At 37.5% G+C, this 72,089-nt stretch overlaps 1 protein-coding gene across 1 annotated transcript; it reads left to right on the top strand.

Annotated features, from left to right (window-relative positions):
* Positions 1 to 14,109: 14,109 nt before the first annotated feature.
* LOC149127127 (phospholipid scramblase 1-like) lies at positions 14,110 to 34,830 on the top strand. The gene is made up of 6 exons (XM_051818687.3): positions 14,110 to 14,202; positions 15,180 to 15,219; positions 17,720 to 17,940; positions 26,134 to 26,295; positions 29,418 to 29,579; positions 34,801 to 34,830. The coding sequence occupies exons 1-6, from the start codon at positions 14,110 to 14,112 to the stop codon at positions 34,828 to 34,830; spliced, it is 708 nt and encodes a 235-aa protein (XP_051674647.3).
* The last annotated feature ends 37,259 nt before the right edge of the window (positions 34,831 to 72,089 follow it).

The following is a 72,089-nucleotide window of genomic DNA, read 5'->3' on the forward strand; positions in this document are numbered from 1 at the left end:
TTTACTTCCAGAAAATTTTTGATTTCTCTTTTAATTTCTTCTATGACCCATTGTTCATTCAGGAGCATGTTGTTCAATCTCCATGTGTTTGCGTATGCTCTAGGGTTTCCTGAGTTGCTAATTTCCAACTTCATTCCTTTATGGTCTGAGAAGCTGCATGGTACGATTCTAATTCTTTTGAATTTGCTGAGACTTGCTTTATGGCCTAGTATGTGGTCAATCCTAGAGAAGGTTCCATGTACTGCTGAATATAAATCTTTATATATATATATATATATATTTATATATATATATATATAAAGAATATAAAATCTTTAGCTGTAGGATTAAAAGTTCTGTATATATCTGTTAGATCCATTTGGGCTATAGTGCCGTTTAAATCTACTGTCTCCTTGTTGATCTTCTGTCCTGTTGATCTGTCTATTTCTGAGAGTGGAGTATTGAAGTCCCCCAGTACTATTGTATTGGGGTCTAAGTCTCCCTTTAAGTCACTTAATAAATCTTTTAGATAAACCGGTGCCCTGTAGTTAGGTGCATATACATTGATAATTGTTATATCTTCCTGTTGAATTGATCCCTTAATCATTATATAGTGTCCCTCTTTGTCTGTCTTAACAGTTTTTGTGGTAAAGTTTATGTTGTCCGATATTAAGATGGCTACGCCCGCTCTTTTTTCATTTCTGTTGGCATGGTATATCTTTTTCCAGCCTTTCACTTTCAGTCTGTATGGATCTTTGTTGGAAAGATATGTTTCTTGATTTTTCATCTTTTAGGGACCAGCTCGGTTGCTTCCTTTGTGTGTTCCTTCTACTTTCAAAACTGGCACATGCTTCTATTGTAGTATTACCATCTCTGACTCCAATTCTCCTGCTTCCCTTTCCACATCTTCATGGGATTACATGGGATCCACCTGGATAATCTAGGGCAATCTCTATTTTAAAATTATTTGATTAATTTTGTCTGAAAAGTTTCATGTATATAATTATATTAAGGCTCTTTAATAGAAAAAGTGATGAGAAGCGGAAGTTTTGTTTTGAGAGTGATATTGGAGTATGTTTTGTGGATCAAGTGGATGACTATATTATGACTCATTGAGTAATCTTCGTTTAACAGTTAATTTTGTTGTCATATCTAATATGATGGGAGTGTAAATAAGCATTGTATTATGAATAGTATTGATAAAAATGGGAGACTCAATATTGTATAAAAGTAGGAAGGTTATCAATTTTACTTACAATTTAAAAGAGTTAACTTAGCTAAGTTAATAGTAAATCCATTATCCATAAGTATATAGCTATGGGTGGGGGAGTAGAACCAAGAAAGAAAGGAGGCAATGTTGAGAATCTTTATATTCCTGAGCCCATAACAAGGCAAGGGAGAGCCTGATCACACTAAGGTTAGGTCTTGGTTACAAATGAGACTGTGCAAGCCCCCTTATGTGGATCAAGAGAATAGAGATTCTACCACACAATGCTGATAACTAGAGTGAAAAATATTAGACTATTACAAATCCTATAAAGAATATATGGGTTTCTAATGCCTGCTTTATCTAAAGGGTAGTTCATTTGGTTTCTTTCTTCATTTGTGGTACTGTCCTGTTTTATTGTACAGGTTACAACCTGCTATTATGCCAAGTTTACCTCCATGATTCTATTTTATGGAATCTGACATATGAAGAATTAGGTGGACTGAAGTCAAGAGTCTTTAGAGGTGTAGATACACATGGAATTACTGGTGGTCCATTGAAGAATTTTGTTCCATGGTAAAGAGGGAGAAAATATTTGTGATATATAAAGTACCTCGACCTCAGGCTCACTACAATTATAAGTATCTCAGAACTCTTGTTTTCCCTGTTGACTCAAGTCAGAATTAGCATAGCTAGAGGAGAGCACTGAACTTAGTAGCTAGAATGCTGATTCTTTAGACACCTATGTCTTATGTAGGGATGCTCAGCTCCACTTCCAATTCCAGATTCCTGCTAATGAGAACCCAGACAATGGCTCACATAACTAGATCTCTGCCACTTACGCTGAGGATCTGGATTGAGAGCCCTGCTCTTGTCCTCAGCCCAAGTTCATCCTCAGATATTACAGGCATTTGGAGAGTGAAACAGCAGATAAGAAATGTGTGTGTCTTTTCATCTGTTTCTCTCTCAAATAAATAAATAATTTTAAAAACTCTTTAGAAAGACAATTAGCATATGGTAAATCATGCAGTGTATCTTTGTTTTAGTTTTCTGTACTGTATGTTGTTAACCTATTTCATCAAATGGGAAACCTCAGAACATATGGGGATGGTGGATGTTTATTTCCTGGTAACTGTGGAAAGAGCTGTCATAAAGTCAGTCTGACTTTTTGCAGTTATCGATTGTGTTGAAGGAGTGGAGAACAGGGAGTTTCAATTCACATAAAAGTTAAAAGAATACTCGGCATGAGATCTGCTTCAGCTATATTCATTAGCCCTCTTTCTGATCTATGATTCAAAGTAGAAAATAAATAACTTGGTGACATGAATTCTCAAGCAACTCCTGATGAATCCTGTTTGTATTTTTGTTCATTTTTTACTCCTGCCAGATCACACTCTGGCTTCTAAGAAGAACAGGACATTCTCATACAGAAATTCCTAAATGTGCTCAACTGTTAAACATGTTGCCAACAGAAGCATAAAGAAATCTCCCATCTTTGAGAGATCTGTTTTAAAACTAAGCCTTTCAAACAGGGCTCATGATACAACTTCCTGCTGGTGCTAAGTAAGTAATAAAAATGAGAGTTTCTGCAGGTATTAAGATCTCTGGGAATGAGAGTAAGCAGACTGAGAATACAGTCCAACTTTGGTCTCTCGAGTAAAGACAAACAAGCAAACTATTTTGCTCACCAAAACCTGATTTATAGGCTGGTCTGATTAGGCATTAAGGTCTCAACTTACACTAAATTACCAGTGACTTTTTCATACCCATGAAGTATTCTTTGTGAGCAAACTGTCTATGAAAAAAAATGTAAGTAATCAATATATTTTTATGAGCAATAGTAATTCCTCATAATTAAAAGTTAGGACTATGGAAGTGTTCGGTTAAACTTAGTATCCCAGCTTTGCCTTGTTTTGGTTCAGAGCCCATTTCCTTTAAGTCACTCTGTCTTTTGGAAAGTTATTTAACACCAATTAGTCTACATGTAGTTACACATCTTAATGCCCTCAATGAATCCTGATGGGGTTTTGTGAGAATTAAATTAGATATTATATGAAAAATTCTTAGTCCCGTGTCTGGCATATTGATAGTAAACATCACAATGATTTACCTAGTATTATGTTACTGGATTTTCCTCTTTCAAGTAAGAGTTCTGCTTTTTAACTTGTTGTCTAGTATTGACTAACATACTTGATTTTTAATTTTTCTGAAATTATTTAATGCCTTTGCCTTTTAAAAATATTTAAAAATGTAATTTTTCTTACAGTTACAGAAGAGTTATCAATTATATCCATTATCCCTAACCCATTTGCTAAGACTCTTTTGAAGCAGTAGTTGCTGTCAAACTATGCACAAGGGTATTTCGAAAAGTTTGTGATGGGTGTGGACATTTGCCATGCTGGTTTACATCAGGTGGGACATCCAGGTCACCTATCAGAGTGCTATATTTAGGTTCAAGTCCTGGCTTCACTCAAAAATCCAGATTCCTACCAATTCACACCCTGGGGGTCAGCAAGTGATTACTCAATGACCAGGCTCCTGCCTCCTACATTGGAGACATGGATTGAATTCCCAGTTCCCATCATCCACTTGGGCATCTGAGGTTGAAACAGCCGGTAGGAGCTCTCTCTTTGTTTATCTTTATCCCCTCCTCTCTCTCTGTCTCTCTAATAAATAAATTAAAACAAAATACTTTTTAAAGTTTATGGAAAATTAAATTAAAACATTTATTTTTGCAAAAAAATTTGAAACCCATGGAGTTTTTTACATTAATAGGTATTTTCCATGAACTTTTTGAAGACCTCTCATATGTGCATTAACTGTACAACATGATTAAAAAATAGATTGTTGGGCCTATCTACAGAGTTTCTGATACGTTAGATTCAGGCACTGCCTGGGCATTTGTACCCCACAATTTCTAATGTCATATTGATGCTGCTGATTTGGGACCTCAACTTCAGAACCATTGTATTATCAATTGAAATCTAATGTTTGTTGAAGAAAATTCATTATAACTGTGTATATACATACATACATATGTACAGATCCACATTTACAATTAATTTTTTAAATATTTATTTATTTTAAATGGAGAGAGAGAGAGAATGAAATCTTCTTTCCAATGGTTCACTTCCAAAATGGCCACAATGTCCAAGGCTGGGCCAGGCTGAAGCCAGGAGCCTGAAGCTTGATCCAGCTCTCCCCCATGAGTTCAGGGGCCCAAACAGTTGAGTCACCTGCTGCTTTCCCAGGTGCAGTAGCAGGGAGTCAGGGAAGTGGAGCAGATGTAACTTGAATCAGCATTCATATGGGATGCCAGTGTTGCAGGCAGCAGCTTAACCTGCTGGGCCACAATGCCAGCCCAGCAACCACAATTTAATAGATACAAAACCATTAACATCATTTACTACACAGCGAAAATATAAGTCTTATTAAATAAAAATCATGTAACACAGATATGTAGGACATTTAATGTTCATGTAACTTTCCTGCCTAGGTTATAATTGTTGGAATATTATTTAAATACTGTTTTCAGTAAAAATCAATTTTTTCTTTTCTAGAAAGTACTAATTAACCCATACATTCCCAGCCTCCAACCCCCTTGGTAAAGTTCTGGTAAAATAAAAATAAAATAATTAGTGAAGAATAATCATTTTCTTGCTTCCAGACATGTTATCCGTGTATGTGTGGATGAGATTCTCTGGGATTTTCTTTTAATGAATGTTCCTTTTAACAAAAAATAATTATAAAGTATGGTAAGCTATGTCTTTCTGAAGCTGAATAATTTAAAGAACAAAAGAGCCAATCAAACAACAATGAGCTTGGATTTTGAGTTTTCTTACCTAAAGTTGTACATAAAATAAAATAAGGAGTCACATGTGAAAAATTCCTATAACTTTCCCTCTGTTTTAAAGCTTGGTTAAGTACTCACTTCCTGGTAACTGGGACTCTAGTTCCCCCACATATGGTACTTTTATTATCAATATTTATCATTTATGGGACTGGCACTGTGGTGTAGCAGGTGTGGCCACCACCTGCAATGCCAGCATCCCATATGGGCTCTGGTTCAAGTTCCAGCTGCTCCACTTCTGATCCAGCTCTCTCCAATGGCTTGGAAGGGCAGTGGAAGATGGCCCAAATCCTTGGGCCCCTACACCTGCGTGGGAGACCGGGAGGAAGCTCCAGGCTCCTGGCTTTGGAATGGCCCAGCTCTAGCCATTGTGGCCATTTGAAAAGTGAACCAAGTGGTAGAAGACCTCTCTCTCTCTCTCTCCCTCTCTCTCTCTCTTTCTCTCTCTGCCTCTGCCTCTCCGTAGCTCTTTCAGATAGATAAAAAAATTTCTTTTTTTTTTTTTTTTTTTTTTTTTTTTTTACAGGCAGAGTGGACAGTGAGAGAGAGAGACAGAGAGAAAGGTCTTTCTTTTGCCGTTGGTTCACTCTCCAATGGCCGCCGCGGCCAGCACACTGCGGCCGGCGCACCAGGCTGATCCGAAGCCAGCAGCCAGGTGCTTCTCCTGGTCTCCCATGCGGGTGCAGGGCCCGAGAACTTGGGCCATCCTCCACTGCACTCCCTGGCCACAGCAGAGAGCTGGCCTGGAAGAGAAGCAACTGGGACAGAATCTGACGCCCGGACCGGGACTAGAACCCGGTGCATCGGCGCCACAGGCGGAGGATTAGCCTATTGAGCCGCTGTGCCAGCCTCAGATAGATAAATAAATTTCTAAAAAAATCATAATTTATTTTATGAATGTTGGAGGTAACCAAGATTTGAAGTTTGAAAAACTGGATTCTCCAAGCAATAGAAACATACTTAAGACCATACAAATTGATTACATTTTCTCATCTTAAATTGAAAATGTAGGTGCGTGTTATTGAAGCAATCCCCTCCTTAAGAAAAAAACAATTGAATCTTACCATTCTTTGTTAGTATGAAAAAATCTCCCAGGATATAATATACTATACGAGTATGTATGGATTTTATTTTTTTTGTATTAGGCACAAATCTGTTGTTTTGCAGGTTCACCTCCACCCTTATATTATATGGACTCGATTGTTGGGTTATTGTTAGTCAAACCCTTTGCTTACACAGTCTCTTATAAAGTTATTTTTTCCATTCTTCAAAATTTAAAAGTAATTAGTAGAAAATTCAATCATATATCATATGTGAGAAATAGGTAAAAGTATATCTATCTAAGATTGTGTGTATATATATATATATATATATATATGCTTCTTAAACCCACGTACAGTCAGGATTTTACTTCAGGCTCCTGAACTTTATAGCTGTGTGAAAACACAAAAACCTGGGTGAAGTCTCTCTATCCTTCAGATTTCTCTTTTTAATAATTAGGTGAATAGGTAAGTCCTACTTTCTAGAGCTGTTGTTAAGATGAAATAAATATGTATGGTTACTGTTATTTTTATTACTAATGAACCACTGATTCTTTTCTCTACTTAGATAACATTATCATGTAGATGTTTAAGAATATACTCTAATTGGGAGATTAATATTTATAAAACAATAACAATTTCTTCATTCTCAATATTAAATGTTTTTAAAGATTGATTTATTTGCAATTCCAAGTTCCAGAGAGAGAGGGAGAGACAAAGAAAGATCTTCCATCAGCTTGTTCATTCCCGAGATGGCCACAAAGGCCATGGCTGAACAAGACTGAAGCCAGGAAGCAGGAGTTTCCTCTGGGTCTCCCACGTGGGTGGTGGGAGTCCAAACACTTGGCACATCTTCCACTGTTTTGTAAGCACATTATCAGGGAGCTGGATCAGAAGTGGAACAGCCAGGACAGGAGCTGATGCCCATATGGGATGCTAGTGTTACAGGAGGTAGCTCTACCCATTGCACCACAATGCTGGCCCTAGGGATTACATTTTTATTTGTTGTTTTGAGAACCATGATAAATATTTGCTAAATGAAAGTCAACCTTAACTTTTCCCCATAATAAATATGCCAATTTTCTCTTTATATTTATCTCCATGAATGTTAATAAAAGCTTATATGTAGATTTGTCTGCATGACTTAATAGTGAATACATTTTATAAGCTTCATCTGAATACACACACACACACACACACACATACACACATATATCTCCTCAGATTCACTAAAGGCGTTTTTATTTATTTGGAAGGCAGTGTTACAGAGAGACAGAGGTGAGAGATATCTTCCATCTCTTGGTTCACTCTCCATATAGCGGGAATCACAGGAGTCAGCTTTACCCACTACACCATAATACCAGTCCCTGTATATTTTTAATATAGAATACACTACCTAAAATGAGGAAAAGGTGCTCTTTGTGTATATTTGTGACATGACTTCAAGTTTTTTTTTTTTTTTAATTTATTTAATGAGCATAAATTTCCAAAGTACAGCTTATGGACCACAATAGCTTCCTCCCCCCCCCCCCCCGTGATTACTTCAAGTTTTGATATAGGATTATTTACTGAAAAAATTAATACATTTTTGTGTGATTATTACTCACATATTGTCCAGATTTTTTCCAATTTTAATTTTCCAAATCTTAGTTGTCTTGAAATTTTATCTTAACTGTGAACCTCTACTTTCGATTCAATGTAATTCTGCATAGCAAAGCTTGAACGCTTAACCTTCCTTCAGAATTTAAAAAAGTATTTAAGAATAAATACATAATAACAGAATTGTATTAACTAGAAAAACCTTTAAATCATAATACTTATATGAGAAACTGAGGCTCAAATACCACTAAATTAATGATAAGGGTCATGGTATGAATATTAACCTTTAACAATTCTGTTTTTTGAGATTTTATAGAACCTCATGTTTCTGGTAGAAAGTATGGCCATTAACATACTATCTTCAGTGACTGAAAAAACAAAATGCATGAAGAGTTCTCGATGAGAGATCTGAGAGGCTATAGTTTTGTTTTTCAAAAGTTTGCAGATACTAGATTTCGGGATGAGACTCAATGTATCTATGTCTTTTAATTACTTATTTGTGTCAGTTTTCCATAACCTATAACCTGTAATTAGGAGCCAAGAGAGCACAGGTCTGGGAGGCTCATTTGGTCTTTTCTGGCCCAAAGGAGGGTTTGAGCAGGCTAGTGTGGCTGAGGGGCTGATGAGATTGCTGTTTGTCTTCCCCAGGGGAAAGTTATCTACTTCAGGGACATGGGCCTTCTTGGAGAGGCTGAGCTCATCTTTCACTGAGTGCCAGCCTGTGTCTACCTACTATGCCCCTGGGCTCCTTTCTGTCCTGAGCAGCTAGTGCTGTGAGGTGCTAAGCCTCTGTCCCTTCCCAGGAAAAGCCCTGACCTGTGCCTTAATGACAAGTCGGGTAGGAAGAGATTGCTCTCCATGCCCGCATCCCTTCACAGGAGTCCAAGTTCTTCTGTCAACTCACGGGGACTGCAGTTGTCTAAGACTGTGTCGTCCAAAGCTGAGGTTGACGACAGGAATCAGGTGGGGGCAGCTCTCCGTGGTGTCTCTACCACTCTGCTTCCTGGTCCTCATGTGTTGAAGCTGCTCCAAAGCTCTTCCACTTGAATATTTTTGCTCCCATTTTTAGATGCGCAAAGTCTTGACCTTTTCTTTGCTCAAATCCTGTTACCAAAGATGATGTTCTAATTCACATTCAAGTGCAAAAAACAGGAGCAAATAACAGAAGACAGCACATGGCACTCTTTAGTCATCATATGGGAACGATAGAATTTTTTAAAAGATTTTACTTATTTACTTGAGAAGTAGAGTCACAGGCAGGGGAAGAGGGAGAGAGAGAGATGTACACACACACACACACAGACAGAGACAGAGAGACAGAGAGACAGAGAGAAAGGTCTTCCATCCATTGGTTCACACCCCAAATAGCTGCAACAGTTGAAGCTGGGCCTGTCTGAAGCCAGGAGCCAGGAGCTTCTTGGTCTCCCAGGCCAAGCACTTGGGCCACCTTCCATTGCATCTCAGTCCATAAGCAGAGAGCTGGACCAGAAGAGGAGCAACAAGGACATGGATGGAATACTGGCGCCACAGGCAGAGGCTTAGCCTACTAAGTCACAGTACTGGCCCCTGGAATAATATAATTTTTAAATGGTTTTCTTGTTCATTGCTCTAGAAAGAGTGGTAAGGCCTTCTGCTACCAGTATATCCATGAGAAAGAAGCCTCAACTTGCCAATTATTCAAATTTAGAGTGTGCACTTCTGCATTCCTCCTTATTCCTCTGGTATCATTTTAGGTCAACAGGTAATATCAGCTTTATGTCCCAGGGCACATGTTGTTTTCACAGAACTAACTACCTTCAAGGTTCTGAATGGAATCTTTATTGTTGTGGCTGCTTGGTTCTGCCCATTTTAGAGTCCAGCTAACAGCAACCTTGAGAGACTGGATTCTGGGCCAGACAGAGAACCAATCTCTTCCAACTGACATCTAAGTTAGCCATTCCACATGCGGTTTCCAGAGACCAACGTGCTCCGAATATTTCACCTCTACAACTGACTTCTCCGGCCTCCTCGTGACCCATCCAATCAAGTTTTTTTTTTTTTTTTTTTTTTTTTTTTAACTCATTTAAGGAAATTGGAGTCTTCAGGCAAAAATACCCACAATTTTAATGGTACCTCTTTGCTCCTGGTCTGATGTAAGAGATACTTTTGCTGCCTTTTCTTAGAAGACTTGGTTTCTAGGTTTAGTACGGACTGCTGACTGTCCCCTACAGGCTTCAATATCCACAGTAAAAGTGGGCTTTCATGTTTTTATCCAGAAATCGAGAAACAGATAACATAGTTGCACAGTAAAAGAGCCTCCAACGTCATCTTCAACTTACAGTTAACCATTCGTGTAAGATGTGTGCCACTCCACGGGCCACCTCTTTCCTGCCCTGACACATTGTTCTCCCTCCATGTTCCCCTCTCATTACATGGCCCACATCAACTGCAGCTCCTCCTCTTCTTTGGGCTATGTGGGTTGTTCCATTAAAAAAGCTAAGTGACAACATTCCTGAGGCTCATAAATTTGATCTGTGAAACAAAGATGACAGTTGAATTAAGAATGATCTTTAAGCTCCCACACTAAGCCAATTTCAAATCTCTTCTACAGATAAGCATTTTTTTTTATATATAGGATCACAGGAGTAAGTCAGAATGTCCTAAAGCATCAATAAACCTGCATATTTGGCTGAAGCATAATATAAGATACATATTCTCTCTAAGGATTCAGGTGAGCTGTCCATTTTCTTTAATTGTATGCTTATCATTGTCCTTTGAAGACCCATGACTTAGAAAGCATTTAGATTGTGACAGTATTGAAAAATAATTTTGTATTTTAAGATCAGTGGCAAAATATATTGCTTTAGAAAATTAAAAATAATCTAGAATAGGGCAACAACTTCAGGTTGAATTTCTCTGAGAAAATACTCAAAATATCACCAATTTATCTAGCATGATTGTATCTTTTTGTTTGATGATGTGTGTTCAAAAAATCAATATATGTATATTTATTAACAAATGTTAAACATTATTTATATACACACAAAAATATATATAACATTATTCTAAAATGTAGTTATTGAAAACAAAGTTCTTATTTTAATAATTGGAAATTTTTAAATAGTATATTTGCCATTTATATATAAAACATAAAATTTACATATAAAAACTTATTACTGGTACTCATAAAGAGTATATTTTTATTTTTAATTCCAAATGAAAGTCTTTCTTTCTACACTGATTTTTTTCTCAAACTCCCTCCCGCCCTGCCTCTCCCCACACACACAGCCACTCACCAGTTAAAGAGTAAGGGCCCTTGGAAATCTGATCCTCAACAAAAGCAATCACAACACTAGGAAAAATGATTGTCAAATCAATTTTTTCAGAATTCTTAAAATTAACAAAGATTTGTATCAAGCTAAAGAGAACTTATTCAAGTAAAACAGGAAAATCTCAGTAACTAGAGCTAGCTTTGCAGCATTGCTAATTCTCTTACTCTCATTCCTTGATACCCAGCCTTACAGAAATTTTGAAAATTGATAGTTCCTCATCACAATAGGCATGATGTGATTGACAAGATAATATATGACAAAAGAGAGTATATCATAATCTCCAAATGCTGTGATCCTGTTACCTTACCTGGCAAAAGGAGCTTTGCTGATTTGATTAAATTAATGATCTTGAGATGGAGAGCTCATACTATAATATAGATGTGGTTCAATATAATCATGAGTGTCCTTATAAGAAGTAGGTAGATGCAAAAGAGGAAAAGTCCTATGTTGACTTCGAAAATGGGGGACAGAGGCTAGAAGCCAAGGAAAACAGGCAGCCTCTGGAAGCTGGCAAGACATGCATTTTTTTCCCTAGAGCCTCCAGAAAGATCAAGGTCCTGCTGATACAATTAAGACTTCTGGACTTTACAACTGTGATACAGTCAATGCTAAGTCACTAAGTTTGTAATGATATTGCTCCTTGTGAGGCTCAGAACAAAGTAATGAAGATATCAAAAACATGAAGAGTGAAGTTTCTTAATAAATGAAGACAATGTTTAGCTTATTTGTATCCTAAATTTATTTGGAAAGAGGAATTTATAAGTAATGAACTTGGATTTTAGTTGGGATTTCCAAGCAAAGTGTTGAAGTCGTAGCCTGTTTTCTTCTTATTGCTTACAGTACAATTTAAAAAGAAAGAGAAACTTGAAAAAAGAACTTTTAAGTGAAAAGGAATGAGGACTTGATGATTTAAGAAAAATTCTCAGGCCGGCGCCACGGCTCACTAGGCTAATCCTCCGCCTGTGGCGCCGGTACACCAGGTTCTAGTCCCAGTAGGGGCGCTGGATTTTGTCCAGGTTGCCCCTCTTCCAGGGCAGCTCTCTGCTATGGCCCAGGAGTGCAGTGGAGCATGGCCCAAGTGCTTGGACCCTGCACCCACATGGGAGACCACGAGAAGCACCTGGCTCCCGGCTTCGGATCAGCGTGATGCACCAGCCACAGCGCGCTGTCCACGGCGGCCATTGGAGGGTGAACCTTTCTCTCTCTCTCTCTCTCACTGTCCACTCTGCCTATCAAAAAAAAAAAAAGAAAAGAAAAAGAAAAATTCTCAACCTTTCCATAATATACAAGACACTAATGTTAAACACTTACTACTGAGGATACTGTGGGATAGCGGGTAAAGCCACCACCTGCAGCGCCGGCATCCCATATGTGAGTCCGTTTGAGTCCCAGCTGCTCCACTTCTGATCCAGCTCTCTGCTATGGCCTGGAAAGCCAGTGGAAGATGGCCCAAGTCCTTGGGCCCCTGCACCCACATGGGAGATCTGGAAGAAGCTCCTGACTCCTGACTTCAGATTGGTGCAGCTCCAGCTGTTGCGGCCAACTGGGGAGTGAACCATTGTATGGAAGACCTCTCTCTCTGTCTCTCCTCCTCTCTCTGTATAACTTTCAAATGAATGAATAAATCATAAAAAAAGAAAAACTTACTACCAGAAAAGTGTGCCCTGGAGAGGAGGGAATGGTTGAACAACCTTTTTCTAGTATCTCTGAAGTAGCAACTATTTCAGAAAATTTAATCATACAATGTGGTCATTGAAGAGATTAGGTGTGTGACTTCTGGATCTAAAACAGGAATGCAAATTGCATTATCAAGGAACTACAAGAGTAGTAGTCTTTTATCTACTATATCAAACCATACAGCATATATTGGAGAACCATAGGTTCTTAAGCATGTTGGGTTAGCAAAAACAGTGCCAGCTTGGATTGGAAAGGATAGAGAAAGAAAAAATGAAATAAATTTACTGGAAGCACAAAATTCTACTGGAAGGAAACTGCCTAATAAAATTATTCAGCTGAAGTGCCTTGATAACCTTTAATAAAAACGAAGGATAATGCTAAGGGCAGAGCTTCAGGACCAGAACGCAGAGTCCTGGATGCAAATGCTGAAACTGAAAGCCACAGAGAATCATTCCAAGGCTATGCTACCTGGCAGAATTTGATGTGCTGGATTTCAAAATTACTGGGGTTGATGAGTGCTCCTTTCTATTTTCTCTCTATTTGAACAGAAATGTCTCTAACAGGTGTCCTATTGCCTTACTACCACTATACTATGAGAAGAGTAACGTGTTTTCTTATTTGGGGAGAAATTTTGACTGGATAGATCATACCTACAGTCACAATCAAAATGTGATTTACATGATAAGATTTTGCACTTTTGAGCTTATGAGACTTATATGAGATTTTATGAGATAACTATAATACATTGAATTTTTGGAGACTTGTTCAGGGATGAAAATACTTTTCATAGGATGTATATGAATCTTCAGGGAACATAAAGAGGTTTCTTTTTTTTTTTTTTTTTTTTTTTTGACAGGCAGAGTGGACAGTGAGAGAGAGAGACAGAGAGAAAGGTCTTCCTTTGCCGTTGGTTCACCCTCCAATGGCCGCCGCGGCCGGCGTGCTGCAGCCGGTGCACCGCGCTGATCCAATGGCAGGAGCCAGGTGCTTTTCCTGGTCTTCCATGGGGTGCAGGGCCCAAGCACTTGGGCCATCCTCCACTGCACTCCCTGGTCACAGCAGAGAGCTGGCCTGGAAGAGGGGCAACCGGGACAGAATCCGGCGCCCCGACCGGGACTAGAACCGGTATGCCAGCGCCGCAAGGCAGAGGATTAGCCTAGTGAGCCGCGGCGCCGGCCAACTTCATGTATTCTTAAGATTTCTTTTTGGTTTTAGTTGGGAGACAGACTTCATATATAAAACCACAAATATTTCCACATAAAACAATAAAAATTAGAGAATGGATGATATTTATACCATAAAAAGAAGAAAAGCCAAGCCAGAAGTTGAAATTGAGTCCCATCTCTAACTAGGATAACTAGTCCCATCTCTATTGCTAGATTTTAAAAAAATATAATACTAAATCTGTGCAATTTGTCACTCTAGGGCATTTATGTAATCTACATTATGAGTTCTTATGATATGAAACCTACAATACAATGGATGTGTACACCAAGGACAACATCCAATTGTCCACCAGGATTGGAACATTTGGCTCAGGTAGGATAATGTATGTATTAAATTATTTGATCCATAATAATATGAACTTAGATTTTTCAGAATATACTTTCTGCCATAAAACATTTTGACTGTCAACTAAAATGTTATAACTTAAACATTAAGATCTTTATATTTTAATTTAAATGTTCATTTTTGAGGTAGTAAGCATGTTAAATGTTACAACAATGTTACTTACAAATTTATTTCCTGGGGAACCCATTTAAAGATAAACACCTACTGTTTAGAGTAGAAAATTCAATTTCAAGAATGTAATTTAAAATTTACTTCAGTAATCCTCATTTCATCTAGTGCTTGTTACAAGAAGCTTCAAATGTGAATGTGAAATATGGAAGCTGATTTAAAAATGTCTCCTGAATCAAATGTTATGAGAATAAATTACTATTTGTTCATGCTACCCATTATGATTAAATTTTCTGTTGTACTGTCCCAGAATAATTAACTTTGACAATTCAGATGTCTGTAATTTTTGGCCACATCTTATTTTGTAACATTTTAAAAATGAAGCATGAGTGTTTCTTCTTGAAAAGATGGTTGACATTTTCAAAACTGAACTACAAGTTGGTCCCAAACTTGAATTGGACTAATAGCATTTTTTAAAATTTGATAAAAACTAAGATTTTTATTTCAAATTACACTATAGATATTTCTCTCTGAATCTCAAAAATCTAATAAAATTGGTTAAAAGTTTTGTTAATCAAAATATTGAGTACACTACTAACAAGATAAAACCAATTATAATCCAATAATTGTGCATTTTTCTATTTCTAATGTAAAATATTATGATGTAATATTAGGCTGCTATAATATGCAAGACATGTAACAGAACAAAAAGCAGAAATGTAGCTCACATATCATTTACTTTAAATACTTTAAATGTAAAGTATTCATTTGTGTTGATGCATTTAAATTTATTTTGAGTACTTCATATCCAATATCTTTATTTTCTATTCTAATAGATAAATCAGTTAGTAGTGTGTCAACGTTTTGATATGGAAGGTACGTACCAAATACACTGACATATCCATTGTTGACAATATACTTTGATTGCTTTAGTTAGTGCTTTTGTTAGTTAAAGTGCTTCTTATATCTGAGGGAAACTAAACCATGGAAGCATAAAGAGGATATAGAGGTCTTCAGATGGTAAGAAGGTAAATGCAGCAGTTTTCTTCTGATAGGAAAGGCTCCATGACCATTCTTGAAAATTCTGGTCGACACTTTCAGTTTTGCTAAATGTAGGTCTAACTGATGAAATGATTTTTCCATCCTAAATTCCTCAGAGGTTTTTCTGAGCCCAGAGTCTTCAGTACTTTTGCCGGTAGAAGCAGAACGCAGCTAAGTTTCTGAGTAGTCTAATTCTTCTCTCCAGTCTGGGAAATTAAACTATCCTTTAGAGTCCCACTCTTTGTGTTTATGCCAACTTAGTACAAGTATTTCCCTCATGCCAATGAAACTAAAGTATGTAAACAAAAAGGAACGTTTAGTTTGTAAAATTGTATTATCACAATTGATGAGCTTCCTTATATACATTAATGGTTGTAGGATTAAAATAGGCATTTGTGATTTAACTCACAAAAGCTTTTCGATTTAAACAAATTATAAAATAGTATTTTCTCGGGTTTTCATGCTGCATGTCACTAAAACGTTATATTTTAAGCATAATAAGATCACTTATTCATGCATGTGTTCATTGTACGTACACGATCAAAGAAGATTCTAATCTGAGCTGACCCTGAAGGGGTGAGGCACTAATATACCTAGATAAAACACTTACTGGAGGGGGGGTCACAAAAGTCATGAGATAAGTTAAAAACTAGTCTGAGAATTCAAAGGAGAGAAATAGCAGCAGTTACTCATAATTTAAGAAGTCACAGATATAGTGGGAACTATATCTACACACAGTGCAGAAGGAACTCGTTCTCCAAACCAGTGATTCTCAAAGTGTGTTCCCTGAAATAGAAGCAGAAACATCAACTGAGAATATGTTAGAAATTAAAACTCCCAGCCTCCATCACAGATCCACCCAGTCAGAAAACTGAGAGTTATAGTTCAATAATCCGCACTTTATCAAGCCCACCAAGTGATTCTGATGTAGGCTAAAATTTTAGAACTGCTCTACATGATTATAATGTCATTTAAATCAAAACTACTCAATTATTTCAAAGAATAACATAGTTCTGTTTTACTAAGGAGAATATCTCCAAAGTATATTGCTAAGTGTTAAAAACTAATTGCAATGCATTGCAGATAATAGTGGGTGTTTGTGGGTGTTTGTTTGTATGTGTGAGTGTTTAAACCACAGAGAGATTTGGGATATGCTTGGAATACTTCTGGGAGGTATACATGAACTTATAGATGGAAGGGAAAAAAGATATGGATAGAAAGAAAAAATTATTTTTTCTTGTATGCTCTTTTGGAATTTTAAAAATTTCTGCCAGATATATGCAATTCTTAAGCATAAAAAGAAATTAATTTTAAAAGGCATTCAGAAAGTATCTTCATAAGTTTTCAATCATGATTTATCTTTCATTATCAAGTAAAAATAAATGCTTTTCAAATGTATTGGCCACAAAATAAAAATATAGTTATATTCATATGCTGGTGAAATCATTAAAATGTGAGGAAAATACATAATTACCTATTTCAAAGTTTAGCAGTAAAATGAGATACTAAATGTGCACTGGAATAACATATATTACTCATTTAAGAACATGTGAAAAATTTCAAGAAGGAGAAGAAAAAATTATCCATGCACAGCTACTGACACATTTTTTCTAAAGGCTTCTTAAGGTTACCATTTTTGTGAGATTTAAAAAATATCACTTTTAATCATTTTCCATGAAATTTGTATCCTTTCAATTTTTATGTTTCCTTATCATAAAAATCTAGAATTTAATTAGCTACATAATAATGCTCAAGATGGGGATACAACAAGTTGTCTTTTTTGGATGCATACTTTGTTTCCACATTCTACTGCAGTAGTGAATATTTGCTGCCTAAAAGATTTTCTTAAATTTTATGATTAGTTTGTTTTTATAATCACCAAAATAAAATTATTAGAACAAATGATAACACTTCCTTTTGCTTGCAGAAGAGTTCATTTTAATTATTATCTTATATGAATAACAGAGAGTGCATCCCACCTCTCTCAATTTAGCATAAGTAAACTATTTTTACTTTTACTATCCTGTTGGAAGGATAAGACAAAGAGTAGTAAAATTTAACTTGGTTCAAAACATAATGTGTTTACATCACTGAAATTCAAAATAATACAAAAGAACTATGCATAAAATTTTAGCAATGAAAGGAATCATAGTGATAGCAAACCCATCTCTTCCATTTTCCTAGATGGGCACCCTAAGATAAGTGAAAGCAAGATAATTAAAGCCAGGTAGTTTACTATCCAATATAAGTTGCATATTTCACAGTCCTTTGATATGCAATTTATACATCTTATATAAATATGACTAATAAATTACCATATTGTTTCATTCTTTAGAACTCGGTCATTGGGAAATTAGTAAAACATATGATGTCATGAATAATCAAGGACATAGAATTTATTTTGCAGAAGAGAAAAATAATTGGTTCCTTCAAAAGATTTGTGGGACTGTAAGACCTTTTACTATGACAATTTACGACAACGTAGGTCAAGATGTAATTACTATACATAAAGCTCTGAGATGTAGCTCTTGTCTGAGTAGCTGCTGTCTACAAAAGGTCAGTAAATATTATTTATACAATATGATTTAAAATACATTTGAGTTGTTTCAAAATAGCCCTGACACTAGGCAGTATGACAAATTCAGATACTAGGTTTGGCTACAAAGGGTTATCTGGAACGAAAATTGCTTGAGAGAGTTAAATTTTCATACCATGTAGGGTGAAACTCATGTACCACACATGTCATCTTTTTCATGAACAATGTTTGTAAGATCTTTTCTGTTTTAATACAACTATGAATCTACCCAAAGCTTGATTTTGACCTGTGTCATTTGTGATCAAATAAGTGACAGTTTGAGGCTTCTCAATTGTATAGTTCCTGAAATGCTTCTTTACCATTGTTTTGGATTCTTTTGTAAGACAGTCAGTCAAGTATAAGCAGAAGGATACAGGAGAGAAACAGGGAAACAAAGTATAATTACTCACAGGTCCTAGAGAATAGAGTTCAGGAGCCACAATGGGACCACATGAGAGGCCATCAAGAGAAGACACTCAATCAAAGTGGGTGAAGAGAAGAGAAAGAGAACTAGGGCCAATGGCAGGTGTTATTATATTTTTTCATCTATCTATCAGCCTACCTATTCATTCATCCAACCAAACATTCATCCACCCAATCATCCAATTCATTCATTCATTCTATCTATCTATCTATCTATCTATCTATCATCTATCAGCTATCTATCTCTATATTTACACAGCAGTGGAACAATGGAGGAGAGAGACTCCAGAAATAATTGAGACAATAGATGGAAAATGTCTTTCGTGTCTCTCCCTCCTTCTCTCTCTGTCAGTCTGCCTTGCAAATAACTAATATTTATTTAAAAAAAAAAAAGCTGCCAAGACATTTAATGGGAAAAAGGAATGTTCTGCACTGTGAGTATAGTATACCTATCTTTGCACTTAGGTCTTCTTTAATAATTTCCAGTAATGACTAGTCATGTTCAGTGCTTAGGTCTTTCACATATTTTCATAGGGATTTTTTTTTAGTTATTTCATGTTTTTTAAAAAAAATGTAAATAGCATTTCTAATTTACTTTTCCCATTTTTATTATTCAAATTGCACACCAAATTTGTCATTGTATATTGAACCTTTACTCTTTGGCCTTGTCAAAATCACATGAATTCTAGTGGATTTTTTGGTAGACTCATTAAGGTTTTCTATAATTATGTAATATGAATATACAAAGTTTTCTTCTTTTGCCATCTTGTATGCACGAATGCATGTATTGCATGTATTTATTTACAGCCTTTTGTGCTAGTTGGAAACTGAATTGCAGGTATAATGTTCAATATAAGTAGAAAAGAATAGGAAAGAAGAAGGGAGTTGGTGTTGTGGCACAACCCATATCTGAGTGCCAGTTCCAGTCCCAGATACTCTACTTCTGATCCAGGTCCCTGCTAACGAGCCTGGAAGGGGAGCAGAGGATAGTCTAAGAGCTTCACCCCTGCTACTCATATTGGAGATTGGGTTGGAATTCCCAGCTCCTGGCTTCAGCCTGACTTAGACCCTGCTGGTTGGGCCATGTACGGGGTGAACCAAGGATGGACGTTGTCTCTCTCCATTGCTCTTACTCTCAATCTCTTTCTCTCTACCTTTCAGAAAAATGAAGAAATATTTCTAGGTCTGATCTGATTTCATCATCATTTAAAAAATCATCTATTACTTTTCACTTTATGTTTCTGTGTGGGAGCAAACTGTTGAAATCTTTACTTAATGTATACTAAACTGATCTTCTGTATATTAAGAGAATCGGAAATGAATCGTGATGTGAATGGAAGGGGAGAGGGAGTGGGAAAGGGGAGGGTTGCGGGTGGGAGGGACTGTATGGGGGGAAGCCATTGTAATCCATAAGCTGTACTTTGGAAATTTATATTCATTAAATAAAAGTTAAAAAAAAGAAAAAAGAAATAAATAAGAAAGAAGATAGGCCTTTCTTTCAGTTTAAAAATAAGGGTTGTATAATTTTACATGTTAAAAACTAAAGAAGGTTTCTTCAAAGTTGGCTAATTCAGATATTTTAAGAAAGAGTCATGCCAATGGCTTGAAATAGAATACAAAATACAAGAAATTTTCTTAGTTTTTTTGTCTTGTGGTATAAAGATGGTGATTGCTTTTGTGGGTGTTCCTTGGATAGCACGGTATAGGCAAAAAGTGAAGTGAGATCCTACTTTATTCCCCATTTTTTAATTTTTTTGCTTTATTTATATTAAGGAAACATTCAATATGTTTCACATATATAGTTTTAAGGACATATTGATACTTCACACTCTGCCTTCTCACCCTCCCTTTATTGTGCTCTTCCTCCTCCTTCCTTTATTATTTTTCTTTTAATTTTTCAATGACATACATTCAATTACTTTGTAATAAGAAGCTTCATCCTCTACTAAGTAAAGAATTCAACAAGTAGTATGTAGAAAACCACTGTTCATCAGGAGCAAAGACAAGGGCTATAAGCAATAATCAAATCTCAAATTGTCCATTTCACTCATACGCTTTTTTTGCGTACTATATATTTGTTACCGCAAATCAGAGAAAACATGTGATATTTGTCCTTTTGAGACTCACTTATCTCACTGAGCATAATGGTCTCCATTTTCATTTATTTTGTTGCAAAAGACAGGATTTCATTTTTTATGGTTGAATAATATTGTGTACATATACCAATCATCAGTTGATGGACAAATGAGTTAATTTCATATCTTAGTTGTTGTTAATTGAGCTACTGTAAACATAGGAGAACAGATAACACGTTCATTTTCTGGTTTTATTTCCTTTGGGTAAATTCCAAGAAGTGGAATGGCTGGGTCACATGGTAGATCTATTTTCAGATTTTTGAGGAATCTCCATACTTTCTTCCATAATGGTTGTGCTGGTTTGCATTCCCAACAATTAATAGGGTACCTATTTTCTCCACATTTACATCATCATTTGTTGGTTTTTGATTTTTGGGTAATAGCCATTTTAACCTGGGTGAAGTGAAACCTCATTGTGGTTTTTATTCATGTTTTCCTGATGGTGAGTGATCCTGAGCATATCTTTTCATATGTTTCTTGGCCAATTGCATTTCATCTTTTGAAAAAAGTGTTCATTCGTAGCCTTAGCCCACTTCTTTTTTATTTTTATTTTTTTGCTTTTCTCTTAAGTATCTTTCATTCTACAGAACATTTTAATATTTTGAGTTATATTTTTCAATCCTTTTCTGTTATGATTCCTAGGCTTATAACATGTTAAGAAGACATTTCTTAGCCCACTTCTTAACTGGATTGTTTTTGTTTTTTGATTTTGCTGTTCTGGATTTTCTTGAGTTCATTATATACTCTGTTGGAGAAGATTCAAGCTTTATCATTGTGTATTGTTATCTTTAAATTTTTAAAGCTATCTTTCATTAGATTGAGGAGTACCCCATCTATTTCTAATTTTCTGTTTCTTATTATAAAAAATTTTTGTAGTTGATCAAATCTCCCCCCATACACACGTACACGCACGTACACACTCATTTGTTATTCTATTTTTTAAAGATTTATCTATTTTTTTGAAAGTCAGTGTTACACAGAGAGAAGGAAAGAAGGAGAGACAGAGAGAAGAGAGGCGTTCCATCCACTTGTTCACTTCCCAATTGGCTGCAACAGCTGGAGCTGTGCTGATCCAAAGCCAGGAGCCTGGAGCTTCTTTAGGGTCTCCCATGTGGGTGCAGTGTTCCAAGGATTTGGCCATCTTCTACTGCTTTCCCAGGCCATAGCAGAGAGCTGGATTAGAAGTAGAGCAGCCGGGACTCACCTGGCACCCATGTGGAATGCCTGCACTGCAGGCAGAGGCTTTACATGCTATGCCACAGCGCAGGCCCCTCATTTGTTATTCTGATCATGTTATTTCCCCCATTATTCAAGTATGGTACCTGTATCTGCCATTTTCTTCAATGTTAAAGTAATCTTGCATTTCAGGGATAATCCTACTTGAACATGTTTGCCAATTTAAAAATATTTTGCTGGAATTAATTTGCTAAGGCTTAGGGTCTATGATTATAATTTTAGGTTGGTCATTTTCCTTTAAATCTTTGTATGGCTTTGACAATGGATAATGGTGGTTTCATAAAATGTTGGCAATTTTTCCTTATATGTTTTTCTGAAAGAGTTTGTGCAGGATTTTTATTTTATTTTTCTTGGTTTATTGTATTCAACACTGAAGGGATCTGTGTGTGTGTGTGTGTGTGTGTGTAGGATTTTAGTTTTAAATTCCAAACTTCTTTAATGGATTTAGGAACATTCAGGTTTTCTATTTTGAGACCATTTTTGTAATTGATGTTTTTCAAGTAATTTTTCCACTGAAGTTGTTGAATTTATTGGCATAAAGTTGTCAATACAGTTCCTCATTGCTGTTTTAAGTATGAAAATTTTGTAGTGCTAATCCTCCTTTCATTTCTGACAGTTTACTTTTTTTTAGATTTATTTATTTATTTGAAAGGAAGAGTTACAGAGAGGGAGAAGCAAAGAGAGAAAGAAGTCTTCCATCCGCTGGTTCACTCCCCAAATGGCCACAATGATTAGAGCTGTGCTAATCAAAAGCCAGGAGCCAGGAGCTTCTTCCCATGTGGGTGCAGGTCTCCCATGTGGGTGCAGGGGCCCAACAGCTTTCCCAGGCCTTAGCAGAGAGCTGAATCAGAAGTGGAGCAGCTGGGACTTGAATCAGCGCCCATATAGGATGCCAGCACTGCAGGCATCGGCCTCATCCACTATGCCACAACGCCAGTCCACATTTCTGAAATTTTAACTATGTTTTCTTTCTTTTTTAAATTCTTAATTTAGGGCCGGCACCACGGCTCACTAGGCTAACACTCCGCCTTGCGGGGCAGGCACACCGGGTTCTAGTCCCAGTTGGGGGTTCAGATTCTGTCCCGGTTGCTCCTCTTCCAGGCCAGCTCTCTTCTGTGGCCCAGGAGTGCAGTGGAGGATGGCCCAAGTGCTTGGGCCCTGCACCCACATGGGAGACCAGGAGGAAGCACCTGGCTCCTGGCTTTGGATCAGCGCAGCGTGCTAGCTGTTGCAGCCATTTTGGGGGGTGAACCAACGGAAGGAAGACCTTTCTCTGTCTCTCTCTCCCTCACTGTCTAATTCTGCCTGTCCAAAAAAAATTTTTTTTTAATTTAAATGATTTTATTTAGTTTTAAATAAAACTTAAAGAGCCCAGTCAATTATTGCAGAGCAGATAGTACAGGGTGAATTTGGAGCTGAGAAGTAGTAGTTGATAATTGACAGTTATTTAGAGATCTATTGACTTCTATTTTTTAATCTTTTATCTTCCTGTCACTTATCATTTAATTCTATTATAATTATAGGATATACTATGTATTACTTAATTTTTTTTTCAAATTTGCCAAAAATTAGTCATTGGGCCAGTTATATGGTCTACATTGTTAAGTGTAACTTGTGGACTTGTGGACTTGTTGCTATTGTTGGATGCAATGTTTTATAATTTCAATTAGATAGAGAATTTTATTAGATAATTCGTATCTCCTGTGTCCTCCCTGGTTTTCTGCCAATACTCTATGGTCACACACACACACACACACAAACACACATGCACAATTGTGTAACAATTTACCAAAAACTTAATCAGCTTGAAATTAAAAATAAGCTATGTTATATTTTCTGCAATCATAAATTAGTGAATGCTTGGCTAATTCATACTTTCTCATTGAGTTTCAATTCAAATATCTGCTGTGGCTACAGTCATCAGAAATGTCCCAAGATAGGTCACTCAAATGACATTGGAAGAGGGTCTCACGCCCTTGTTAACTACTGGCAGTGAACCAGTGTGTGGTTTTTCTTTATATTCATCCTGCTTGGAAACTGATGAGCTTCTGGGACCTGGAAATGTGGGGATTTTTCACCAACTTCAAAAATGGCTTCTCATTGTTTACTCAAATATATTTGATTTCTCTATTATCTTCAGTTATAGATAGACTAAACTGATATTTTCCAGAGACTCTGAATCAGTGTGCATTTTTAAAAATTTTATTTAATTACACAATAACTATTGATCTGTCCTTCAAGTTCACCGATTTGTATTCCAGTATTTTATTACTTATTACTGTCTTTTTCAGTTCCAGGCATTTTACTTGGTTCTTTAAAAAACTTCATGCAGATCTTCCATGTGGGTGGTAGGACCCCCAAAACTTCAACCATCATATGCTACCACCTAGGGTACACAATAGTAGGAAACTAGAATCAGGAGCCAAAGTCAGGAATTGAGCTCAGGTACTAGAATTTGGGATGTGGGTGTGCTAAGTGGCATCTTAACCACTGCACCAAATGTTCACTCCTTATGTTTTGATTTCTTTGCTATGACATCTCCCTCTTCTTTATGATGAGTGGTCAAAGAATTGCCCAGAAATGAAACAAAAATAATTGAAACTGGAGAGATCCATCTAAGACCAATTCACAGTGGAAAGAGGGCTCTCCCTCACCTTCCACCTCTTTTCATAAGGAAAGGTGTGGTATGCCAGTTGAGTATATAAATTGGGTGTAGTCTGAGCATGCACCCTTGTCTTGGATGCAGCAGGTGCATCCTGTGAAGATGGGCATATCAGATCAACAATTAAAGGGATAAGGCGACCGGTGCTGCAGTTCACTAGGCTAATCCTCCTCCTTGCGGCGCTGGCACACAGGGTTCTAGTCCCGGTCAGGGTGCCAGATCCTGTCCCGGTTGCCCCTCTTCCAGGCCAGCTCTCTGCTATGGCCAGGGAGTGCAGTGGATGATGGCCCAGGTCCTTGGGCCCTGCACCCGCATGGGAGACCAGGAGAAGCACCTGGCTCCTGGCTTTGGATCAGTGCGGTGCACCAGCCGCGGCGGCCATTGGAGGGTGAACCAACGGCAAAAGGAAGACCTTTCTCTCTGTCTCTCTCTCTCTCTCACTGTCCATTCTGCCTGTCAAAAAAAAAAAATTAAAAAATTTTTAAAAAAGGGATAGAGCTACATTGCAGAGTTACAAGAATTCAAGCTTATCTAAACTTTAACTAGTTATGCCATATCAAAGTGTTCTTTCAGTCCCTCTCCTCAATATTTTATATTAGAATTTTTTCCCAAAAGGTGGTGTTCCCTGACCAGAGCACTGGAGTGAGAGTGGCATCAGCTTTCTCTCTCTTCTCTCTCTCTCTCTCTCTCTCTGCTGGTTTTCAGAATCTCCATGCTGTTTGTAGTTACTGTAACTTCTTCACTGAAGCTTTTCCTAAGACAATCTTCTAGAAACACAGTTGTTCCCTGTTGTTCTAAAACATTTTCCTGGCTGACATACATGTACAACCTCCCTACTCAGCCATCTTGATCTCTCCTATCTCAACCAGTCTCTATTGATTCTAATGAACTGAGTATTAAACAAATGGAGACAATTAAATGAATTATTTGTCTTGTCAAAGAGGTATGGAAGTGCTTGGTATATTTGATAATAAAACATTTTTGGTATTATTGGAGTTTAAGAGATATCTCACGTTCATGACAGTTAAAAAAGTGATTCTCATAAGTGGCTAAAGAAGGTGATTAACACCTCACATTTGCAAATAGAATGTGAATTTCAGAGACTTTAGTTGCTTATCCATATTTCAAGCAGTAATAAACAGCATGGATATGTCTTCAGGCAGGGGTTTTAAACATGAAAACCTCAGCAGGTGCCGTGCCTTACTTGTCTAATCCTCCACCTGTGGCGCTGGCATCCTGGGTCCTAGTACCCGTCAGGGCGCTGCATTCTGTCCCGGTTGCTCCTCTTCCAGTCCAGCTCTCTGCTGTGGCCCGGGAGGGCAGTGGAGGATGGCCCAGGTGCTTGTCCCTGCACCCTCATGGGAGACCAGGTGGAAGCACCTGGCTCCTGGCTTCGAATTGGCGCAGTGCGCCGGCCGCAGCACACCGGCCATAGCAGCCACTTGGAGGGTGAACCAAGGGAAAGGGAAGACCTTTCTCTCTGTCTCTCTCTCTCTCACTGTCTAACTCTGCCTGTCAAAATAATAATAATAATAATAATAATACCTCAAGAGTTATTCACTTATATGTCTTTTCCCAAGTATAAGAGATGCCTTAAAAACAGAAAATTCAGTTTAAATATACAAAATTTCACTAAAAAGGTAGCACATCACTAAATACAGCATTATAGATCTAAAATATCTCATTGGATCAATGTTATATTTTTTAATCTTTTATAGCTAAAAGTTGAGGCTCCACCTGGTAAAAAAATTGGATATGTTTATCAATATTTTCATCCATTTTTACCAAAGTTCAAAATAAAAAATGAGAATAAGGAAGATGTCATGAAGATCAGAGGGCCATGTTTGATTTCCAGCTGTGTGAGGAGCCTAAATTTTAATGTGAGTAATTCATAACATTTGAAGATCACTATGTTCAAATTAGCTAATTACTTTATTTTTATAACACATATAATTAGTAAATGTGTTTAAAGGGAAAACTTTATAGTGTTTGCCCTTTTAAAAATTTTAAATCACTAATTCATAATATATGTTTGACTAAGCCCTACAAACTCATGTAGCTTATACAATATCTTAAATTATCTTCTAAGTCTATAGTTAACAAATAAGAAATTTGGTATTTATGATTTCAAAGAATATTAAAAAAGAAAATTAAAGTATAAATTGAGATGTGGATAATTATAGATGCTATTTTATGATAATAGTAATATTAAAGTTTATACATTTAATAAAATTTTGAAGCCTGTATGATATAATGTTTAAAAAATTGGTTGTATTTACCAATTAACCTTTCAAATTATGCCTGATATAGAGATCAAAATTTGTGACAATAACTACTAACTATATAACTAAATAACTCACCACATACATTTAAATCTAAAGATTCCTAAGAATATTGTGCTGGTTTAGTAACATATTACATGTGTTCCTCAAACTTTCATCAATGACATCTGTGTGTGTGTGTGTGTGTGTGTGTTTGAAGATGTATTTATTTAGTTGAAAAGCAAAGTTAGAGAGAAGCAGAGGCAGAGATAGGGAAAGAGAAAGGTCCTCCATCTGCTGGTTCACCCCTCAGATGGCCACAAGGACCAGAGCTGGGCTGATCTGAAGCCAGGAGCCAATAGCTTCCTCCAGGTCTCCCACGTGGGTGCAGGGGCCCAAGAACTTGGGCCATCTTCTACTGCTTTCCCAGGCCACAGCAGAGAGCTGGATCAGAAGAGGAGCAGCCGGGACTCAAACCGGTACCTATATGGGATGTCAACACTGCAGGTGGTGGCTTCACCGGCTCTGACACAGCACAGGCCTCCTTTGTGTGTTTTTAATATCTAAGATGCCTGAGAAATTTACATAGAACCTAATATGCTACCTCATTTTCAATCTTTCCCTAGAATTATGTCAAATCAGCTTAGTAATAAGGATTCTGATTGTCACCTGTATATACTGATAAAGTAAAACATCCGAAAGCAAATTAGTTGTACCAATCTGTTTAGTTTGGAAAATAATAAAATGAGCACATAGAACTCAATTTCAGGTAGAAATCAAAGTAACAGAGTGTATATGTGTAAAACTCTGGAGGCCAAGACTACTTTGGTTCATTTTCACTGACGTCAAATAACAAAGCCTTTTGTGTACATTGTTTTGTATCTCACAATTTATGCAACAAGTTCCACTTTATTCTAATTTCTAAAAAACCTACTATTTATTCTAAAGTTGAAGCAAAAATAATTTTAAAGCTGGCCTTATTGTGTAAGCTTTAAGAATGAGGAACAAGAAAGGGAGCACATGATTTTATGAGAAAATCATCTTGTGCTTGAATGCAAGCAATCCTTCAAGGCTTCTGGCTATGAAAAAAAAAGGAGAGAGACAAAGTAGCAGCTAGTTATAGGACAAAGAGTAGCAACTGAGTTTCTCATTCATCTCATGTCCAAAGTTTAAGGGGGCACCAAAATCACTACTGATTAAGGCAAATGATCCCTAAATGAATAGTTTTTTTTTTTTTAAAAAAGATTTATTTATTTATTTAAAAGTCAGAGTTACCCAGAGAGAGGAGAGGCAGAGAGAGAGAGAGAGAGAGAGAGGTCTTCCATCCACTGGATCACTCCCCAAATGGCTGTGATGACTGGAGCTGGGTCAGATTGAAGCAAGGAGCCATGAACTCCATCTAGGTCATCCACATGTGTGGAAGAGGCCCAAGTACTTGTTCTATATTTCACTGCTTTTCTCAGGTGCAGTAGCTGGGTGCTGGATTGGAAGTGGAGCAGCTAGGACTCGAACTGACACTTAATATGGGAAGGCTTAACTTCTGTACCACAACCCAGGCCCAGTAAGCTGATTTTCCTTTTACACAGAAGAGGCCAGATGAGAGGGAAAGTGTGAAGATACAGCAGAGGTTAAAAATTTAATAAATCCAGTTTCTTATGAACTTTGTACCGGCCCTTAGACTCAAACAGGGAATTAGCCTCAACGGGGCAGAGAGGTGGCCCATTCTTCACAACAGGAAATGTTGATATGGAAGCAATAAGCATGTAAGGCTGATCTGGGAGTTCAGAATGTTCTTGGCTGGTAGCTTCTGTTTTCTCAGTAATGCAAGAGATGAGACGCTTTGATGAGGATGAGGAGGCATAGTCACAGAGCTTAAAAAAAAAAGGTGGAGAAGTCTAGACATAGCTTCTGAAAACTCTTACAAAGTTCTATGTCCCCAAACCCCTTAGCACTGCTTACCCAGCTGTATGCTACCTTGCCTTGCATAACCCTAGCCCATCACTCACTGCACTGTAGCTACTCTCTCAGGGCCTTTTTCTGTGTTGTTGATACCCTCTGCGGTGCTCCCCAGGTCCCCTATTCCTTGTATCGCTAATGCCTTGTGATTCTCCAGCCCCTGTGCTTCATGATATTGTCTCCAAGCTGCTTTCACTAAAAGGAATACCCCAGTTTGTTTAGTCTGATAATTGCTTCTCTATTGCAGTTCCATCACATCACTCCTCCTTTTCCCTCACAGCACTCCTTACAAAGAAGTGGGGTGTATCACAGGTTTCTTATATTTATGTGAGCATCTCTTATGTTGAAAGAATGATTGTTACTTGGTATGAAAAATGTGTTAGAGAATCTAGATGGGTAAGGAAGAAAAGAGGATGTGGAACAGAAGAAAGATCCAGACATCACTTATGAAAGAGTTAACAGAGTGAGAAGCTGAAAATCCAGTGGTTTTCATTTTGGAATTAGATTGATTCTCCTATGAAATTTCAGCAAAGTATATACATTAAGTGATGGGTGTGTAGCATAGACACACACACACAATTAATTGTATATAAATTGAAAATCTACTATGAGGAAGAAGTTGTCTATTTTCCTAGACCACTATATGTCTGTGTTGCATATTCATTTAATTGCAGATTATACTCGTTATCATGACAACTCATCATTTTTATCTATTAAATTGATGTAGGACTATATTCTAATCTTACACATTTTTCTCCCAAAATTATACGTTTTTTCTCTTTTAGCTGTTGTCTTTGGATGAGGAAATGGTTATTGGAAATATCTCAAGACAGAGCTCTGGGTTTGTGAAGGGACTACTAACTGATACTGGTAAATTTGGGATCCAGTTTCCATATGATCTTGATGTTAAAATTAAGGCATTGATGCTTGGAGCAAGTTTTCTCATTGTGAGTCTTTTTCTTTTATGTCTTTTATTTATTCAACAGTCAGGGGCAGAGACAGACAGAACTCCCATCTGCTGTTTCACTCTGCAAAAGTCCACAGCTGATGGAAAACACCTCTTTTATGGTATACACAATAATATCTGCTAACTTGAATAATTTGGTTTTACTTTATTTATTTAAGAGACAGACACACAAGAAGTGCTTCTATTTACTAGTGCACTCCCCAGACGGCTGCAATGGCCAACACTAGGCTGGGCTGAGCAACAGTTGGTCTCTGACCAGCGTGACACGGACACAACTATTTGTGCCACTAACTCCTGCCTTCCAGAGTGTATATTAAGCAGGAAGCTAAAATCAGGAGTCATAGCTGGGAATCAAACTCTGGAACTCTGATATGGGATGCAGGCATCTTAACCATCAGGCCAAACGCCCACCGAAAACCCATTTTATTTTAAGAGTATTTTGCTAAAAATTACATAATACAAAATATCTGGATCAATTACACTTCTTGAACTAATCTTCAGTCCCAAATTCATGTTATGGATTCAGTATCCACATTGCAAAAGAAACAAAATCAAAAGTGTCCTATAAAGGTGATCACTGAAGTTTCAGTCCTTTGCCTTGATAATATATTATACTGTCTTTGAAAACAGGAGCAAAATGATGTATTCCATGTGATGATTATTTCTCACAATTTAAAGTTTTATTATGAAATTTTTGTTACATTTTATTTTTAAAAAAGCATATTGGTAATTTGAAAACTGCAAATATTGGCTTAGTCTGGAAAAATCCAAGACCAATGTTGCAGAATGTTTGATGTCTGGAAAAAGCTGGCTCACTGCTTCCAAGATGGTGCTTTCAACATGGCATGATTCAGAAGGGGTTAATATTACACCTTCAGCTGGTCAAGACCCTGCAACAATGCCTACAGACTTCACCTCTTAATTTGATTGCACTCGAATCTAGTTTAAATTTGGTTTAGAGGATATAAACATTTAAATCACTGCAGATATGTAAACATTATTAAGAAAAAATGTCACTCTTCATTAAAATTGCATCCTAGGAACAAAACGGATATAAGAAACTATACTCCAAACATTATGAAATGATAATAAATGGCAAGAGAAGTATGCATGGCTGGGTCACACATGGCTAATAAGTAGTGTTAAGGAATTTAGGAGAAGAGAAAAATAAACAGGGTAAATACAAAAATCAGACAGCTGAAAAAAATTAGTGAACTAGAGATATATTTAAGAAAGCTGTTTATAATATAGTATTCTTTCAAATAAAGAAAATGGACAAAATAGTTAATAAATAACTGAGAAGTGTAAATTTAGTTGTTCAGAAAGGACTACATATCCCAAGTGTGTAGCTAGAGATAAGCATCTATATAAGTCAGAACAAAAGAGCAGAACTGTTAAGAAAAACAAGCAATCAAAAAGTAAAGATACATCATCCACAAGCAGACAATTAGATTGACAGCTCCCAATATGACAGAAACAGTGGAAACCAGGAGATAGTATAATAATATCTTTAAAGTATAATAATATCTTCAAAGTATTGTTTTAAAAAATTAATTCTGAAATTCTGTTTTCTTTAAGAACTCTCTTTTAAGAATTAGAGTAAAATAAAGACATTTACATTGTTAAAAGTTTTACACTATACAGATAATTTCTAAAGGAAATGCTTCAGGAAAAAGGAACATGATTTCAAAATTATCTAAAATTCAATAAAATTTCAGCACAAATGTACAATATTTACAATATTTGTGGATGTAAATATTTTTTAAAATAAAGTAAAAAGAAATGACTAATTTGTGAGGTTAAAAACAAGCAAAACTAAAATGCTATATAGAAAGTGTGTCTAAAGTATGATAAGAAGATTAGAACATTGATCCGGTGGTGGATTAAATGTACATATTAAAATTTCATAGATAACAACCAAAAACAACTGCACAGATTTCACGCTAGAAAATAGGAAAATGGCAATAAAATATAAGCAAAAAAAACACAAGCTAACCAATGAGGCAAATAAACAAGAAGGATAAAACAGTACAAAAAATAAAACTTTAAATGTTTAAAATAATACCCAGCTAGTTATATCAAGATGAACTATGTATTCTATGAAAACTTTCAAAATAACCACAATAAATGTAAACAGGAAAAAATCACCAATTAAAAGATGAAACATTAAATTTGATTTTTGAAGTGCCAATAGGCTCTTTAAAATGTAAAATAATGACACAAAAATGACATAAGGCAAATTTGTGTAAAATGTAACAGGAAAATATTAACATAAAAATATAGATGGGCTAAGTTATTACCAGAAAAATATAAAAGTAAACTTTAAAATAACTCTATAAACAGAGACAGAGAAGATAACTACTTGGTGTTAGTGGTTCTGTTTAAACAGGAGATAGTAATTCTAGCCGTGTACACACCTAATATCAACCTCAAAATATAGAGAAATGTAAAAAATTAGGCTGAAAAATCCCATAATAGGAGTTATATTCATACCTCTCAATTTTCACTAACTATATGAGAGAGAACCCTAGTACACTTACTTTAAGGTTTTTATTTATTTCATTTTTTAATTATTCAAAAGGCAGAGATATGAAAAAAGAGACAGAGGCAATGATCCTCCATTCAATGGTTCATTGATCAAATGCCCATAATAGCCAGGGCTTGAACAGACTGAAGTTGGGTGCTCAGGACTCCACCAGTGTCTCCCACATGGATGGCAGGGATCCAAGTACCTGAACCATCACTGTGGCCTCCCAAGGTACACATTAGTTGAAAGCTGGAATCAGTGGAGTTGGAATATGGAATGTGTGTGTCCCGATTGGTATCTTAACCACAACACCAAATGTCTGCCCCCAGTCAATTAAATTTGAACAAAAGTAACATGGTCAATATAATGGGTATATGTGGAACTTTGTACCAAAATCTTAGGTAGCACAAGTGTTTTTCAGATAAACATCGTTCACAAAAACTGATCTCACAGTGGGCCAAGAAGCAGGTCTCTCAAATTTCACAGACTCAATATCATTCAGACTTTAGCATCTGATCAAGTTAAACTAAACTAGACATTAATAGCAATAAACATCTTAAAATTTACATTTGGAAATATGTAAATAACTTAAGTACATAAAAGACCAGTGAACATTTTGATGTATATCAAAATATAAAATAGTACATGTCAAAACACTTGATATACAGCTCAAGATGTTAAAGAAAAATGTGTTGTTGTAAAGGCTTATCAGAGTAAAGAAGGAAAGTGATCAATTAATAAGAATATTAATTAGCTAAAACTAAAAGGTTGGTAATGAAGGAAACAGGCAGAAGCTGCTCCTGGTCTTTTGAGGGAAAAGATCTTTAACAGCAAGGCAACAAAAATCCCAGGGTGAGTCTAACTGATAAATTCAAGCATCTTAAAACTTCTGCAATCAAAACTAATTAAAATATTAAAATTACAAAGCATATAAAATACATGCTACAAACATGTTCAAAGAATAACATGCTTATGCTAAAGAAATTTTATTTACATGAGAAGAAAAATATCAAATTTGCAATAGAAATAGAGAATCTAAAAAAAATTCAAAAATCCATCAGAGAATCCATATAACAAATAAATATAAGAAAATATTTTCAAAACACACAAAAATAAGTGAGAGAGAAAAACACAAAATGTGGAATACCTTCTTTCATTTATCATATAATAAAATTTTTGTCTCTAATGATGAATGCTCAGCACTGATGAAGGTTTAGAGAATCAGGTGCACATGAGATATAAGTATGGGTTGGGGGGAAATAAATTTAAAATATCCATCAAAAACTTAATATACAGGGCAGGCCTTTGGCCTAGCAGTTATGACGCCCATATCCCACATCAGAATACCTGGATTCAGTCCCTAGATCCAGCTCCTGACTGTAGCTTCCTGCAAATGCGGATCCTGGGAGACAGCAGTGATGGCTCAAGTAGTTGGGTCCCTGCAGTCCACGTGGGAGACCTAGACTGAGTTCCTTGCTCCTTTCTTCAGTCAGGCACAGGTCCAGCTCAGGAAGTGAACCGGAAGATGGAAGCACTCTCTATCTGTCTGCTTCTGTCTCTGTCTCTGGTTTACCTTTCTCTCCTTGTCTCTCTCTTTCTCCCTCCCAAATAAATAATGTTTTAAATTTTAATGTACATATTCTTTAATGTACAGGAAAATAGTTATGTATAGTCTTTATAAGGAGCAATGTAATCTCTGTGCTACAAACTTCACTGAAAACAGCAAAGAATTGAAGCAATCTAAAATCTTAAAATATGAAATTTATTAAAAATATTTTGAGACATTTCTGGAATACAATGTTAGACATTAAAACAAATATACTAAAGGCTCAAACAAAAGGTTTTCATTTCATGACATGAATACTTGGATATTTTATACAATGAAAAAAAAACAGGATATAGGATATTATAATACTAATTTGTCTGTGTCTGAAGGAATTTGAGCCAACATATTAACAGAAGATTTAGGAAGATTGAGAATATTACATATTCACTTTTCCTTTCATCTAGTTTTCTTTAATGAGAACACATGAATGAAATATATGTATAAATATATGTATACACACACATGTACAAATGAGATCAAATTAATTGCCAATCTCAAAGGGCCTGTACACTTGAATTTATTATTTTTATATAGTTTAGATCAGACTATTATTATTATTCCATTAGAAGTTGATTTTTTGTAAAGATTTTATTTAGTTAAATGGCAGAGTTACAGAAAGAGGTAAAGACAGAGAGAGAGGTATTCCATCTGCTCGTTCATTCCTCAAATGATCGCAATGACTGGAGCTGAGCTGATCTGAAGCCAGGAGCCAGGAGCTTCCTCCTGTTCTCCCACATGGGTGCAAGGACCCAAGGACTTGGGCCATCTTCTACTGCCTTCTCAAGTCCATTAGCAGAGAGCCGGATAAGAAGTGGAGCAGCTGGGACTTGAACTGGTGCCTAAATGGGATGCTGGCGCTGCAGGCTGGGGCTTTAACCCACTGCACCACAGAGCTGGCCCCAAAAGTTGATTTCTAATGGGGCTGATCCTCACAATTCTGTGTGTTAATAAGTTTGCAACCATATTATCACAATACTGGGACCTTAAAAGCACAGTTACGTGTAATACCTGCAGGTTTTTCTAGTATGAAGCCACCCTAATTGTATTTACTTTTCAATTTCATTCTAGGACTACATGTATTATGAAATCTGTCCCTAAGAAGCAGCCTGAAACACTGTGCCAAAAATGACTTGCATTAAGTGTTGCCAGTCCTCAGCAAAATAAAAACAACTTTCAGTGAAAACATCAAAATAAAATTTTGCCACTAAAATTACTTGTATGAATTTTTCTGCATAATAAATTAAAACAAAATTTAATACATTACAATTTCGATACACGAGAGGCCTTCATAAAGTTGACATTTTTACAACGGTACATTGCCAAAAAAAAAAAAAAAGGTATGAGTGGATTTCAAAATTTTTTCTGCACCAAAATAAACCTACTCGTGATTCATTTTTCCACTAACATTTGGAAGTACCCTTGTCTTTAACTCAGGAGTCTGCTGTTTAGCATGTGCAACTAATTAACAGATTTACTGAGGACTGTTTCATTCCAGATGTCTTCATTCATCATGACATCATAATGAATATTTACAAACTAAGCAAGAAAGCAAGTTGAAATGTTCAAGCTCATTACAAGCTTTGTCTCTAACACACTGACAAACGTCCCACTGGCCAAAACAAGTCACATAGCCAAGTCCAGATTCAAGGGGTTCAAACAAAAAGTAGATATCACTTCTCAGCCTCCAGTCACAATTATTTACATTATGCCCATTTGCAAAACGTTTTCAGTGCTATAAGGACTCCTAAATTCTTTTTTAATTATGGCATCAGACTCAAGTCCAGTAACTTGTGATGTGCATCTTTTTTTGTTTTTTGTTTTGTTTTGTTTTGTTTTGTTTTGTTTTTTTGTGAACGCAAGGGAGGATACTTGAATGCAACTCCTTTCAAAATTCAGAAACCTGAAGACTAAAAATTCTCAGCCTATATTCATTAGTGAGCCAACATCAAAGTAACCACAACAAATGGAATCTACATAGTAACCACAGGTCAGTAGTAATTACAGAATTGAGATGGGCACATGTTTTCAGTTTCCCTAACTCTAAGGACAGAGAATATTCATGAAAATCACTCTCTCATCCATTGCTCTAATTCTTCCTTTGCTATTTTTGTCTCTTCCATTAGAGACCTTTTTCCTTTCCTCAACTAAATGGCCACATTTTTATCCAAATAGCTTTTAGAGCCTTCCTCCTGCTTACAAAAAAAAAAAAAAAATGGAAACATGGTCCATTTTTCATTTTAAATTTTCTCAATCTTTCTTACTCTGTACTTATACAATTTCTTTAAAAACCATGTGCCTTGCCATGTATCAAATTTTGTACACTGTACTGGCAAAAAAAAAAAAAAAAAGTTACAGCCTCTGTTTTTTTCAAGATAGGCTTTTCCCTCTCTGGCCTTGTTTAGAACTAGCCTACCTTGTTTTGATGATGGCTGAATTCCAAAAGCAGTAGAAGAACTCAACTTTGTACACTAGCAATTCTTTGTTTTGATTTTTATTTATTTGAGAGAGAGAGAGAGAAAAGGAGGAAGAGGGAAGAGAGAGAGAGAGAGAGAGAGAGAGAGATTCTCTCTACAGCTTCACTCCCTAAATGTCTCCAACAGCCAGAACTGAACCATTGCCAAAGCTGGGTGTCTCACCTGGATAGCAAGAAGTGAATTATTTGAACCATTATTATTGCCTTCCACAGTTGGCACTGGCAGGAACTTATAGTCAGCAGATCGAGCCAGGAATTAGACTCAAGTACTCCGATGTGGGATTCATGTGTTTTAACTACTAGGCTAAATACCTGCTCCACAGTCACTTTTCAAGCTTCCATTTGCAATGTATTTGCTAATACCACATTGACAAATCAAGTCATGTGACCAAATCCACATTCAAGGGTGTTGAAAGAGACCTCACCTCTTGATGGAGTAGAGCTGTAATGTATTTTGTGCATTTTTCCACAACCTAGCAAAGTACATGGTGCCTTCAAAAAATACACAGAAATTGCATCGTATGAAAAACCATGCATGGATCTCAGGGTTTCTTGGCAACAAAATAAACTCATGCTTACTTGCTGTAACATCTGACCGGGATCTAGTCTGAGGCACTTAGAAGAGAAGATATTAGTTTGAAAAGAGGTCCTATTAGAACAATGTGAATTCTGCTAAAGTTAAATCAAGAAAAAACATATTTAGGATGAAGCATCAGTGGAAGAATGGTGAAACTATCGATGTTTTAGAAAAAGTCTATTGGGATAAGACCTCTGAAGAAATCAGCAGTTTACAAATGAATAATCCATTTTCAAAAGGGATGAGACAAGGTTTAAAATGAAGCTCACAGCAATAGACAAACCCAATCAATTTGCAAAGAAAAAATTAGTTTTGTTGATGTTCTAATTGAAATGGACCGAAGATTGTCAATAAAGGTATTATATGACACCATAGATATTTTAATTGGTGCAACTTAAACAAAATGGGCCAAACATTGAGATCCATGGATGTCAAAACTGTTCTGCCATATCAGTTCCAGACAAGAACAGAGATTTCAATGGAAACTTTAAATAAGTAGGTCTAAGATCCCAAAACATGTCTGTGAAGAATTGTAACAGGAGATGAAACATGACTTTACATTGTGATTCTGAAGACAACACACAATCAAAGAAATGGCTACTGGGAGTTGGGTTCAGTCTGAGCAAAAGTGGCCCAGTCAAGAAGAACAAGGCTTGTGGCAACAGTTTTTTGGGGGTGTTCAAGGTATTTTTCTTGTTGATTTTCTGGAGGTTCAAAGAAAGGTAGTATCTTCTTATTAGGAGAGTGTTTTAAGAAAGTTAACCAAAGCGTTAGCAGAAAAACATCCAGGAAAGCTTCACCAGAGAGTCGTTCTCCACCATGACAATGCTCCTGCCCAATCCTCCTATTAAACAAAAGCAATTTTTCTGCTGTGTTCTCGTGGGAAACAATTAGGTATCTACCTTACAGTCCTGATTTGGTTCCTTGTGAATTTCCAGACTTCTACATCCACAAGTTACATTCACGCATGTATGTAGCACACATTAGCCCAAGAAGTAGGTGAGTTTAGCCACATTGATTCTAGCATTTGTTTCCCATCTACAAACCAAGAAATCTAAATGCCCTCATATCTGCACAAAAGCAAAGATGACCTGCTTGAATAGTTGAGAAACATATGGGTTATAAATGTATGGAACATCAACCAAACTGAGACAGTCCAAATGAAAAATATCTCTTAGTTATGTAGTGTTTTGAATTTGATATTTTTACCAGAATCATTCTGCACACTTTTCATGCAGAACAGATGCCAATGGGCCCACTTGTGTTTCTCCTTTCACTGGAAATGAAGATCCTTACAAATGATTGTGGAACAGTTCTGAAAATACAGACCTTAAAGGCAGAAAAAGCCAGAAAAATTAACATTCCACATGCACATTAAAAATAACAAATATTAAAATTCTTGGCAGAGGTAGGGAAATCCCCAGTGGCAGTGATGACAGGGTGAGTTGATGTAATTGCTATGATCTCATTAAATCAAAGATACTTTGTGTAGTATCTACATGAGGATGTCCAGCCCTGCTGCTTGTAGATAGGGTTATTTGGATGATTCTAGTAGTTCTCTAAAACGTTTAGTAAGCTTTCATAATGTGCTAAGCTTGGTATTGTCAGCCACATACAGAATTATGGCTGAAATAAGGTAACTTGGTCCAAGGCCAAGATTCTCAACCTGTGGTCCTGATCAATAGCAGAAGTACAAATTGTCAGCCTACCCAAGATCTAGTAAATCAGATTCTTGAAGAAAGGGGTGCAATGATCTTGGTTTTAAAATTCTTCCAGAATTTTAAAGTTTGAAGTCCAGTTTTTTTCAGTAAATGGCCAGAAATTAAAAGCCAGGAGTCTCAGAGTTTCCAAAAAATATCAGCATCTGTCTTCAAGTGGATTGTTTCCATGGATGACTCAGAAAATATTCTCTAGCATGATTTAATTTTCTCAGAGAGAGATGGGATGTCATGTCCACATATATGGTTGTTGAGACGACAGGGTTAATGCATTTTTATGTAGAATAGCATCTTACCTTGAAGTGTATTTTAATATTCCATTTATTCTGTTCTAAAAGTCAACTGGAATAGTTTTATAAGGTGATTAAAAATATCATTTGCCTTTCTTATCAAAAGTTTCATTGGATGATCATCTTGGAAGCATAAAATAAATACTTCAAGAAGTTTGTGGGAAAGTGGGAGTAAAGTATGTTTATTTTGGTGCCAATAACATTGAAATTCGTGCATATGAGGGGTCTTTCTATTTCTCCAAACTATTTGAGGTACCCTCATATGAATCCTCATTCATATTTAATAACTGAACAAAAACAAATGAGACTAACAAGGTTAACACTGCTTCTTCACAGTTTCACATTTAGAAACCAAAATACAGCAAAACCTCTTCTCTTTGAGTGGCTGTGATGGTTCCTCAATAACTGAGAAAAATGCAATACTCTTTCAAGTATCAGCAACAGCAGTAATAGTTCGTGTTCCAGCTGCTCCTCTTCCAATCCAGCTCTCTGCTATGGCCTTGGAAAGCAATAGAAGATGGCCCAAGTCTTTGGGCCCCTGAACCCTTGTGGGAGACCTGGAAGAAGCTCCTGGCTCCTGGCTGCTCTGCTGTGGCCATTGCAGTCATGTGGGGAGTGAACCAGCAGAATGGAAGATTCTCTCTCTCTCTCTCTTTCTCTCTCTCTCTGGCTCGACCTCTCTCTGTAACTCTGACTTTCAAATAAATAATTCTTTAAAAAAAAAGTACATGTTCCCCATGAACTACTGAGTTTTTTATCATTCTAACTTTAAATTATCTTTATATATCTATTGATAATGTCATTTGTCTTTTCTACTTGTTCTATAAGCAGGTGAATTGCACTAACTGATTGTGGTTTATTTAACAACACGTTTTTAAAAATATCATTTATGTTTCCATACCTCTCATGACAATGATATTTTGTTTTTGTTGCATTGTACTACTTGGATAAAGATACATATATCTATGTTCAAGAGTGATATGGGTCTGTGATTTTCTCTTCTTTTGATGTCCTGATTGAGTGAAAAAAATCAAGATTTAATCTGACCCAGTGGGATGCTGGTAAATGTTAAATTACTAGGTCTCTAGGGTAATAAAAAGCCTTATTTTATAGTGCCTGGTGATTATCCTGGCATATAAAACTCTGCCATGGCTGATTTCAATGTGCCATACTATGTCACTGAATGCAGAGTCGGGAAGAGTTGCTCACGATTGGCTCTTAGGAACCTGGGAAAGTGGGGCCAGCATACCTGGTCCTGACCTAAAAAATACAGTTTGGAAATTGTTCTATCACAATTTATACTCTGAACTAATTGTGCAATATTAGTGTTACTAATTCCTCTTCAAATTGCTGTTAGCATCTACAGGGCTTTAATTAATGATTTTGCTCTTGTCATTCCTAAAACTAAATATAATTATAAAAATATATAAGACACATATAAATTTAAATATTGTATTACATATTTTACATATTGATAGACTAATATGTATATGTTATAAAAATTATATATTGATATATGGGTATTTTTATATATTAGACATATAATTACTTAATGTAGAAACATGTTCCTCTTTTACAAGGAGGATGGGCTCCATCACATTGCGTCTTTCAGGAGACACACTTATTTTAATATGTAAGTGCTATATCCCATGAAAAATAATATTAAATGACTAAAAGGCAAAAGCAATCTCATGATCCTGCTACCTTACACACTAATTGTACTTGGTTGGGTAAATAGCAATGGTTTTGTCAAATGCTATTGAGAAATATATTTTTGCTAATTGTGATTTACTTTATCATGCTAAGACATGAATTTATTAAGTGAATCACTTTCTCTTTAGCTAAATCACTAGCTAAATTACACTGAAGAAATAAAATCCAGATGCAGAAACTAATTGGAAACATTGCTTTAAGGTGATGAAACACTTATATATCTAATTTGGGGAATCATTAAATTTTAGTTTAGCAAAGTTTTCACGTAACTCCCTGATATTTTTAATTTTGATCAAAATATATTGTTGCCAAAGTCGTTGAATAAATGTGAAACCTTGGCATTTCTTTTCATTTATTTTAATAAACACTCCAGTTTCAAGTGCTCAAAGATAAAAAGAAAGATGATCAAAGTGGTAATCTACTTCTTAAGGAGTCCAGTGCAGAAGGGAGAAGACAAAACAACAATCACTCTACAAACTGATGCGTTATGGAAGAGATTTAAATAAGGTACTAGAGCAACACAATGAGGGAGTGACACATTCATTCTCGACAAAGCCGATTTAATGTTTCACTCTCCTCTCCTCTCCTCTCCTCTCCTCTCCTCTCCTCTCCTCTCCTCTCCCCACTTCTCTTTGTTAAGGTGTACTGAGACCACATGAGGATTCAGGAACCTTTCCTGGACATGGGAGAGCTCCCCAACCATAGCTGTTCCTGGGCCGTGTAACTGGTTTATCCTGAAGCAAGGGAAGCAGGATCTCCCATCAAGCATCAAGTTGGTGTGTAGGCTAAGATCCCTGTACTAACTGGGAGTTTCAGTATTCTCTAAGTCCCTTTTTGATGGGGTTAATATGTTACCTGGGCAATACCTGCATAGCTTATGCGCTTCCATACCTCCCCCATTATTTATTTTTGGGAACATGATGCCTTGCAGTCAGAAGTTCTTTCATGGTCTAACTGGCCAGATCCAAGATGATCACTTCAGTGAGCTCCAGTAGATCTCAACCTTCATTATAGTGTGATTTCCAAATTAAAGCAATGACATAGTGACTAGCCTCTGACCAGAAACATCAGACCATAAATGGAGAGAAAAAGTGGCACCTAAGCTTTGAGAAATCCCTGCCTATTCTGAGAAAAGACATGAATATCCCACCCACTCAGCAAGCTGAGAAGCTGATCTGAGAAGTAGGCTCCCACTTCTCCATTCTTTGTCCCTGAATGAAACTAGTGCTGTTGATGATCAGCTTCTACGTCATTTTTGGCTTTGTGACATCAAATTGGCTAAGGGCCTCATGTTACAGGCCTCCCTGAGGAAGGTGTGGGAGGGTAAAATTGTGCTGAATGAATAAAAGCATAAATATTTACATTTTTAAATTGTGTAACTAAAACTCCCAAAATCCTTAAATATTAACAAAACATCTTAGAGGGTATATAGACCAGACAGTAAAATAGCACCATCGCCAGTGCTGTGGAGCAGTGGGTTAATGCCCTGGCCTGAAGCACCGGCATCCCATATGGCCACCGGTTTGAGACGCAGCTGCTCCTTTTCCAATCCAGCTCTCTGCTATGGCCTGGGAAAGCAGTGGAAGATTGCCCAAGTCCGTGGGCCACTGCACCCATGTGGGAGACCTGGAAGAAGCTCTTGGCTTTGGATCGGCGCAGCTCCAGCCGTTGTGGCCAAGGGGGAGTGAACCATCTGATGGAAGAGCGCTCTCTCTCTCTCTCTCTCTCTGCCCTCTCTCTCTCTCTCTGCCTTTCCTCTCTCTGTTTAACTCTGACTTGCAAATAAATCTTTTAAAAAAATAGCAGCATCAATCCATGGATATTAACACAGCCAAAAGAATGAGATATATACATAATTGATCTAAGAAACAGAAATATTATACTAGTTTTGTTGATATGGAAAACACAATGGTAGCACCAATGGTTTGGGGAATAAAGAGATCATTTTCTTCTATTCTAATGTATTTAAAGTCATCATGAATACTAAAGATATTCAAAGCATTCTTATTTTTTAAAATTTAATGATTCTTACAAAATATCTCCTTTAAGTCATTACCTATTGAAAATCCATGATTTATTATCATTTAAAACATTTATTTTGTTACTTGAAAATTATATTGTTTTCTTGATAGCATGAAGCTCATTCAGTGAACTCCTCCTGCTTTACCAAAACAACTCATTTAAGATTCAGCCAAGCCTTTCAGAAAACAAGTAAATATTTAAAGGGACATAATATATAATGGAAATCATCAGCTCATAGATGAAGCTCAATCTAATTTTGTGGGAGAATGCAATAATATTTCTCAATTTGTCCCTTTGTAACTAAAAGCATTCTAATTTGGTAAAGTCCCCCACTACAAGGTAAATGAAAAGGAACCTTGTCCTTAAATTTTTACCCCAGTAACAAAGAAAAGATTGCCACATCAATTAACATAGAATATTTAACACAGATGTGCTTGCTGTGTTATTAGTTTTCAGAGTACATTTAAAAAATGTTCTTCATCTTACTATAAGTAAAACAAGATCAAAATAAGAAAAATAGAGCAAATAAATTGTGTCTTGAACTGTCCTACTTTCGTCTACTTGATACTCAGTAGGTGTTCTTGTAAAATATAAGATGCAAGAGATGTATGTGCCCAGTCAAGAAATAGTTATTGAACTTAACCATTGTCAGTCACTGTACTAATAACGCTAATATGGACACAATCTTTGTTCCCAATAAGCTAAGAATCAGGTAATATAGATGCATAATTGAATCTTTCTGTGTGAGGATAATGATAGTGGAAACACTGATGAAGTCATAGAGTATATAACTCAACACAGTGAAGGGAGGATGGCAGGTAGTTTGAAACACTTTCAGAGCAAAGCCTTAAGCAAGCCTTAAGTAGGAGTTACCCAAGTAAAGGGCAGAAATAGAAGCTGGAAGGTAGAAGGGGATTCTAGGAGGAAAGGATGTGAGCAGAGGAAGAGATATGACAAATAGTGTGCTATATGGGGAGTTTGCTAGAAGCTGTGCTCTGATGAACACACTTTTAGGAAGAGTTGGGAGAGAGACAACAGAAGCAGAAGTACCATAAATGTCTTCAGGTTTCACTTTATCCTGGATATGTCATGGACACACTAAAAGATTGAAACAGGGGACTTGTGTGGTTAGAATCATATTTGGTTACATAATAATGGCTGTGTATAAGATGGAGACAGTTATCATTCCTTGGGATTTAAAGGAAAAACAAGAGAGAAATCATTTGAGAAGAATTTGAGGAGCATTCTCTATGTAGCACAGCCTGTAGCAACTGATCAGCTATGAATTAGTTAAGGAGAGAAGCAGTGAGGAAGACTCCCAATACTAGCCAAGTAGATTGCGAGCCACTAGTTAAGAACATTCCAGAACATGCCAGTTTTGTTTTGTTGAATTTAAGGCAGTATATGATACTGAGATGGAAATGTTCAGTAAGCAGTAGAGTTTGTGAGTGTGTGCTGAGGACAGAGCTCGGTGGGAGTAAGAGGCTAGGTTTTGTTTGTGTATTTTTAACAAATGAATAATCACTGAAAACATCTAAGAATATGAAGTTATCCAGCAAGGAATCACCAAGTAGTACATCCTATGAGACACTAATATTTAAGAGGTATGTGGGAAAAAATATGTTCTTGAAAGATATAGGGAAAAAATTCAAAAGTACCAGAACTAGGAGAGTTTGATGTTAGGGAGTAGAGGACCATGGAAGCCAGTAAATAAAAACTAAATTATTTCCACTAAATTTGGAAATAAGAGGTCATTGATGAGTTAAGTCAGAGCTACCTTGAAGAAGTGCTTGTATTTGGGAAGAAATCCAGATTGCATATAGCTGAGAAACAAATGGGAAATAAGATGGTGGAAATACATAATAACAAGCTAGTCTTTCAGTCATCCAAACTGAATAGCAGAGAGATTATATGGGGCTAAAGTGAGAAGTAGAGAAGATAGCAGATGACTCTGTTTTAAATACAACCTTGAAGTTTTAGCTTAAGGCCGAGAAATCCAATTAAAGAAAGAAAAAGTTGAAGATATAGGACAGAAATATTTCGTATGACCAATGAAACAACAACATGGAAAAACAAAGGTGGAAGGGGAAGCAAGACACATGAAGTGAGCACATCTCATCTCTTGCAGCTAGGAAAAAGGTGAGAACAGATATGAATGTTGGTAAATGTGTGTAGGTAGGACAGGCAGTTAAAGAAGCTCACTCTTTTTTTAAAAAAAGATTTTATTTATTTATTTGACAGGTAAAGTTACAGACAGTGAGAGAGAGAGAGAGAGAGAGAGAGAGACAGAGAGAAAGGTCTTCCTTCCATTGGTTCACCCCCCAAATGCCACAACAGCCGGAGCTTCACCGATCCAAAGCCAGGAGCCAGGTGCTTCTTCCTGGTCTCCCATGCGGGTGCAGGGCCCAAGCACTTGGGCCATCCTCCACCGCCTTCCCAGGCCACAGCAGGGAGCTGGGCTGGAAGAGGAGCAACAGGGACTAGAACCCGTCACCCATATGGGATGCTGGCACTGCAGGCGGAGGATTAACCTAGTGTGCCATGGCGCCGGCCCAAGAAGCTCGCTCTTGATGGACCTGAGTTTCTTCATAACGGAAAGTCAGTATTCCATACTGACTATCCATTTGTTTACCAACCGAATTGATCTGAAAGCCACAAATTATTGGTTAAGGAAGGAAACAGAGTTTCTACTTGTACCAAGTTTCACAGTCCAGTGGAATTTAAAATTGTATAAACAAGCAGTAACAGTACAACATAATAAGTGTCATAACATGGAAAGTAGAAATTATAGAAACTCATGGGAGGTATACCAATCAAGATGGTATGTTTCATTTGACTTTATTATGAAAAACTATGATTTTAGTTATATTCCACTGCTTTGCTTACATATTCCCTTTGAATTTTTGAGAAAAAGTTGACTATTGCATTGATGAATTAAACTGTGGTGAGGGGCTGGCACTGTTAAAGCCCTAGCCTACAGTGTCAGCATCCCATTTGGGCACCAGTTCGAGTCCTGGCTACTCCACTTCTGATCCAGCTCCCTGGATTTAATGTGCCTGGGAAAGCAGTAAAAGATGACCCAAGTCTTTGGGCCCCTGAACCCTTGTGGGAGACCTGGAAGAAGCTCCAGGCTCCTTGCTTCAGATCAGCCAAGCCTCAGTTGTTGAGGCCATTTTGGGAGTCAACCAGTGGATGGAAGATCCTTCTCTCTCTCTCTCTCCGTCTCTCTCTGTCTCTACCTCTCTTTGTATCTCTACTTTTCAAATTAATAAAAAAAATCTTTAAAAAATTGTGGTGAAATCACAGTGCTATTTATACAGAAGTAAAGATAATGATATAGTTCTACATTCAGTTAAAAACATGTTCAGTACATAGTATTGAGTGAAAAATAAACACACATTGCTAAGTTGCGTATGTTGCATAATACTTAAAAGTAAATCATAAACCAAGAAATGATTGTACATAATGTATCAATGATAATTTATTATTCTAATTTAATACATATATTGGGATAATATTTATGTTTCAAGATAATGCACACTGAGGGGATTCCAAGATGGCTTAACAGGGACAAGATATGCTGATTCTGACCAGGGGAAGATACCAGAAAAAAAGCAGAGGAAGTATACTCGCAGGGGAGAGTTGGGGAGAAATTCACAGTGGAAATTCTACAGAGCGAAGAGGAATGCCGTGGAGCAATGTGGAAAGTGCAGACACGCAGCAGCCAGCAGGGACACCGCAGCGGGAGGTTGGAGAAGCATCTGAGAGTGATGCGAGAACAGACTGCAGCAGCTGGCACCACTGGCGGTACCACCTGAGGGAGAGCCTTGCAGTCAACACTGTCTTTGAGTCTGGCTTGTAGCCCCAGTAGTGTACCCTACAATTCAGCCAAGGAAAAGCACATTTCATTCTTCCCATCCCCCAGGAAGGAGGCCTGGCAAGTAGAGGGGAGAAGATGTCATCCTGACACAAGTAGAGGCGAGGCTGTGGTGGCTCTTGGTGTGTGCGACCAAGGAATTTTAGCACAAGGAAAAATCTGTGTTTCCCACTGCCTCTGAGGCTGGCTGGTAGGCTTGACAGGGGACAGGGTGCTCATTTAGAAATGTGAGGCGCCCACATCCTCTGAACCTATCACCAGCTCCGGGGCTCAAACTGCCAAGGTGGAACACCCACAGGCACCTACCTGGTTCGGGAAAGGACTCTGCTCTCGCCATGGATAGCACAGGCTCATACCTCTGCACCGACATGACTGTGATCACCAGCATTCCATATGGTCAGCGGTTTGTGTCCCAGCTGCTCCTCTTCTGATCCAGCTCTCTGCTATGGCCTGGAAAAGCAATGGTAGATGGCCAAAGTGCTTGGGCCCCTGCACCCATGTGGGAGACCCGGAAGAAGCTCCTGGCTTCGGATAGGCTCCTGCTCCTGAGGCCATTTGGGGAGTGAACCAGCAGATAGAAGGCCTTTCTTTCTGTCTCTTGCTCTCTGTCTGTAAATCTGTCTCAAATAAATAAACAAAATCTTTTCAAGAGAGAGAGAGAGAGAGAGATTGAGACTATTGAAACTGAAAAAATAGTTTGGTAAAGTTGCAGGATATAAAATTCACACAAAAAAATCAATAGCATTTGTATACACAGACAGTTCCATGGCTGAGAAACTACTTCTAAGATCAATCATATTCACAATAGCTACAAAAAGTTTAAATACCTTGCAGTTAATTTTCAAGAAGGTGAATCATCTCTACAATAAAAATTATAAAACACTAAAGAAAGAAAAAAATGAAGACACAAAAATGGAAAAATACTCTGTGGATTGGAAGATTGATCATCATCAAAATATCCATATTACTCAAAACAATTTACAGATTCAAGGTGATCCCAACCAAAATACAAATGACATTCTTCTCAGATCTACAAAAAAAAAAAAGGTGCTAAAATTCAATCTAAACACAAGAAACCCTGAATAGCTAAACTAATCTTTCAAAAACAAAGCTGGAAGAATCACAATACCAGACTTCAAGACATAACAAGGCAGTTATAATCAAAACAGAAATAGACAATGTGGATCAATGGAATAGAATAGAATCCCAGAAATCAATCAATGCACATACGACCAATTAATCTTAGGTTAAAATCAACCCTTGGAGAAAGGACAATCTCTTCAACAACTGGTGCTGGGAAAATTCCATTTCACATGCAGAAGTATGAAACAAGACCTGCACCTTTTACCTTATACTGAAATCAACTAAAATGGATTGAGGATCTAGATCTACAATCTGATATCATCAAAGTACTAGTGGAGAACATTGCAGAAAATCTGCGAGACATTGCCATAGGAAAAGACTTTTTGAGAATGACCCTAGAAACACAGGCAATCAAGGCCAAAGTATACAAATGGAATTACATCAAGCAAAGAAGCTTCTGCACTGCAAAAGAAATACAAAGTCAAGAGGCAACAGATAAAATGTGAGTAAAATTTGTAATCTGTGAATCTGAACAGATAAAGGATTTATATCTAGAATCTATAAAGAGCTCAAGAAACTCAACAAAAATGAAACAAATAATCCAGTTAAGAAATGGGCAAAAAATTTGAAAGGACATTTTTGCAAAGACAAAATTCAAATGGTCAACAGACACATGAACAAATGCTCAGGATTACCAGCCATCAGGAAAATGCAAATAAAAACCACAATGAGGTTTCACCTTGCCCAGTTAAAATGACTTTCATACAGAAATCAGCAAACAACAAATGCTGGTGAGAATGTGGGAAAAGTTTCCCTAATCCATGGTTGGTTGTGATGCAAGCTGGTATGGCCATTGTGGAAAAGAGTTTGGAGATTCTTCAGAGAATTGAAAATATATCTCCCATACAACCCATCAATCCCACTCCTGGGAATTTATTCAAAGGAAATGAAATCAGCATATGATAATTACCTGTACCCTTATGTTTATTGGGGTACAGCTCAATTCACAATAGCTAAGATATGGAATTAACCCAGATGCTCATCAATTGATAACTGGATTCAAAAAATGTGGCACATATACACTATGGAATACTACACAGCAGTAAAAAAGAATGAAATCCTCTATTTCACAACCAAATGGGTGCAACTGGAATCCATCATACTGATTGAAATAAGCCATTCCAAAAAAGACAAATATCATGTTTTTCTTGATCCATGGTAACTAATAGAATACAAATAATGTAATGTATAATTATTTTCATTGCAATCCCATAAAATTATTGTTGTGAGGAAATGGCTTAAAGTCTAAATGAAGTTAATTATTACCTTATAATCACCCAGGAACTATTTAGATGTTACATTGTCATTGGTTGTATCTCATTGAAAGAAATTATGAATGACTGACCAAAAAATTGTATATGCATTAAATAGTCATTTACACATTCAATTCTTATATATAGGCATTGTCTATATTCCCAATAAACTAAGGTCTTTTTTCTTATTACTTGCTAAACTTATTTGGTGAAGTTTTAAGCCTTTTTACTGTAATGTAAATTTGTTATCTCAAAAACTAAAAAAAAATACAGAATAAAGGGTAGAAGGAAGGATGGAAAGAGGAAGGGAATATCATTATGTTTTTAGGCTTATATCTACAAGTCATATTGAATCTGTTAGAATTAATTAAAATTAAAACAACAAAAAAGAAATGGACACTGAAGGATTCAAAATTAAAACAGTAACATGCTTGCAATTTAATTCTTTATAAAAATGATTATATGCACACACATACATAGAGACTGAGAGAGATAATGATCAAGCGAATGTGAAAAAATTCTAACAATTGTGCCACGGTGAGTGGAGATTCTATGGAAGATTTTGTACTAGTTTTAGATTATCTAAACTAGGTTTACAGAATAAAACCATGTAGTTTGGCACCTGAAAGTCAGAGAAAAAACAAAACAAAGTACATTTTTTCCTTTAGCAAAACAAATTCTAAAATTATGCTAACATTTGAACTATATTAACCCCCCCAGCTGTAAAGTAACAATCTTTTCATTTGTTATGTTTAAGTTACCAAGGTAACCAGAACAGTGAAGAAACAGCTGCCATGGGATTGCACACCTCCTGGAATATCTACTTCCTTTTGTCTGCTCTGTGAGCCCCTAATTTCTCCTTCCTTTTTTTTTTTCTGTAGCAGAATTGTGCTAAGCTAAAGATTACCTAAGCCCAAAATGAAGAAGATCCTAGGAACTGAGAGACATTTGCAAATAGCAGTAGAAAGGACAAAGGTCTACCAGGACAAGGAAGCAAAATCTGAAGAAGAGTGTCTGGTGGACACTCCCAATTTACAAAGGAAACACTCTGTCCAGGAGCCGGTGATGGGCAAAATGTGTTACTTTGCCAGAGGACTCAATGAGATGGACTCATCTAGACCAGAACGGCTCACCCAACTGACACACATTCTCAAAATTGCCTTTTATGTTTTGTATTAACAAATGGGATTCTGAAATTAAAGATAGAGTGCAAGTTTTCTTGTGTTTCATAAATTTATGTGTTTGTGCTTTTGCTGACTTCTTCTCTCTGTGTTTTCTCCAAGATTTATAGCATGCATAAATCACTATTACATTTAGAAAAAAATTAGATTTTTTATAGCATGTTATGGTTAATTTCATGTGTTAACTTGGCTAGGCCTCCTAGTTACTCCATAATTGCTCATAAATTATTCTAGATATTTCTGTGGTGGTCTTTTTAGGTGATGTTAATTAGTAGACTTTGCGTGAAGATTACCCTCCATAATGTGAGTGGGTCTCATCTAATCCATTGAGGAACTTAAATGAGTTTAATAGCAAAAAGTCTGACCTTCCTAATAGAAGAAGGAATTCTGCCAGCATATCATCCATGGACTCTAATTCCAGCATCAGTTCTTTCTTGGATCTCCAGCCTGCCCACATACCCTGCAGATTTTGGACTAACCACCAAATTTATGTAAGCCAATTCTTTAAAATAGATCTGTCTACCTATCTGTCTATTCTTTCATCCATCCTATTAGTGCTGTTCCTCTGAAGAACCCTGACTAAAACACAGTAAGAACAAAATGAGAATGGATGGGCTAGAGAAGTGAAAGGAAAACATGGCAGCCAACTTCAATGAAAGGAAATTAACAGGGTTAATTTCTTTCTAATATTAATATAGAAGGCTTTAAATCTACAGATTAAAACATGCTAAGTCTGAAAAAATGTTGACAAATGTTGGTGAACCAAATTTGATATCTTCACTATTCAATTAATTTTTGCTGTTTGTTTCTAGAATTTAGACAATTTCTAAAACTTGAAATTTTTGTTTCCCAAATTGAAAACATATCATGAAATAATAATTGGAAGAAATACACTACACTTGAACAAAAGAAAACTATAAAACAGATTAGCAAAACTTCTAAAAATTGTCATATATTTGAGCACAAAAAGAAGTTGCATTTTGAAAGCTAAAAGAGTTTCAAAAAAATACTTTCTTTTGTAGACTCGCTGATGTGAAAAATATTGACATTGTTAGTTTAAGTTATTATTTAAATTGTATTTTCTATACTTTGCCTATTTTGTGGCATTTTCCCAATATCTGAACATTGTTGGTGTTTTTAAAAAATATTATTATTTTTCTATGTTAAACTACTGCATTAATTTTGTGTGAATTAAATTTTCTTTATCTTTAGTTATCTGTTCCAAAACATTGGTTACATATCAACAGTCATTAAGATGTTAGCATCTTCCTCATGAAAATCTTCCTTTTAAAGTTCTTGGGGGCTGCATTGTGGTACAGCAGGTTAATCAGCCGCCTGCAATACCAGTATCCCATTTGGGTGCCAAATCAAGTCCCACCTGCTCTACTTCTGATCCAGCTTCCTGATAATGCTCCTGATAATGCAACAGAAGATGGCCTAAGTGGCTGGAACCTTGCACCCACATGGGAGATCTGGATGAAGCTCCTGGCTCCTGATTTCTGCCAGCCCCAGCCCTAGCCATCGTGGCCATTTGGTGAGCGAACCAGTGAATGGAAGAGATCACTCTCCCTCCTTCCCTCTCTGTAACTCTGCCTTTCAAATAAATAAAATAAATCCTTTTTCAAAAATTTGTCCTTAAATTATAAAATAATTTTATTTTATAATAAATAAAATTATTTATTATTATGGGTGTTTTAATAATTATTTAATTATTATGGGTGTTTTTGAAATTTTACTTTCCTATTTATTATTGCAGTGATATATTAATTATAACAATATTATAATGTTCACCACTTTGCTTCTTGGGCTATCTAGCTTTTTTCCTCATTCCCAGCTGTACTCAACCAATCACAAAATTCTGTTTTAAGAAAAAATGTTTTTAACATTTAAGTAAAAGCTGTATATTTAGGATTACGAGCCTATCCTATGCATTATCAATTCTGCATATTGTGTTCTTCATTGTAATCTTTCACCATTAATTTTCTGTTTTCATAAATAGATTAACATACCCTGTTAATAATTGTGGAGTGTTGCTTACTTACATTTTGACTTTCTATCACCTACTGGAAAGCTGGAGGGCTGGTTTTTGACTGTGGAGCTGTCTGTGTGGCTTGGCAACCTCTGCCACTGTATCCTGGTGCTGGATTGCTGGCTTTTCCCAGCACATCTTTCAGAAAATGTCAGCAATGTTGTACTATTCCCCCTGAGCGAGATCACTGCTATGCTTACTCCACTACAAAGAGAAAGCAGCAGGGGGCAGAGTATCTCTGACAGCTTGCAGTCTCACATCCAAGTGCATGTTTCTGGCATATTGCAAACCAGGCAAGCCCGTGCTCCTGGTGGCCCTCTGCCTCTGAGTTCCTGCGTGCGTTTTGTGATGCTTGCTGTGTGCCTCAAGGCTTTGCAACTGAAACCTGATCAAACATTGCAAGAAAACAACAGCAGCATCTTAAAAAGTTGTGGTAAGAATATTTAATATGAAATCTATCCCCTTAATAAAACTGTAAATGTATAATACAGTATTGCCAACAACACACATAATTTCATACAGGCGATCTAACGTTCGTCTTGCAAAACTGTAACTTTCTACTCGGTGAATAACAACTCCCTATTTCCTCTTCCCCATCCCCTAGGAAAAACTCTGTTTTCTGTGTGTCCATTATACTCCTCAAATAGCTAAAATCATGCAGTATTTGTCCTCCTGTGAGTGGCTTATTTCACTTAACATAGCGTCTTCAAGGAATTATTAAACTCATTTTACTGGAGAGAAACAAAGTCCGATGGATGAAGCGCATTTCCAAGATCACAAATCCAGTTATTAAAATTGCTGTGTCATGGCCGGCGCCATGGCTCAATAGGCTAATCCTCCGCCTGCAGTGCCGGTACCCCGGGTTCTAGTCCTGGTCGGGGTGCTGGATTCTGTCCCAGTTGCTCCTCTTCCATTCCAGCTCTCTGCTGTGGCCCGGAAGTGCAGTGGAGGATGGCCCAAGTCCTTGGGCTCTGCACCTGCCTGGGAGACCAGGAGAAGCACCTGGCTCCTGGCTTTGGAAGGGCGCAGTGCGCTGGCCGCAGCACACCAGCTGTAGCGGCCATTGGAGAGTGAATCAACGGAAAAGAAAGACCTTTCTTTCTGTCTCTCTCTCTCACTGTCCACTCTGCCTGTCAAAAAAAAAAAAAAAATTGCTGTGGCATTTGACTTTTTTATTCTCAGATAAATCATCAGCAATGTAGGCTTCTGGAAAAAAAATAGCTAACATATTATTTAGTTTATGCAAGACCCTCTCACAAGAACTGTACATTTACTGACATATTTAAACCCACAACAAATCTCTAGAACAGGTATTAATGTGACCCCTTTGTTATGGTGAAAGAGGCAAATAGAAATTTGGCGGAATCCCCAAAGTCACATGACTCTTGGTGAGTTGGAAAGTGGGAGTTCAACCCAGGTGGTCTGGGTCCAGAGTCCACGCTCTCACTTTAGCTGCACTGTGATCCACATACAGGCCCAGAATCACTTTCCCAAAGTTGGGAGAGCTGCCCAACCACAGCTGTTCCTGGCCTCAAAAACAGCTTATCCTTGGGCAAGGGAAGAAGTATCTCCCATCAGGGATCAGGTGGGCATGTAGAGTGTCCCCAGGACGGCAAGGCAGGGATTGTGGCCCAAGTCATCCGTTAAGGCAGGTATAGGCCCAACGCAGCAGAAATGTGGAGAGCTGTTGGGATAAACCAATTGTCTTCAAGCTCTCAGACTTACTCAACACGGGTTTATACATAGTTTTATGCCCTCCCTTTGGCACTCAGAGTCATGCAGGGAACCATGGATCCTGTGCAAGACTGCCCAGTGCACTGGAGGAGGTCTAGCATCTTTGCCCTATCCCAATGACAGCCACAAATGCTACCTCACACAGCCTCTCCATTTTCCAGCTTGAATCCCACCAATTGTTCATTCTGTGCTGAGAATCACAATGTGAATCCTTGAGGAGTCATCTGGAATCAAGACTCACAGGCAATTGATCTGTGCTTCACTAGGATGTACTTCATACCTTGACATTCTCGCCTTTACAGACATTTGAAGAGATTCCCCAATTCCTGAGAGCTTTCACTAAAGTTCTCCGAAACAAGTACTCTATTTTTTCCTTCATTTTCAAGAGAGATTCTGAGTTTGTCCATGTGACTCTAGCTTCATCAGGTACTGGATTTCAAGAAACAAAAATTGAAAGCAAAATATTTGAAACAGTTACCTGGCTGCAGCGCTGGGGTGGGCATTGTCCATGCGTAGATTGTTTAAGAAGACTGGGGAACTGTCACGAGTAAACCAAGTGAGAGTCGTATAGCACTCTGCAGTCATATAGCACTACAGTCTCTAGCAGACTGTCATAAATTACAGGTTTGATATAAATTTCGAATTTCTAGAGCAGAAGTAAGTGTAAAATTAAAAAAAAAAAAGGATTTTCAAGTCAGGAAACAGATGCAGATGGAATTTAAGAGATGTAAGAGTTAACAGGCCAGAAACAGAAGAGGAGCGATGGTTTGGGATGTTGGCCAGACTATTGTGTTTGGGGCAATCATCATTGCTCCATGGTGATGGTTGCACAATTCCCAGAATTTACAAAAACCATCAAACTACACAATTCAAAGGCGTAATTTTATAGCCAGAAATTGTATGTCAGTAATGCTGTTATATTTTTAAAGTATATAGCTGAGATAGATTTACTAAAAAAGAATAAAAATAGGACAAGAATTTGTGTACATAATATTTCCAAGGTTCTTAGTTGCTACTTCAAAATGTTTGTGTAGGTAGTATGTATCTTTAAAAATTCAAAGAGGGGCTAGCATTGTGGTGTAGCGAGTAAAGCCTCTGCCTGCGATGAGAGCATCCCATAAGGGCACTTTTGGAAATCCTGGCTGCTCCACTTCTCATCCAAGTACCTGCTAATGACCTCAGAAAGCAGCAGAAGATGGCCTAGGTACTTGGGTCCCTGCTGTCAATGTGGAAGATGCAGATGAAGTTCCCTGCTCCTGGTTTTGGTCTGGCCCAGTACCGGTTGTTGTGGCCATCTGGGGAGTAAACCAACAGATGGAAGATTCTCTCTCTCTCTCTCTCTTCCCCTGTCTCTCCCTCTCTCTCTGTAACTGTGATTTTCAAATAAATAAGTCTTTTAAAATTCATATAAAATGTGTATTATGAGAAACTTGTGCATGGATTTCAATGTTTAAACTCAACTTTTGATTCCATTTTTCCCCCACACTTTTTTTCAATATAAAACTGAAAGTAAAAGAGCAACTCTATGGCTTTTGGCAAAGTCAAAAATTGTGAGAATAAGATATGATCTATCTAGAAAAGCAGCAGCAATGGCATTTAGGGTTTTTTGAAATTTATGTTATTTATTTTAAAGGCAGAATGACAGACAAAGAGAGGGAGAAGCAGAGAAAGAAATTGTCTATCCGCTGATTCACTCTCCAAATGTTTGCAACAGCCAGGGATGGGCCAAGCAGAAGCCAGGAGCCAGGAACTACAACTGGATCTTCCAAATGGATGACAGGGACCCAAGTACTTGAACCACCTTCTGCTGCTTCCCCAGACTCATTAGCAGGGAGCTGGATCAGATTAGAAGCAGACAGGATTTGGAACAAATTCTCCAATATGGGATGCTGGTGTCGCAAGCAACATGTTAACTTACTGAGCCACAGTGCTGGCCCTGCCACTCATTTTCTTGATCTAAGAAAGTGTATTAGAACATTCTGGTATGAAAAAGTAAACTTATTTTCTATTCCTAGGTATTCAAATTTACCAGGAATAACAAATATATATTTTAAAAAATCAGATTTTATGATTTTAATGATAGGATTCATATATAGCATTTTAACTTTTTGCTTAAAATGTTCTTGTTTTGTCACTATTGTAAAATTCATATGCATTGTAGCTGAAAACATATCTCCTGTTTTACTTATCAGTTTTAAATTCAGTCCTGTCTTGATTTAGAGTTGGCTATTTATGTTAATCATTTAAAACTTAACACAGCCATGGTAAAGCACAAATAATTATGAAGTGTAAAATAAATATATAATGGATACTATTAAACCATACCCAGGTCATGGCTAACTTTGTGCTAGATGTAATAACATTATTGTATTTGTTCCTTTGTTATTTTTTAAAATGTTTATTTCTTTTTTATGTGAAGAGCAGACAGAGAGAGAAAGGACATTCTAATTTTATTGAAAACATCTTCAGTGTAAAGAAACAGGAATGCTTAAACGTGGTTAAATAAAACAATGGCTTTAGCTTCCTCTTTGGAAGTGTAACATACAAATACAGAAAATATTCCCACACCCATTGACATGGAAACATTTAATTGAACAATATTTATTCAGTATATTGTTAATGTATGTTCAAGCTGCATTTAAAAATATTTTTAGATCTTTAACATAATTAAAAGAACGTGAACTCTGTAATTAACATACAATTATTCTTAGGTGTTTAAATTTTAACTGAAAAGTGATCCCTGTTAGGAATTTGGAAAACATTATGCTGAGTGTAATAAGCCAATCCCAAAGGGACAAATACCACTTGTTCTCCCTGATAGGTGACAACTTGCTGAGCACCAAAAAGGAAACCTGTTAAAGTGAAATGAACACTATGAGAAATGGTGACTTGATCAGCCCTCACCCTGGCTGTTGATGAACAACTTAATATGTTATCCCTCTTAGTATTTTTTTGTTTGTTCTACTTAATACTTTTGGTTAAATACTGTAATCAATACACAATTATTCTTAAGTGCTGAAACTTAACTAAAAAGTGATCACTGTTAAATATAAGAGTGGGAATAAGAGAGGGAAGAGATGTGCAATTCGGGACATGCTCAAGCTGACTTACCTCAAACAGTAAAGTTAGAAACATACCAGGGGATTCCAATTCAATCTCATCAAGGTGGCATGTACCAATGCCATCTCACTCGTCCCAGTGATCAATTTCTGTTCACAATTGATCATAATGATAGGACTAAGAACCAAAGGGATCACATAAACAAGAATAGTGTCTGCAAATACTAGCTGATAGAATCAAAAAGGGAGAGAATGATCCAACATGGGAAGTGAGATACACAGCAGACCCATAGAATGGCAGATGTCCTAAACAGCACTCTGGCCTCAGAATCAGCCTTTAAGGCATGCGGATCTGGCTGAAGAGCCCATGAGACTATTTCAGGCATGGAAAGCCAAGACACTCTGGGGAAAAAAAAAAAAAAAAAAAAAAAAAAAAAAAAAAAAAAAAAAAAAAAAAACTAAATGAAAGATCTCTGCGAGTGAGATCCCAGTGGAAAGAATGGGTCATCAAAGAAGGAGGTACCTTTCTCTGAAGGGAGGAGAGAACTTCCACTTTGACCATGGCCTTGTCTAAAAATTATCAGAGTCAGTGAACTCAGGGGGCTTCCATAGCCTTGGCAGCTCATGACAAGAGCCCAGGGTGATTACTGATGCCATAAACAAGAGTGTCAATTTGTTAAGTCAACAACAGGAGTCACTGTGCACTTACTCCTCATGTAGGATCTCTGGCCTTAGTGTGTTGTACATTGAGATTTAATGCTATAAATAGTACTCAAACAGTATTTTTCACTTTATGTTTCTGTGTGGGAGCAAACTGTTGAAATCTTAATGTATGCTAAACTGATCTTCTGTATATAAAGAGAATTGAAAATGAATCTTGATGTGAATGGAAGGGGAGAGGGAGTGGGAAAGGGGAGGGTTGTGGGTGGGAGGGACGTTATGGCGGGGGGAAGCCATTGTAATCCATATTCTGTACTGTGGAAATTTATATTCATTAAATAAAAGTTAAAAAAAAGGTGAAAAACGAGCAAAATGGAACTAACATATATTTATGGATACTTTCTGTGCTGCTTTGCATTTACTCAGTATGCCCTAAGTAATTATTCAAGAATTCTGATAAAAGATATGATGCATTTGTTCATTCAACATACGTGCTGAATCCAGTCATGTGCCAATCACTGTACTACTGGTGCGAACCAACATGAAGACAGTTTCTGCCCCCATAAAACTCAAAGTCTGTTGAGAAAACAGATGCATAAATCTACAAAGCTAATTGTGGCATATTATGCAAGGACAATGATAAGGGGAGGCACTGTTAAACTCTTAGGAAGAGTATTTAACCCAAGTGATGGGAGGATGGCAAGGAAAGGCTCTGGGAGGTTAAGGCATGAGCCAAGCTTTAAATGATCAGAGAGACTGGAACATGTGGGTCATTGTGAAGATTTATCTTCTACTCTGAGAAAACTTGTTAAAACAAAAAAAGTACGTCAACCATTCTTTTTTGAGACACCAGAAGAAAAATCTTTGGGTGGCCCAACTGATGACTTAGGTAGACCTGTTCACCATGCCCAGGGCAAAAAGGATCTGCACATGCTTCATTTCATTCTTGACTTTTCGTGTGAATCCTGGCTTCCAGGTGCTTACCCAGAGTTTATGGTTCTGCCATCTTACCATGGTCACCATGAAACTCAGTGCCTTATTTGCTCACAGACACCAGTTGACTCAAGATGAATAGACATGTAGGAGTTGGTGATTGAGTTCAGAATGACTTTCTAGTCACCAGTTTTCAAGAATTTTCTGATAGAAGATGAAAAATTATATAGATTTATGATGATCCAATTCTACAATAACTTTTTCATTTATACCTTTTTTTCATTTATACCTTCTCATATCACAAAGACAGCAATAAACATTTATTTGTTTGTTTGTTTATTAATTTGAAAATCAGAGATACAGAAAAAGAGGGAGAGATACAGAGAGAGATCTCCCCTCTGCTGGTTCAGTCCCCAAATGGCCAAAACAGCCAGTGCTGGGCCAGGCCAAAGCCAGCAATCATAAGCTTCTTCCAAGTCTCTCACATGGGTAGCTGGAACCCAAGCATCTGGGCCATTTCCACTATTTCTCCTCGGACATTAGCAGAGTGCTGGAATGGAAATGGGGCAGCTAGGACACAAACCAGTGCCCATATGAGATGCTGTAATTGCAGGTGGTGAATTTACCCACCACACCACAATGCCTGCCCCCAAAAGTCACTTTTAAAATGGAGGCCGGCACCACGGCTCACTAGGCTAATCCTCCGCCTTGCGGTGCCTGCACACCGGGTTCTAGTCCCGGTAGGGGCGCCAGATTCTGTCCCGGTTGCCCCTCTTCCAGGCCAGCTCTCTGCTGTGGCCAGGGAGTGCAGTGGAGGATGGCCCAAGTACTTGGGCCCTGCACCCCATGGGAGACCAGGATAAGTACCTGGCTCCTGCCATCGGATCAGCGTGGTGTGCCGGCCGTGGCAGCCATTGGAGGGTGAACCAATGGCAAAGGAAGACCTTTCTCTCTGTCTCTCTCTCTCTCACTGTCCACTCTGCCTGTCAAAAATAAAAATAAAAATAAATAAATAAATAAAAAATAATAAAATGAAGGTATCAGGACAGGTACAATTTAGGTAAACTATTTATTTGATCTTTTACAATTAACATTATATAATAACAGTTACTACTGTTCAACTGGTCATGGTTTACTATAAAAAAGTGTCAGACCAATAATCCAAAAAATCTTGGCTGTGTACAACAAAGCTATAGTTCGGTTCTTCACAGAATTATCTATGATAGTAGAATTACATAGTCTTGAAAGAAGTAGCATGCATCAAATAAAACAACAAAAGCATACATTTTTCAGGATTTACTATTTTATGTGTATTTTGTTAAAACTTTTATTCATATGGCTTTCTCATCCCTCAAAACTTCCACTGTGGGAAGCATTGCTGATCTTCTACTGTTACAGGGGAGGACATACCTACAGACACACACATGTGAAGTGATAGAGGCAGTCTTATCTGACTCCATACCCAGGAGACCTAAGATCTGGTCATGGTTTATAAAACCACCAAAATGGGTACACATATCCAAAACTAAAGGATGCCAAGTTTTTGTAAACATGTAAAGCAATGTGCCAAAATCCTCAGTTCCGGTTGACCTGTTGGGCAGTTCAAGACTTGCTTTAGTGAACATCATACAGCTTTCAACGGAGTTGCTCAAGAACAGCTGTCTAATTTAACCTCTGCCAAGATGATGCAGGCCAAACTCACAACTTCAGCTCCAGGGCACAGTTTCCCTGCAGAGTTGGCTTCTAAACTGAGGGCATTAACTGAGCTGCTGACTTTCAGTCTGTCTCCTGAACACAAATGGTATTTTGAAATAATAAAATGTCTCATACTAATTTGAATTATTCATTAAAAATTAAAGAAAAAGGGTAAAAGATTAAATGAACCATACCTAACCCCAAACATGTAAGAAACTATGATTGGCATAATTTACTAGTATCATCATCGTAACAGACAAACTCTTTCCATTATTAAAGTATTGGGGACAATGTCTCGCACTAAAGAACAAACCTTTCTGATGTTTTCTTTTCAAGTTAATGTGCTGGGGCCTACGAAGGAACTATACAGATCTAGTCTCCTGTGCAAAATACTTCATAAGAGTCCTGTGCATGGTATAATGTTTTAAAGCTTATGAAGAGCTCTAATAATTAGAAAATGCAGCAGTAAATGGAAAGCTATTGTCATTCCCTGAAAATTATACTTCTTGTTTTAAGCTGAACACATTGAGATGCCAAATTATTTCTAAGTCGTTCTTCAAATACTTCAAAACAATAGATTCACTCATCCTCTTCCCTAAATCTTCATTTTCGGGGCTAAATATATGCAGTGTCAGCTATTTTTCCTAAGAAGCCATATCTAAATACTCTCTCAAGCCAATGATCATTCTTTAAGGCACTTCTACTTTTCACAATTCCCCTGGGAAAAAAAATCCCAGAAATTAAATGATATAATGACATAACAGACACATTCTTGTTACTTCAGAGTATAATGAAACTATGAAACCTTTTGTGGTTAATGCAAACTAGGTTTGCATCAGTTTCTTTGATTACCACACAAGATATCTGAATCATCCTGAGCACAAAATTGACCGACTCATTTTTATTTTTAATTATTTATATGTTTATTTATTTTGCATGAATGCTGCCAATTACTTATTTATTAAGATTTCAATTTTGTGCTTGTTTTGATGGGAACAACATGATATAGTAAAAAGGGCTTTGGACTTAATGTTAGCATTTGCATGTTGAATCCTTATAACAGCTGTGACTTCATTCAACAGCTTTCAGTGAAGTCATAAATTTATTCTTTAACTTCTCTCAGTTTAAGTTTATTTATTTTTACATAATGAAATAAGTTTTATTGTGGTCAGAAAAATTGAAGACAAAATGTTAAAAGAGTTTGTAAAAAACTGTTAATCATCAGTCTTTTTTTAGATTTATTTTATTATTTTTATTTGATAAGCAGAGTTATAGAGAGGTAGAGGCAGAGGGAGAGAGAGAGAGAGACATCATCCATCTGCTGGTTCACTCCTTAGATGGCTGCATTGGCCAGAACTGCCCCAATCTGAAACCAGAATCCAGGAGCTTCTTTTGGGTCTCTCACACTGGTGCAGGGGCCCAAGGACTTTGGCAAGCATTGTCCAAAGCTTTTCAAGGCCATAGCAGATAGCTGGATCAGAAGTGGAGCAGCCAGGACTCAAAATGGCACCCATACGAGATGCCAGCACTGCCACAATGCTGGCCCCAGTCATTATTTTTTAAAAGTTTAAAAAAGCCTGTTTTGTGGAGTAACTGATTAAGTTGCCATTTGGGACACTGTCATCCCAAATGGGCACCAGTTCATGTTCACTTCTAATGCAGTTCCCTGCTAATGACCTGGGAAAAGCAGTGGAAAAAGGCCATAGTGTTTGGACCCCTGCTACCTATATGGAAGACCTGGAAGAGGCTCGTGGCTCCTGGCTCCTGGCTTCAGTCTGGCCCGCTGCTAGCTATTTCAGCCATCTGGGGAGTGAAACAGAGGATAGGAGATCCTACTCTCTCTCTCTCTCTTTCTCTCTCTCTCTTTCTCTCTTTTGTCTATCAATTTCACTCTAACTCTGACTTGCAAAATAAATAATTGGTTAAAGTTTTTTATTTGTAAAATGGGAATAAACTTCATTTATTTCGTATATGCAGTTTTAAGATCATAATGATATTTCCTATTGTACCTTACCTTGTTCCCACTCTCTCTCCTTTTTCTTACTATTCTTTCAATTTTTACAATGACATAGATACTCCTTCTTTGATGACTTCTTTCCCCTGGGGTCTCACCCACTGAGGTCCTTCATGTAGGACAACTTTTGCCACAGTGTCTTGGCTTTCCATGCCTGAAATGCTCTTGTGGAATTTTCAACCCGACCAGAATGACTTAAGGGCTGATTCTGAGGTCAGAGTGCTATTGAGAGTCTAGTGGGAGGCAAGATGGCGGAATAGGAAGGGAGCACACTGATAGTCCGGGGAGAGACAGTTTAATAAAAGTGGAGATACTGCAGATTCAAGGAATAGTAGGGGAGGAAAGAGCAGAAGAAACTCTTTCGGAACACATGATTCACAGTGGACCTGCATGGAGAGCATGGGAGCCCACAGTTCGGGACACCAGCGGCAGACTTAACACACCAGCGCTGGAACGCGAGGTGAGCTGAACCTCAATAGCCCAAGACACCGGCAGACAAGCAGAGAGAGGAGACTAGAGGGAACGACCCCCGGGGCGGGGATAGCTCACCAGGCTAACTGGAAGAGAGAGAGAGGGAAGAAAAAAAAAAGGTGACTGGTATGGACACGGGTTTCTCTCTCTCCGCTCACCTCTCAAGGGCGAGCAAGACAAAGAGCAGGCACCATCTTGGACATACGTCATAAGCAGAGCGACCTCAGGTCTGCACCGGCCCTGAGCCTAGCAGAAAAACCTGACTCTGGGTGGGGCGAATTAACAGGAGATTAGGACCTAGTAAATTTGTGGTGCTACTGAACTGAGACTGTGAAAAAAGAGACGGTGAGGGAGAGAACTCACGGAATTCACATGAGTACTCTCCAGAGACGCTACAATTCCGTAACTTTGGCAACCCAGTGGGAGAATGAAGGAGAATCTGAGCCCACCCTGAGGGCAGAACAGATTCCCTGTGTGGCCCTTGGGGAAGAGCTTCTGATCTCTGGCTCCTGTGGGTATATCATTTGCCTGCTAACTACCTCCAGCTTCGTTCAGCTGCGCGGAATTACTTCCCTTTTGAATCAAAAAAAGAAAGAAACAAAGAGAGAGAGAGAGAGAGAGATCTACCACGCCTAACCTGGGAGTGTCACCTTTGGCACACCAAACAGAGCTCTCAGGCCACACCCATCTCAAGCCTCTAAGGCTCCATCCAAAACAGACAGTCCACTTAATCTAGAGTCATAGTATAACAAGAAAAAGCACCACAGTAAAGAAACCAAATATCTCCAATATGCCAAATAACAAACGCAAAAACCGAGATAATAAAAACAAGGAAGTCACCATGACGCCCCCAAATGAAAAAGACACCCCAATTCAAGATTATGAAGATGATGAGACAGAAGAAATGCAAGAAGTAGATCTTAAAAAATTGATAAGAAAATTAAGAAGTTCTCAAAAACAAATTCTTGAACTACAGAAATCCTTAATGGACAAGATAGAAAATCTCTCTCGTGAAAATGAAATATTAAGGAGGAATCAAAATGAAACGAAACAACTAGTACAACAGGAAACTGTGATAGTGACGAGAAATCATAATGAAGTGAAGAATTCAATAGATCAAATGAAAAACACAATAGAGAGCCTTACAAACAGAATGGGTGAAGCAGAAGAGAGAATATTGGACTTAGAAGACAGAGAACAGGAAAGGATACAGTCAGACCAAAGAAAAGAAGAGGAAATTAGAAATCTAAAACATATTGTCAGGAATCTGCAGGATACTATTAAAAAAACCAACATTCGGGTTCTAGGAGTTCCTCAAGGCATGGAGAAGGAGAAAGGATTAGAAGGCCTTTTTAGTGAGATATTAGCAGAAAATTTCCTAGGTTTGGAGAAGGACAGAGACATCCTAGTACAGGAAGCTCACAGAACCCCTAATAAACATGACCAAAAGAGATCCTCACCACGACATGTTGTAATTAAACTCTCCACAGTGAAACATAAAGAAAAGATCCTAAAATGTGCAAGAGAGAAACGTCAGATTACTCTCAGAGGATCTCCAATCAGACTCACAGCTGACTTCTCATCAGAAACCCTACAAGCTAGGAGGGAATGGCGAGATATAGCCCAGGTACTAAGAGAGAACAACTGCCAGTCCAGAATATTATATCCTGCAAAGCTATCATTTGTGAATGAAGGTGAAATAGACTTTTCATAGCAAACAGAAATTGAAAGAATTTGTTGCCACTCGTCCAGCCCTGCAAAAGATGCTTAAAGATGTGTTACACACAGAAACACAGAAACACGGTCATCAATATCAAAGAAGGTAAAGGAAGGAAACCTCACAGCAAAAGATCACAGGGCATTCAAAGCATATATTAGAACTTATCTTTGGCAAATGGCAGGGCAAAGTTACCACTTATCATTAGTCACATTGAACGTTAATGGCCTGAACTGTCCAGTTAAAAGACACCGATTGGCTGATTGGGTTAAGGAACAAAACCCATCTACTTGCTGCTTAAAAGAAACACATCTTTCCAACAAAGATCCATACAGACTGAAAGTGAAAGGCTGGAAAAAAGATATACCATGCCAACAGAAATGAAAAAAGAGCAGGCGTAGCCATCTTAATATCGGACAACATAAACTTTACCACAAAAACTGTTAAGAGAGACAAAGAGGGGCACTATATAATGATTAAGGGATCAATTCAACAGGAAGATATAACAATTATCAATGTATATGCACCTCACAACAGGGCATCGGTTTATCTAAACGATTTGTTAACGGACTTAAAGGGAGACTTAGACCCCAATACAATAGTACTGGGGGACTTCAATACTCCACTCTCAGAAATAGACAGATCAACAGGACAGAAGATCAGCAAGGAGACAGTAGATTTAAACGACACTATAGCCCAAATGGATCTAACAGATATATACAGAACTTTCAATCCTACAGCTAAAGATTTTACATTCTTCTCAGCAGTACATGGAACCTTCTCTAGGATTGACCACATACTAGGCCATAAAGCAAGTCTCAGCAAATTCAAAAGAATTAGAATCATACCATGCAGCTTCTCAGACCATAAAGGAATGAAGTTGGAAATTAGCAACTCAGGAATCCCTAGAGCATACGCAAACACATGGAGATTGAACAACATGCTCCTGAATGAACAATGGGTCATAGAAGAAATCAAAAGAGAAATCAAAAATTTTCTGGAAGTAAATGAGGATAACAGCACAACATACCAACACTTATGGGACGCAGCAAAAGCAGTGTTAAGAGGAAAGCTTATATCAATAGGTGCCTACATCAAGAAATTGGAAAGGCACCAAATAGATGAGCTTTCACTGCATCTCAAGGATCTAGAAAATCTGCAGCAAACCAAACCCAAATCTAGTAGGAGAAGAGAAGTAATTAAAATCAGAGAAGAAATCAACAGGATTGAATCCAAAAAACATTACAAAAAATCAGCCAAACGAAGAGCTGGTTTTTTGAAAAAATAAACAAAATTGACACCCCATTGGCCCAACTAACTAAAAAAAGAAGAGAAAAGACCCAAATCAATAAAATCAGAGATGAAAAAGGAAACGTATCAACAGACACCACAGAAATAAAAAGAATCATCAGAAATTACTAAAAGGACTTGTATGCCAGCAAACAGGGAAACCTATCAGAAATGGATAGATTCCTGGACACATGCAACCTACCTAAATTGAACCAGGAAGACATCGAAAACCTAAACAGACCCATAACTGAGACAGAAATTGAAACAGTAATAAAGGCCCTCCCAACAAAGAAAAGCCCAGGACCAGATGGATTCACTGCTGAATTCTACCAGACATTTAAGGAAGAACTAACTCCAATTTTTCTCAAACTATTTAGAACAATCCAAGAAGAGGGAATCCTCCCAAATTCTTTCTAGGAAGCCAGCATCACCTTAATTCCTAAGCCAGAAAAAGATGCAGCACTGAAAGAGAATTACAGACCAATATCCCTGATGAACATAGATGCAAAAATCCTCAATAAAATTCTCGCCAATAGAATGCAACAACACATCAGAAAGATCATCCACCCAGACCAAGTGGGATTTATCCCTGGTATGCAGGGATGGTTTAATGTGCGCAAGACAATCAATGTGATACACCACATTAACAGACTGCAGAAGAAAAACCATATGATTATCTCAATAGATGCCGAGAAAGCATTTGATAAAATACAACACCCGTTCATGATGAAAACTCTAAGCAAACTGGGTTTGGAAGGAACATTCCTCAATACAATCAAAGCAATCTATGAAAAACCCACAGCCAACATCCTATTGAATGGGGAAAAGTTGGAAGCATTTCCACTGAGATCTGGTACCAGACAGGGATGCCCACTCTCACCACTGCTATTCAATATAGTTCTGGAACTTCTACCCAGAGCTATTAGGCAAGAAAAAGAAATTAAAGGGATACAAATTGGGAAAGAACTCAAACTATCCCTCTTTGCAGATGATATGATTCTTTATTTAGGGGACCCAAAGAACTCTGCTAAGAGACTATTGAAACTCATAGAAGAGTTTGGCAAAGTAGCAGGGTATAAAATCAATGCACAAAAATCAACAGCCTTTGTATACACAGACAATGCCATGGCTGAGGAAGAACTTCTAAGATCAATCCCATTCACAATAGCTACAAAAAAAAATCAAATACCTTGGAATAAAGTTAACCAAGGACGTTCAAGATCTCTACGATGAAAATTACAAAACCTTAAAGAAAGAAATAGAAGAGGATACCAAGAAATGGAAAAATCTTCCATGCTCATGGATTTGAAGAATCAATAAAATCAAAATGTACATTCTCCCAAAAGCAATTTATAGATTCAGTGCAATACCAATCAAAATACCGAAGACCTTCTTCTCAGATCTAGAAAAAATGATGCTGAAATTTATATGGAGACACAGGAGACCTCGAATAGCTAAAGCAATCTTGTACAACAAAAACAAAGCAGGAGCCATCACAATACCAGATTTCAGGACATACTACAGGGCAGTTGTAATCAAAACAGCATGGTACTGGTACAGAAACAGATGGATAGACCAATGGAACAGAATTGAAACACCAGAAATCAACCCAAACATCTACAGCCAACTCATATTTGATCAAGGGTCCAAAAACAATCCCTGGAGTAAGGACAGTCTATTCAATAAATGGTGCTGGGAAAATTGGATTTCCACGTGCAGAATCATGAAGCAAGACCCCTACCTTTCACCTTACACAAAAATCCACTCAACATGGATTATAGACTTAAATCTACGACCTGACATCATCAAATTATTACAGAGCATTGGAAAAACCTTGCAAGATATAGGTACCGGCAATGACTTCTTGGAAAACACCCCAGAAGCACAGGCAGTCAAAGCCAAAATTAACATTTGGGATTGCATCAAATTGAGAAGTTTCTGTACTGCAAAAGAAACAGTCAGGAAAGTGAAGAGACAACCGACAGAATGGGAAAATATATTTGCAAACTATGCAACTGATAAAGGGTTGATAACCAGAATCTACAAAGAGATCAATAAACTCCACAAGATCAAAACAAACAACCCACTTAAGAGTTGGGCCAAGGACCTCAATAGACATTTTTCAAAAGAGGAAATCCACATGGCCAACAGACACATGAAAAAATGTTCAAGATCACTAGCCATCAGGGAAATGCAAATCAAAACGACAATGAGGTTCCACCTCACCCCAGTTAGAATGGCTCACATTCAGAAATCTACCAACAATAGATGCTGGAGAGGAAGTGGGGAAAAAGGGATACTAACCCACTGTTGGTGGGAATGCAAACTGGTTAAGCCACTATGGAAGTCAGTTTGGAGATTCCTCAGAAACCTGAATATAACCCTACCATTCAACCCAGCCATCCCACTCCTTGGAATTTACCCAAAGGAAATTAAATTGGCAAACAAAAAAGCAGTCTGCACATTAATGTTTATTGCAGCTCAATTCACAATAGCTAAGACCTGGAACCAACCCAAATGCTCATCAACAGTAGACTGGATAAAGAAATTATGGGACATGTACTCTATAGAATACTATACAGCAGTCAAAAACAACGAAACCCAGTCGTTTGCAACAAGATGGAGGAATATGGAAAACATCATGCTGAGTGAATTAAGCCAGTCCCAAAGGGACAAATATCATATGTTCTCCCTGATTGGCGACAACTAACTGAGCACCAAAGGGGAAACTTGTTGAAGTGAAATGGACACTATGAGAAACAATGACTTGATCAGCTCTTGTCCTGACGGTTGATGTACAATGTAATACTTTATCCATTTTAGTATTTTTTTTTGTTCTAGTACCATTGGTTGAACTCTGTAATTAACACACAATTATTCTTAGGTGTTTAAATTTTAACTGAAAAGTGATCCCTGTTAGGAATTTGGAAAACATTATGTTGAGTGAAGTAAGCCAATCCCAAAGGGACAAATACCACTTGTTCTCCTTGATAGGTGACAACTAACTGAGCACCAATAAGGAAACCTGTTAAAGTGAAATGAACACTATGAGAAACGGTGACTTGATAAGCCCTCACCCTGGCTGTTGATGAGCTGCTTAATATGTTATGCCTCTTAGTATTTTTTTTTTGTTTGTTCTACTTAATACTTTTGGTTGAATACTGTAATCAATACACAATTCTTCTTAAGTGCTGAAACTTAATTGAAAAGTGATCGCTGTTAAATATAAGAGTGGGAATAAGAGAGGGAAGAGATGTGCAATTCGGGACATGCTCAAGCTGACTTACCTCAAATAGTAGAGTTAGAAACATACCAGGGGATTCCAATTCAATCTCATCAAGGTGGCATGTACCAATGCCATCTCACTCGTCCCAGTGATCAATTTCTGTTCACAATTGATCATAATGATAGGACTAAGAACCAAAGGGATCACATAAACAAGAATAGTGTCTGCAAATACTAGCTGATAGAATCAAAAAGGGAGAGAATGATTCAACATGGGAAGTGAGATACACAGCAGACCCATAGAATGGCAAATGTCCTAACAGCACTCTGGCCTCAGAATCAGCCCTTAAGGCATGCAGATCCGGCTGAAATGCCCATGAGAGTATTTCAGGCATGGAAAGCCAAGACACTCTGGAGGAAAAAAAAAAAACCTAAATGATAGATCTCCGTGAGTGAGATCCCAGTGGAAAGAATGGGTCATCAAAGAAGGAGGTACCTTTCTCTGAAGGGAGGAGAGAACTTCCACTTTGACCATGGCCTTGTCTAAATATGATCAGAGTCGGTGAACTCAGGGGGCTTCCATAGCCTTGGCAGCTCATGACAAGAGCCTAGGGTGATTACTGAAGCCATAAACAAGAGTGTCAATTTGTTAAGTCAACAACAGGAGTCACTGTGCACTTACTCCTCATGTAGGATCTTTGTCCTTAGTGTGCTGTACATTGAGATTTAATGCTATAACTAGTACTCAAACAGTATTTTTCACTTTATGTTTTTGTGTGGGAGCAAACTGTTGAAATCTTTACTTAATGTATGCTAAACTGATCTTCTGTATATAAAGAGAATCGAAAATGAATCTTGATGTGAATGGAAGGGGAGAGGGAGTGGATAAGGGGAAGGTTGCGGGTGGGAGGGACGTTATGGGGGGAAGCCATTGTAATCCCTAAGCTGTACTTTGGAAATTTATATTCATTAAATAAAAGTTAAAAAAAAAGAGTGCTATTTAAAGTGATTGTCATTCTATGAATCTCCTGTGTAGATTGCTTCCAATGTTGGAGCATTCACTCCTTTTCAACTCTATATATTATTATTACCAGACACTTAGCCCTATCCATATGATCATTTTAACACTTAAGATGGTATTTTTACCACCCAACTTAAGGGGATTTGGGATCCCATGCCTTTGTTCTTTTCATAACTGGATTGATGGTTTTGTTGTTGTTGGTTTCTTAAGCTCTTTATATATTCTGGATATTAATTCTTCATCAGTTGCATAGTTTGCAAATGTTTTCTCTCATTCTGTTGGTTGCCTCTTGACTTTGCTAAGTGTTTCCTTTACAGTGCAGTGCAGAAGCTTCTTATGATATAATCCCATTAATCTATTTTTGCTTTGACATCCTGTGCTTCTGGGATCTTTTCCAAGAAGTCATTGCTTATTCCAATATCTTTCAGTGTTTTGCTTATATTTTCCTCCAGTAATTTTGTGGCTTCAGATCTTAGATTTAGATCTCTGATCCATTGTGAGTTGACTTCTGTAGAGGGTCTAAGGTAGGATTCTTGTTTCATACTTCTTCATGTATAGATCCAAATGTCCCAGTACCATTTGTTTAAGAGAATTTCCCTTCTCCAGGGGTCTATTTTACCTCCTTTGTCAAAGTTTAGTTGGTTACAGATGTGTGGATTAATTCCTGGGGTCTCTAATTTTTCCATTTCCAATGTGTCTATTCTTGTAGTACTACCAAGCTGTTTTGATTATAGTTACTCTTTAATATGCTTTTAAATCAGATATTGTGATGCCTCTGGATATTTTTTATTGTTGAGGATTGCTTTAGCTGTTCAAGTTCCCTTGTAATTCAATATGAATTTTAGGATCATTATTTCCAGATATGAGTAGAACATTGAATCACATTGAACCTGTAAGTTGCTTTGGGTCGTATAGACTTTGTTTAAGATTTTATTTATGTATTTAAGAGATAGAGTTAGAGAGAGGGACAGACAGAAAGATAAGTTTTCTGTCCGCTGGTTTATTCTCCAAATTGCCACAACAACCAGAGCTAGACCCATTCAAAGTTAGGAGCCAGGAGCTTCTTTAGGGTCTCCCACATGGGTGCAGGGACTGAGCAATTGGGCCATCTTCCACTGCCTTCCCAGGCATGTTAGCAGGTGGCTGGATCAGAAGTGGAGCAGCCATGACTCAAGGCATTGCCCATATGGGATGCAAGCACAGACCTAGCCCACTACACAACAGCATTGCCTCCTAAACTTTCCTCTTAACATGGCTTTTGCTATATCCCATAACTTTGAATGTTGTTTTATAATCGTCATTTGTTTCTAGGAATTTTTTTACTTTCTTTTGATTTATTCTATGACTCACTATTCATTCATGAGCAGGTTGTTCAGTCTCTATTGTCCAAAAAGATACATGCTGTGATTTCAAATTTTTTATATTTACTGAGACTTGCTTTATAGCTAACATATATATCCAAGAAATATCTACCCAAGAAAATGTTCCATGCACTGATGAAAAGAATGTATATTCTTCAAATGTGGGATGAAAGGAACTCAGAACTCTGAGCCTCTGAAGCCAGACACAGTGATTGCCCAGAGATCCAGCCACACCCCACACCCTATTGTGCAGTCACAGAATTCTCGCAGTTATAGCACGCAGAGCTCCCACAGTCACTATGGAGCAGGCGAGCCACTCAGCCCCACAAACCTCCCCCATCTCCAGAGAGAGCTTGCCCATTCCTGGAGCCAGCTGCCTGCCTGGTGGTAGTTGGTCAATTCTCACCCCTGGCAGGTTGAATCTGGGAGTGAGGGGAGGGAAAGGTTCACAGGCCTAAGTGGGTGCCGTGCTCTCTGTCCACCCTTTAGGCCAGATTCAAAGTTGGTGGGGACCACAGATTTATCCCTCTGATAAAATCCCCAGTCATGCTGGGGCTTCAGCAACCTCTACTCACCTTATTAAAATGGCACTCCCTAGGCCGGCATTGTGGCATAGCAGGTAAAGCTATGGTCTGTGATGCTGGCATCTTATTGTGGGTGCTGGTTTGAGTCCCTGCTGCTCCACTTTCAATCCAGCTCCCTGCTAACATGCCTGGGAAAGCAGCAGAAGTTGACCCAAGTGCTTGGGTCCCTACACCCACATGGTAGACAAAAGCTCTTGGCTCCTGGCTTTGGTCTGGCCTAGTCCTGGCAGTTATAGCCATTTGGGGAGTGAACCAACTGATGGAAGATCTCTCCCTCTTTCTCTGTCTCTCACTCCCTCTGTGTCTCTGTAACTCTG

The sequence above is a fragment of the Oryctolagus cuniculus genome, chromosome 4 (assembly GCF_051225735.1).
Source record: "Oryctolagus cuniculus isolate XC-2025 breed Fujian yellow rabbit chromosome 4, ASM5122573v1, whole genome shotgun sequence".
Taxonomy (NCBI): domain Eukaryota; kingdom Metazoa; phylum Chordata; class Mammalia; order Lagomorpha; family Leporidae; genus Oryctolagus; species Oryctolagus cuniculus.

Coding starts and splice junctions, on each gene's coding strand:
- LOC149127127 (XM_051818687.3), top strand. CDS start 14,110: ATGAGTTCTTATGATATGAAACCTACAATACAATGGATGTGTACACCA. Junction 14,203..15,179: donor GATTGGAACATTTGGCTCAG/GTAGGATAATGT, acceptor CTATTCTAATAG/ATAAATCAGTTAGTAGTGTG. Junction 15,220..17,719: donor TCAACGTTTTGATATGGAAG/GTACGTACCAAA, acceptor TTCATTCTTTAG/AACTCGGTCATTGGGAAATT.